Source organism: Lactuca sativa, chromosome 4 (genome assembly GCF_002870075.4).
Source record: "Lactuca sativa cultivar Salinas chromosome 4, Lsat_Salinas_v11, whole genome shotgun sequence".
NCBI lineage: Eukaryota > Viridiplantae > Streptophyta > Magnoliopsida > Asterales > Asteraceae > Lactuca > Lactuca sativa.
In genome coordinates, this window is record NC_056626.2 from 101,573,039 (window position 1) to 101,645,127 (window position 72,089).

Genomic DNA, 72,089 nt, shown 5'->3' on the forward strand with positions numbered 1-72,089 from the left:
CCTCCGTTGCCGGTTCAGGCGGTTCCGACTTCACCGACGGCACAATCACTCCTGCTACTGAACCACCTCCCATCGCCATACAATTCGGTCTCTTTGTCAGCCTACGAGCACATTTTCTCTCTCTAAATCGGAGTGTGAAGATATCAAATGGCTTACCGTTGCAACGCTTCTCCGCCGTGTGTGAGCTATGTGTCTGTGTGCGTGTATGGGTGGAAAATGACCACGTTATGCGGGAGTCTTCCGTTTTGATTCTTTTCCATTCCTTCCAAATAAATATTTGTGCACCGATCTCCTTAATATCTTTTCATGCCTATCTTTTATTAAAATTATTTTATTTTATTTTATATAGCATTAGCTTGTAAATTAGTTTTTGTTATTTAAACATATACCAAAATATTTATCAAAATAATTATTCTAGATCTTTATAGCTCGTTCAACTACCACTTTACTTTTTGATGATTTTGACATTTTATTTATGAACTTATGAGTTATCTAAATTTAATGTTGAATGTGCAACCTCAATTCTAGGCATATTTTTTATATAAGTGGTCATCGATTTTATGCATACGATTTCCCCTTTGTTTGGGAAAATTTCATATATATACTTGCAAACATTAAGAATTACGTATATATCCTTCCAAAATTTATAATTACTTATATATCCTTCTTAAACTATTAAACTCTCATTTATATCCAATCTTATAATTTAATAAGATATAAATCAATTTAATATCTAAAATAAATTTATAAATCAAAAATACATATAATGTTACCAAAATACCCTTTCTAAATTATCTCCCAAATTAAAATCTAGGGAAAATTTCATATATATCCTTGCAAACATTAAGAATTACGTATATATCCTTCCAAAATTTATAATTACTTATATATCCTTCTTAAACTATTAAACTCTCATTTATATCCAATCTTATAATTTAATAAGATATAAATCAATTTAATATCTAAAATAAATTTATAAATCAAAAATACATATAATGTTACCAAAATACCCTTTCTAAATTATCTCCCAAATTAAAATCTAGGGAAAATTTCATATATATCCTTGCAAACATTAAGAATTACGTATATATCCTTCCAAAATTTATAATTACTTATATATCCTTCTTAAACTATTAAACTCTCATTTATATCCAATCTTATAATTTAATAAGATATAAATCAATTTAATATCTAAAATAAATTTATAAATCAAAAATACATATAATGTTACCAAAATACCCTTTCTAAATTATCTCCCAAATTAAAATCTATTATATTTTGCTATGAATTGTTAATAAGCTTTTGAGTTCAAAATCACGCCCCTTAATTATGTTCAGAAGGATTGTTCATCCAATCTGTGAACCATTGAGTAGTTTGAGCCCCCCTTTGCATCTCATCCCTACCACTCACATTATCCGCCACCATACTTGAACTGCTACCACCAACAACCGCCTGTTGTAGAGGTGGTACAATAGCTGCAGCTGCACCAATTCGTCCAAATCTTTCAAGGGTTTGGTCCATCAATTCGCCCAAATCTTTCAAATCTGGAAGGGTCAAGTTTTCTATTCACCGAGATCCATCTCTCCCTCCTCGTGTTCTCTCCTTACCTTTTGCCCTTGATAGCTAGTACTGGTTTCTCCCTTTTTCTTAATCTTGTCCCCACTCATTTAAATTGACTCAAATTGTTTACGAGTTGAGAATCATGAATCATGAATCACAATTGAATGTACAAAAATTGGCATCAAGTATCAATAGAAAGGGGTTCAGGTAACCTAATGTCGAATGTCCTTGGTTCAAAAGTAATGTGAGACACCTCAACGATAAGTCTTTGTATGCGATTGAAGTTCCCATACCATAATCTAACTGTAGAAGCAGCTTCTCTTAGACTTTATATTACAGGCCCTTCTTGATTTCCCATCTGGTTTAAATTTTCTTACAGGTGCCACTCATTTGGCAAAATATTTATACAATTCCCAAACACCAAATCTTGAAACATTTCAGCAATTTACACTAATTACCACCCTTTTATTCCAACAGCAGGTAATCAACCTCATTATCCATTAAAGAGGAGGATAATAAATTGTCTATTGTAAACCAAAAATTAATCGATGCAAGAACTTAATCAAATACGAAATCAAAATTAATGGAATAAAGAACAGGATAAATCTGTTGTGATGAAGAAGAGAATAATGAGGCTATCAACGATTTGTATAAGTGAGCGATCAAGAAGAAACGGCAGGAGTTCTTCACTTCACGTCAAGTTCTTCACAATGAGTTCCTGAAGGTTTTATTAAATAACGTGTGTTTTGAAGTTTTCCATATTTAATTAGGTTTTAATCCTAATTAAATTTATTTAGTTTTTTTCTTTAACAATTTGGAAAGGGTATTTTGGTATAATTATCTTTTATTTTGATTTTTAAATATGTATTATTGTATTAAATTAATTTATACCTTATTTTATTATAAGATTGGATATAAATATGAGTTTAACAGGTTAACAATGATATATATGTAATTATGAATTTTGGAAGGATATATATGTAATTTTTAATGTTTGTAAGGATATATATGAAATTTTCCCTTTTTGTTTGTTATATTATTTTTCTTATTAATTTTATCAAATAAAATCTATTAATTTAAATTATCTCTAACCATTGATATTTTTATAAGCTTTTTTTCTATAATTAACTAATTTATTTTTATCTATTTCAAATATAATATAAATCCTCCCATCTAAATTTGTTATTATATAAACAAACATCAATTTTTTAGAATTAAATAGTACATGACAAAAATTAAAAGCATAATTTTTTTCGTTTTCTTTTCAAAAATACAAAGATGATAAATTCTAATATATATAGTTAAAAAAATACAAAGAATATTATATATATATATATATATATATATATATTAATGTTTAATATCAAACATTAAAATGAAATATTACTAAACAAAATTAATTAATTGATAAATAACATAGATTTAAAGTTTAACTATAATTAGAGAGTAAACTAAAATATATTTATATGGGATACCTCACTGATTAGACTGATTAGAGGGCGTATGAATTGGAGTATATTTATATGTATCAATGTTACAGTAGCGCCCCTACATTATACAAATAGAACAAAACAACATAAACTAACTTACCCTTTCAGTTTAAGCATGAGGTTTACAAATCTTCACATTGTCTCTAAAATTCAAAATAGTTGAATAGGAAGACTTTTGTTATATATATATATATATATATATATATATATATATATATATATATATATATATATATATATGGAAATTAGTGAGCTGATGGCACATCCAAAACACACACATATCCTGTGGCAACACGTTCCCTAACAAAATATAAATCTATTTAAACATATTTGGTATGTTGGTGTTGTACAAGATTAGAAGATAAAAACATGGCACTCATATTATCGCAAAACACAATCGTAGCTTTAGATAACAGACAAGATAACTTGAGGAGGAGGTTGTGAAGGCATGTACCAAATCTTACTGCTATAATTCAACTTTTTAATACTGAAGTAGACAAGAAAAAGAGAGTTGAATACATCCTCACAAAGATTGATAGATCTAAATATGTTGATGTCCTTAATCGAATATTCTCTGTGGAACCCATTGTGAAATTTAGATGTACCAAATCCAAGGGGGAAAAAATTATGACAGTAAACTTAATGAGGAAAGATACAAAATGAGAATATCCTGAAAAGATTCATGTGTTCGATCTTGTCAAATATGGATACAGTGAATGGTTGGAAATTCAGGTTATCATTAAAAATCACAAGGGCATTCATGCACAAGAGTTAAAGCTTGCCATCATCTTAATGATCAACAAAATCAGAAATATGGATTTAGGCCCTCTTCCTGATGCATCTTTTATGTGTATGAATTCATTCTCTGCATGATCTGAAAGAAGTTCCCAACATTCAAAGTTCTTACTTCTTTATGGGGCTACGTACATCAACAATTCTCTTCCAAAAAATTTCGAGTGCATTCAACATCTTTTCATCAGAGAAACTGAACATGGAATGTTCTATATTGACAACAAGGACCACATGTACTTTCAACAATCTCTTGATCTTCACAAAGCTCCAACTGGACATCCTGTTCATTTGAGATTGGAATGCAAAGGAAAACCGAAAGCTAACTACTATCACTAGATTATCTCTTATGAACTTGACAAAAGAAGATGTGAATTAGCTTGTGATCATGGTTGTAGAACTCGCTACTCGGTACCTACTCGGCCGACTACCGAGTAGCGAGTACTCAGGAGTACTCGGGGAGTACTCGGATTCGGTAATTCATATAGAAATATTTTTAGGGATATTATATATGTCAAAATTATAAGTTGAAGGAAATATATAACAAAATTAGATGTATGTAAATACACAAAAACTAAAAGAACACACAATGGTCCCACTTCGTGAATAATTATTGAAAATTTAAGATACATATGTAGTAATAATCACATATGTGTGTGTTAAATATAAATCATTAAGTATACTATACATATTAATCACCGAGTTGGTCGAGTTTTACAACGGTATTCGCTTCAATAAGCGGCCGATCAGGGAGTACTCGGATTTTGTAACTCGTCTCGGTAAGGGGCCGAGTAGCGAGTACTCGGACGAGTACTCGGCCAACTCAGCGAGTTTTACAACATTGCTTGTGATGATTACAAATGGAACAAGCCCAAGATCATCTCAAATGTTGAAAAAGTCCTCTTTGAATATATTTTCGAATAGGTTTTGACATTATCATATTGGGGGATACTGTAAGATCAAACCTTATAATCATGTGTAAAACTTTTATCATGCTGAACACATCATTAGCGCCAGAGACGCTGATCAGGCTTAAAAAGACAGTGTGATATGTTACTTGTTAGATAAGTATCATGATCTGTCATCTTTGTGATAGGATCTATTTTTAATAGTATATATCATTAATATATGGTAGTTATCATAGTTATTCAAATCCCTGATATGTAGGGATTTGAATCTAGAATAGTCAACAACCTAGTATATAAGTTACACCAGGGTTGCATGTAAAAAAATAGCTTTGTGAACTCTCTCTGTGTGAGATATTTTCTCAATCGAAATTTGTTTTTGATTAATCTCTTTATGTGCTTGTCATTGTTTGATATCTTATGTACTTATTTCGATCTTTCAATCATAATGATTCTAAAAGAAGTTAGTAATCCTAGTTGAATTTTAATATTACGATTAAAAGATCGATATATATATATATATATATATATATATATATATATATATATATATATATATAGTTTATATAAACTATTTCCATCAAAATTATTGTAAAATACAATAAAACATCATTTGAATCAACAAGTTACAATAAAAAATATTTATTAATAATAATATTTTAACTAAAGATTTCCAGTAAGAACTTGGTTAACATAAAAAATTTATTGAACATAAAAATAAATTTATAATGTAACTTTACTGTTAAATAACGTCATAAAGTTGCATATATAAAATTCATAACATAATAATAACGCAAATAGTAAGAGTATGTATACAAAAAATATTTCTACAAATTCAAAACAAAATACTTAAATAAGTGTGTGTTTGACCAACTTTCATTCAGATAATAAATTAATTACATAATATTACATAAACCTTTATTCCGAATTAAGAGAATATTAACGCACTAAATCATATGTTCTTATATTCTTCTACTCTTGGTTTTTTATTTATGTTTTTCTCTTGACCTTTAATATGTTTATATAATAGGGTTCCATAACTTATATAGAGTTAAAGCAAGGATCCTAATCATAAAATGAACTAAAGGAAGTTGGAGACCTTCATAAGAGCATTTTAGTCATTTTGTAATCATATAATTTGTCAATTAGGTATTAACTAAGAAGCTTCTTAAATCTTTTGAGGTGAGGGAATACTGAGAGTACATGTCCCTATCACTACATTTGATAAATGTTTTGGTTTAATGATATCCTTTAGCACTTTTGCTTTCTATATGATTATTATACATATTTTGATGCATTCATGAAATATATTTTCAAAGTTTTTTTTTACTTGGGGAATGGTTCATTCAGTTTGAAAACTTGTTTAAGGATCATATATATGCATTTCACTTAGGATATGTTGACTTGAGTGTTTCCCAGACACTTTTGACATTTAACTTCCATTTCGTCTACAAGGGACAGTTAAGCTATAAATGCTTAGTGAATGGGACTTGTAAACCCGCTTCATGGACTCATGTATGATGATCACATGTTTTCAAAATGTTGGTATACGATACCGAGCCTTTAAACCAGTTTTAAGTGTAATGCTACTTTATGCCACGGGACAATCAAGAGCCTATAATTAAAGAGAATTATTTTGAGAGTAGAGCACTTAGGTTGGCAATCTAAAACATGTATATTACATTTTGGTTGGATTTTGAAATAATTAGTTTTAATGCATCTTATCACCATATACTTATAAATACAAATGGTTTTGAAATGTTTTTTTGGTAGTTTGACGTTGGAATTTGATTGTTGTCAACTATCCAATTCTATTTTGTAGTCTAACTCTGGGTTTACTCACTAGGTTTTCCAAGTCTAAGGTTACTATTTTGAAATGTACTTAGAGTTGTAGATGGGAGCTTTGGATAGTAAAAATAGTTGGGATATGTAGAAGTCCACGTATTTGTAATGATTATCCTTGGACTATTGTTTTGCTATAATCGTACACCTTCTTATATTAAATTTTCAAACTTAAATTCTAAAACTAAAGTGTTAGAATCTAAATTCAGGAATACTTCTTTTGAATTACTAAATATTTTTGAAAAGATAACCTAATTACTTCTAACCCATACGAGGGGTGTTTCAATATCCAATCCAAAAAACTTTTTAACCCTATGTCTTCTTGAAAGGTATCCATCTTTAACCCATAAAACTTGTTCAACAATTAGAATCGATGTCTCACATGAGATGAAACCTAGAAGTTTGAAAATGAGGATGGAGATTTTCTAATAACATTTAAACATAACTTATATTGAGATGAAACCCCACAGTTCAAAAACAAGGATGAAGATTTTCCCGTCTATATACTTTTATTCATTTTTGAGTGTATAGGTAGGGAAACCCAGAAGTTCAACCGCTACTTTCGACCATATTTGATGGTTGTTAGTCTTTAAGTATCCTTCTCTCTAATACCCTATATAACAAGGTGAACTAGAATTGTTATTATGTTTACTTGAAATCCAAGCATTACATTTAAATGTTTAAATACATATATAAAACTTAAATGAATTAAAACTAAGAAACTTAAAAAGGAAACAATTTTACAAGAGTTTGAATAAGGATTAAGATGTGAAAGCTTGGTGCACAAGCATCCATCTCAACAAAATGGAGTATTAGACTAGCAAAATATGCATACAAACACATGGGTTTTTTTATCAACAATATCAAACCTGAGATGGAGTAAGGTTCGACAATTACCAAAGCACATATTCCAGGGTTCGACGTATAAGCTTCGATGGTCTGAGTGCATTGGAGAAAATGATCAAAGGAGGCGAGGTTGGGCATCGATTTTGTGATAGAGAATTGAAAATTAGAGCTAGGGAGGAAAATGAAAATGATGGTCAATCATTTTGTTTAAGCAAATATTTATGATAGTGTCTATTTTTATTTGCAATTTTATGAAGATAAATATTAGTGACAGACTCGGCGATGCATATTGGAATTAGAGTGAATATATGTCAAAAATACTACGGGTTTACAAGAAACAACTTTAATTTGTTACTAGTCTTTTTGCTAATTATAAATGCTAAGTTAGGTATATACCAAAGAGATATCACAAATAGTTTTTTTTTTGTCTAAAATTATTTATTTCTGTAACTTGGCAGTATTTTTCTTGCATTTTAGTAACTATAACAATATACTTGCAGTTAAAAGTTAAAACAATCTATCGTGGTTAAGTTCTCGACTATTCTTCTTGCAAGCCACCAGGCCATGTGTTTTTTCTTTCATTTTAACACTACGATTCAGTTTTTAACGAAAAAACAAAAGCAACTACGAATATTTTATAAGCAAAAGGGATACTAATGAAGATCATTAGTACAATTAATATGAACAAAGAAGACTAACTTTGATATAGTCGGAGACAAAAAGAAAGACAAATGTGCAATACTACCAAAAAAGCAAAAACGTTATTCTTACAAATCTCATTATAAATGAAATAGTGTGTGTATTAAAATAACTAAATTATGAGAGTTAACAACTGTAGATAGTTTTTAATTGTTTTCTTCATCGAAAATTAGAGGATAATGATCAAATTCTATTCTTGTTAAAAAAATTATTCGGTTTATTGAATAATGCAACATAGAATTTAGACTACAAAAATTCATATTATAAACCATATTTGAGTGGATCGATAAACATGTCTTATTTTACTACAAATATAATAATTAGTTTGTAATAAAGTTTATTAATGTAGTGTCAAAAATTAAAGAATTTTTATTGTCTTAAACTTTTGAAACATTGTAGTTATCAAAATATTGTCTAGAACCACCCCTCCAAGTCCTTGGAATTTTTCCTGCAGGCCGAAAATTAATATAAATTTTCAAAATGGTCCCACAAGCAATAACAAAAGCAAGACTTCTTCACTCTGTCATCATTTCCTTTTTCTCATTCTTCTTTCAAATTCAATCAGAAACCAATCATGTCTGTAAGTTATTTCTCATCACTTCTAAGGGTTTTAATTTGTTCTTATATAATCTTGATTTTGTTCCTTTATTAACCTCTAATCAATAATAATCTTGATTTTCTTTATTTATAACCTTGTGTTTCCTATTTACCCGTTTGAAATAATAACAAATCAATACGTATTAAATATAATTATTTAATTATTTATGGCAGCAACAACGTTCGCATATCCCAAAGTTTGGGAGTTGGGATGCTGACAATGTCCCTTACACAGCTTACTTTGACAACGCACGGAAAGATAAAGGCTCCGGTATCATGATAAACCCTAACGACCCAGAGGAAAACCCTGAAGCTTTTATGGCTTATGGAGGCAATAATGATGATATCAGCAATGATGATATCATTTTTGCAGATAAAAACATGAAATCTGGAGGCAAGAAAAGTACGACCTCATCAAAAGTAAGTAGTGAAAGGAGTTCGATCTCAGATTTATCAAGTAAGCAACAAAGCTACAAATCAGATCGAAAAAAGAGCCCAAACACAAACACAAGAGAAATGACAAGTAATTTTGCACCACCTTCACCTTCGCCCGCACCCAATAGACCAAGATATGGATATAATCCAGCCGACGATATTGTGGTATGTGAAATTTTGTTCTTTATTTATATTGAGCTAATTTAGGCAATCTCAAACATTTAAAACACATAAACCATAATTTAAGGCTTATTCTATATGTAATCCCCTCCTAATTGTTAGGTGTACCCTATTCTGTGTGTGAGTTGGTGGGTGTATTTGTTTAATTTTCTATGTTAGCGAATAAATACATATAATAACACTTTAAATTAAATACAGAGTACATCTTATGTTTGTATGATAATTGCTAGTCTAACTTTAAATATTTTAATAATAAAATAGCATATTTTTTATTACTATATTGTTCATTTTATTAAATCATAACACTTATGTGTAATTATACTATATTTCATTATGCACACCGATAAGACTTAATGACGTAATGATTATTCTTGATATTTAAGCATTTCAAAATGAAGTTGTCTACGTTCGAATTCCACATACTTTAATCTTGTGATGATATGTCGTGAGAAAAAAAAACTAATATTTTATTATAATAATATTCTATATTATGAAAACTTGCTAAAATAAAAATGACAATTTTAAATGCATACTAAAATTCCTAAAAATCATATCCAATATTGAACTTATGTTCAAACTCCCGACACACATTCTGTAATACCATATTTTGTATGGATTAAATTCTAATTTTTTGTTAGATATTTAACAATTAATATACAAACTCAAGTTTGGTGTTGTAATATTAAATATATAACATCAAATTCAGTGTATCCACTCTTCATCAACACCTATTTTCTATGTTGTAAGTGTAATCGAAGAAGATTTCATACTATTTTTGTGTTAAAGAATTTGTGGTTCGCATGTTCTCATAATCTTGAAATTACATGTACCTTATGCATTAAAAGTTGTAAATTTTACATTATGACAGTCGCATAGATCAGCATCGGTCCCAATGTTTGGGGCATGGGATGAAAAGGACCCAAGATCTGGAGATGGTTTTACAGTCATTTTTCAGAAAGTCAAAGAGGAAAAACACATTGCAGCCACCAAATTCCCACCAATCCCTCAACATGATAATCCAAATATCCCCAAAAATCCTAAAAAAGATAGCAAAGGAATCAAGGTATGTATCTTTTTAGTCACATGAAATACAAACCATTATAACATTATCATATAAAATGTAAAGATAAGAAAAAATCCAGAAAAAACATATCTATTATATTCCGATGCTTAAAAAGCAATTAGGTTGTTATTGTGTCCATAAAACCATTATATTTTCTAATTTTGATAAATTAATGTTTCGCAACTGATAATTCAAGAAAACCAGTTGCATTTTTTGTTATTCAAGAAAACATTAATTGTTATTCCATGTTCATCTAAGTGGATCTAAAAAGATTACATAGCATTAATAGTTTAGTTTCTGAAAACATTAGTTGTCACTCCGGATAATTGTTACTATTTTGTTAGAAACTGTAATTTTTTTAATTTCTAGAAATTATAACATCGTCCACATAAGTCTTTTAATTTCAATTAGTAATTTTATTATTTTTTAATACAACAAATCTAATCTATTCGTAAGTTTTTACCAACCCTTGATTTACAAATTTTAGAAAATAAATGGTTTTAATGGACAAAAACTAAAACAACTCAATGGTTATTATTACTTTGAGGAAGTATTTAACTTTCGTATCTGATATTATCATTATGCAGAAATGGTGCTGTCTGTATTAAAAAGTGAAGGGATTGTGGCTCCACATTGTTTTTTTAAGAATGTACGCATAATTTTTAGTTAAATCAATTATGTTGTCAAACTATTATTATTAAGATTATCTGGTGTAAAATTATATTGATTAATATTTGTGATTTCAACCCTCCTAGGGACAAAATCCATATGTTTTATTATTTTTCATTTAGAGTCCTTAAAACTTAGCTTCATTGCATTTTTACTCCACAAATATCTAAGTTAACAACTCAGCAATTAATGTTACATAAAAGGATATTTAGAATATTCCGTGATACATACTCCTTAATCCCAAAGATATTTATAAATTACAATATAAATATCTATTTTAACAACTCACTCAGCAGTTAATTTTTAAAAAAAAATGACCATTATACCTTTTATCTTCAAACAATTTTAATGTTACATAAAAGGATATTTAAAATATTCCGTGATACATTCTCATTAATCCCAAAGATATTTATAGATTACAATATAATGACTCCTCAGGTTCAAACAATTTTAAGTCTCGCTGGTTTTTTAGTTCAATTTTAATATAGGTACGGATTTTTGCATGTTTCAAAAAACCGGTGGAGTTGATATAATAGAAGTTTACTAAACTAAAAGTAAAATTATTTATTCTCAACTTTAAATCATTTTATTACAATTAATCATCATATTACTGTCACCCACTTCCATGTTAAAGCATATGTAACTTCTGGGGACTATTTTGCAAGAAATGCATTGAGAAACTTGTACCGTACAACTTCCAATGCAGCAACAACCCTAATCTACCACAACTTAAGCCAACATGTACAAGGAAATACCCAAAATACCCTTGTACTCATCACAAACAACCCTAAAACTCACCAAGCCACCAAGGCTCTCCATCTGCAACTTCTATACATAAATAGTCTGCAAAGCTATGGTGGGGTCGCGACCTGAGCCGAGGGGAGGGCATTACGGTAATTTCGATCATAAAGCAATAATTTACACAGGTATGACATCAGCGTTTTGACTTTCGTCACAAGTCAACACAAGGCCTTCAACATAAGTGGGAAGAAGCCCGCAGGCCCACTGGCAGCCGGTGGACATGGGCTCGGTTGGTGGAACGATCATGACCACGTTATCGTGTCGCCGCACCACACCCATCACACTCACTGTACTCCCTTCTTTGATGTACCTGCGTCATATAGAAAGACGATAACATGACAGAACAGAAGACAGAACAGGACATAACAGGTTGTACTGCGTTGCATTTGTTACAAGGGACATAAGACAGGACAGAACAGAAAAAGTTGTATTTAGTTGCATTTGTTACAAGGGACATGAGGATGAAGAGGGCATTTATGTCTTTTAGCACCCACCTTTTGGTTTGGGTGAGAAAAAATTGAAATCAAGAGTCAATGAGTAAGGGCAAAAACGTAATTTTATGAAAGAAGTGGATTACCCTTCTTTGAGACGCATAACACGGTCATCACTCGAGAGGCTACGGTCCGCAAGCCAACTAAGAAAATTTGGAGATAGTTCTCGGTTTTGTTTGGTAATATCAACAACCGTTGTTTCTTTGACAAAAGGAGCCACTTTAGCTCCGTATCCAGCTTTCACAAGAGCCCTTAACCCCGATTGAAAATCCGATATATAAAAATCACCCACGTATTTCTGCTAACAAAAATGGTTGCCTTTAAAATACAATAAATAGCAACATACTTTCATTCATTTGTTTATTATAGGCTATAGCCTATAGCATTGTGTTTTCATAAAAGTACGATGCTCTTTCTTGCATTTAACCCTAAACAAAATGTACCTCGGAATTACTACACCCCCAAGAGAAGCAACGGTGCTTAGCATTAGCGGATGTCCCTCCCCATCCTTTGTATTCATACAACTCTGTGGAAACATATACACACCTTGACACCTTTTGAAAAGAGGATTCAAGAGGTATGCTACCACATGTCACAATCTGCATTTAATTATTAAATCCGCTAATTAATATAATAATACTTATATATAAAAAAACAATACACATATAATGTCAATAGAAGAGGTACTAAATGATGATTAATTGTGCATAAACAGATGTACTTTCCATAAATTGTATGTATACGAATAGAGAGTAGGTGAATTACCCCTGTGACCTTGACGAATTCACCATCAATGGCGCCTCTAAGCTCCGCATTGGGATATTTTCGTAAATAAGCTAACAATCCTCTTTTCTTCCAAGCACAATTCCACAGTATGATTATCATAGCCGGAACTAAAACCGCCGCCACCGCCGCCATAATCACCGGCTTCTTCAACGCCACCGTTAAAAACGCCCCCACCATCAAACCCATCACTACCATCACCAATAACACCCACATTAACTTTCTTGACACCCTAAACCCTAACCTCACATCATCATACCCTAGCGTCGTAACAGACGACCCGTAAACAGTCTTCCCTGTGGATATCACAGACGCTGAGGGGTCCAGCTGACCGGACCTTCTTCCGGCGCTCAATCCAAGCTGCCCGGATGTGATCAAACCAGTTGGTTGAAGCGCGACCATCGGGCCAGACCCGGAACCGGAACCTCGCTTAGGAATGGGACCGGAGCCGGAATTGGGTCCGGATCTGAAGGAACCGCTGGTCAGTTGAGAAGAAGATGAAGCCCGGTGAGGCTTAAGCAGCGATGGTACTTGTGGGTGGTCTGAAACTTGTATGTCGAACATTTTCCCAAGTTCACCGGATTTTTTGACGTCGCCGCCGGTGTAGGGTATGGCTCGTGACCCAGTTGTGGGTTGGCGTTCTTTGAGCTGCTCGGGTCGACCCGATACGTATAGTCCATTGCTGAGCTGGTGTGATGGGATTCTGCTCCCCATTTTCGAAATCCCGCAAGGAGATAACGAGAAAGAGGGGTAAAGTGTGTGAGATTGCAGAAAGATAAGAGATTCTGTGTGCGAAAATTGAAGAAAGAGTGAAGTTGCAGGGAGAGAGAAAGTGAAGTGGCAGAGAGAGAATGCGAATATCGTGGTAATGGAGGTTGATAGCAACAAGATATTTGTACTGTACAAGTGAATGATGCATGTGAAAGATTATTCCTGCTGGAAAAGCGTGTTTTAGGCGAAAATGAGGAAAAATTGATGGATTTTTGTGATAATGACACGTTGCACTTTTTCTCTGTACGTTGCCCGTATGTGCTTTTTTTTTTCCCTTTTCTTTTCTTTTTTTGGTAACCGTTAGTCTTTAACTTGTTTTCGTTTTGGTTTACAAATTTTATTATTAATTTTTTTAGTACTAATGTTTTAAAAGTGTTATTTTTTCTAATTTAATGTAATATTTTTGTATGACTTAGTTGACATAAATAATTAAGAATAGTTCAATTAAAAAGGTTTAACCGGTTAACAATAGGTTAATACTTGTTGCGTCGTCGGTTATCAATGTTTTTTTTGGCTCTCTGAAGTTGCAACTTATACATATATACATCATATTTTGTAATTTATGACATTAGACATTATTAGATGCCAAAATAAAGGTTTTTTTGTCGTTTCAAAAAAAGAAAAAGATAGATACGAAAAAATAGTCAATTCTTCATATCACTTTCATTCAATAGGAGCTTTAATGTTGTTTTAGGAGCACTTGATCGTCTATTGGACGTCGTCATTGTGGATGATCATATGGTGCAACTTTGAAGGTTTATCGCAACTCTGTGATGGAGATTTTCAGAGTGAGATTCCTGATTGATTGTATTCTCATTCCTATGGGGAGGTTAGTGTGATCGTGGGCATAGATTGGTTGAGTTGTTTTAAACCTCCGATTGATTGTGAGTCGCAGTTGGTGCGTCAGTTGGTGGTAGTTCGAACTCTAAGTGGGGGAGAGTTAATCATACATAGTGTGGGCGTCAGAGTTATATAAACTTTATGTTCTATCGCAAGGGCTAAGAGATATTTACAACATGGTTACTCAGGATATCTTGCTTATGTTGTTGACACTAAAGAGAGGAAGAAGAAGTCGGTTTCTGATATGCCTGTATTTTGTGAGTTTCTATACGTCTTCCCTGAGGATTTGGCAGGTGTGCCTTCGAAGAGGTAGGTTGAGTTTAGGATCTATGTGATCCCGGATGCGGCTCCGATAGACAAGGTACCATATCATCTTACACCAGTAGAGATGCATGAGTTATCCACCCAGCTTCAAGAGTTTTTGGACATGGAGTTCATTAGGTTATGTATTTCGCCTTGGGGTGCACCGATTTTATTTGTCAAGAAGAAAGAAGGTTCGCACAAGATGTACATAGACTACAAGGAGCTTAATAAGCGCATGATGAAAAGTCGTTCCCCGCTACCGAGGATTGACGATTTATTTGATTAGCTTCAATGTGCATCTTGGTTTTCTAAGATTGATTTGAGGTCAATTTACCATCAGATGAGGGTCAGGGATGAGGATGTGCAAAAGACGACCTTCTAGACTCGTTATGTCCGCTATGAGTTCGTAGTGATGTCATTTAGGTTCACCAATGCAACGACAATGTTCATGGATCTGATGAATCGGGTGTTTAGACCGATGCTTGACCGGTCTGTGAATGTGCTCATTAATGATATTTGTTTTACTTTAAGACCAAGGAGCAGCATGTAAAGCATTTGCAGAAGGTTCTTGAGGATTTAGAGAGGGAGAGATTATATGTTAAACTCTTTAAGTATGAGTTTTGGTTGTGCAAGGTTCAGTTCTTGGGGCACCTCGTCAGTCAGAATGGTATCTTGGTCAATCCAACCAAGATCAGGGCAATGATGCAGTGGGAGGTTCTGAACACTTCATCTCAGATCCGGAGTTTCCTTGGGTTGACTGGTTATTATCGAGGATTTATCTAGTGTTTTTTCAAGATAGCGGTATCCCTGAATCGTTTATTGAAAAGAATGATGCTTTTCATTGGGGGTCAGAGCAGTAGACAATGTTCGAGACTTTGAGGCACAGGTTGTGTGAGGCACCGATATTGACGGCCTTGTGGTTTACTATGATGCTTTAATTATGGGTTTGGGAGTCGTGCTTATACATACTAGTCATGTGATTGCGTACACATCGAGGCAATTGAAGTCTCATAAAGCAAATTAGCATACACACGATTTGGAGTTGGGAGCAGTGGTCTTTGCTCTCAAGATTTGGAGGCATTAATTGTATGGGGTTTGTTATACCTGTTGGAAATTGACGTACAATGTCATAACTAATTGGTATAAATTTGGGAATAATAACAAAGTCCATTAAGGGATTCCTTAGGGAGCTAAAATAGCTAGAAAAGGATATAAGAGAGTGAGATTAATAGTTTATTAATTTATCATAGCTTGATAAATTAGTTAAAAACTTGTTGAAATTAATTAGATTAATCGGAAATTATTTAAAGGTATAGCGACTAAATGTTAATTGTTCAATAGTTGAGCAAAATGAACATTCTGGAAACCCTAAGAGGGTGGACGGTTTTGGAGAGGCTCTAGGAGCTTCTCGAATCATTCTTGTTAACAGATAAGGAAATGATTTGAATTTGAATTAAATATGATTATTTAATTAGTTCAAATCAATTGTGTCTCCAAGTTACCTCGGGGAGAAATAGAACCTTTGACCTTTATTAATTTTGTTCCTTTTCTCCCTTGCATTAATAGAATTCGATTCTTGCAAGTGTTTTCTTCTCTCTCCTTGATTTCTAGAGCAACTAAGAGTTCAATATTTTCAAATGAATCAGAAGTATATACGATTATGCTTGAAACATTAGTAATTATATTCCTTTTGTTTATAATGACCCAAATCCATAAGTAAACTTTTCATTTTTCAATTCATCAATCCAAACATCACATGTCTCGAAAACTGTAACATCCCAAAAATCACAACAATTTAAAACTTTCAAAAACAACCCATATTATAAAAATGTTTACAAAACCAAGGTTTCCAAATTGTTTATCCAAAATCATAATGTCATCAGATAGGAGGATATGTACGGTCACGCCTTCGCCTTCCTGCGATCTAGGGGTGAGCAAAAACCGAACCGCAAACCAAAAAAACCGTAAAAACCACATAAACCAAAACCGAAAAATCGAAACCGAAATGAAAACCGATGGTGCGGTTTTTAGTTTTGCAAAAACCGAAAATACTCGGTGCGGTATGGTTTCTAATCTCGCAAAAACCGCAAAAAACTGAACTGCACCGCATATATATATATATATATATATATATATATATATATATATATATATCTATTAGGTGTTGATATTTGTAAGAACCAAGAACTTATGACAACTAAAATTTCTATAAATGTAAATATCTATCTTATATATCGGATGATGATTGTATATTTTTAAGCATACATTCAGTGGTATTTACAATAACAAATAATGTTTATGACATTTTTTAACATTCAAATATGAAGACTATTAGTGATATAGTATCATTTTTATGAATACATTAATTGATATTATCGTATGTACTTGTGAAACAAATATTATATTAAATTCGTATTATATTGAAGCATTAGAAACATGTTTGATGAGTGGTTATGTAATATGATTTCAATCCAAGAGGTGGTAGTATCGGTTTATCTCCAATTAATGATTAGCACTCCTCATCTGAGTCAAGGTAACTCGCTGAGTTACTTGAGTTTAAGTAAAAAGGCAAAACGAAAAAAAACTAACAAAAAACCGCAAAAAAACCAAACCGCATAAAACCGAACGGTGCGGTTTCTAAATTTCAAAAAACCGAAGTTGCGGTTTTCGGTTCGGTTTTGGCCGAAAACCGCACCGAACCGCACCATGCTCACCCCTACTGCGATCATTAGATGTATCTGAACCCATAAACTAAAACCGTAAGCCAAAACTTAATGAGTTTCCCTTTAAGTACCAACACATAAACAACAGCATGTCGGGTCCAATCAACCATCGGGTTGGAATACCCCATGCCCAGTCAACCTCCGGGTCTAGTCATCGCCGGCATGAAATACCCTCGAGCCCAATCAACCATCAGGTTGGAATGCCCCCGGTCTGTTGGCTCACGCATAAAGCAGAAAAACCTCAATCACAACTCAAAATATGTCGACATATACATAACAGATAAACATATAATCAGCCAACAGACAAACATGCAGATCTACAGATCACTACCGCATAACAACACCCTAGAAACTAAAATACAGATCTAACAGATCAGTACAACATAGCAACATATGGTAAACCATGATATCAATCCAATGGGCCGACATTGGTGCCTTCGACCCGCAAGTACAGTGAGGAAGACTCACCTCTCAGTATGAGCAAGATCGTTGAACAGAACACATCTCCGAATACATCTCAACGAAATCTATTCATCAAATAATGACCAGTCTCAAATACAGCTCAAAATACCCAAAATACCCATAGGTCAAACTTGGTTAAATCTTGGTCAAGGTCAAAGTCAAGTTGAACCCAAAAGCCTCACATCTAGGGGTCACGTCGTGGCCCCTCTAATGGTCATGTCATGATCCGAAAAAGTCCAAAATAGTCGAGGATTGGCATCCTCACATCATGACACCCCAAACCCTCACGTCGTGAAGATACCCAGATCAGAAGTTCTTAATTAAACTATGGATCGACAAGCAACCAAACCTTCCATATAGTCTAATTCACTCCAGAACATCATAAAAATAGTGGCTGTTTGGACATGCATGTCCAATACATGTCCCAACACCAACTAGGGCACAAATGGGGAAATATGACATCAAATCTCACACAAGAGTCATAAAACTCCACCAAACTACAGATCTATTAACTATAACACTCAAGGGACCCTGGAGATCCATAAAGTTGGCAACTTTGTGGACTCCAATCACTATATCAACTTGAATATATAGAAATAAGCACAAAAACCTATATCTAAGCTTAAGGACGCATAAAGCAAGGAACTTGGAACTCACAGCAAGTCCAGAAGGTTCCAAAATGGATGATGGTGAGGCTTGAATGCAGGAATGATGAACTGGATGCTCTTCCTCTTCTTCCTCTTGGCTAAAAACACTACAAATGAGCTCAAAGACCAACAATGGATGCTAGGGTTTTGAAAGGCAGGGTAAGGAGGTGATGGAGGCTGAGGGTGGCTAACCCTAGCCCTCACTATCGTTAAATATGGAGTGAAACCCTCAAAACTAGGGCTTTACACACAGACAAATCTCATGTCATGAGTTATCCATTGCTCACGTCATGAGCCGCAAAATGGCACGATCATTTAATTCCTCATGACACGACAAGAAATCCCACGTCATGAGAGGGGCCAGGATTGAAATTTTAACTTCATCAAAATAATAAAATGTGCACCTGAATCAAGCGTTACAAAAACATCCAAAATACAACAATCACAAAATATGAGAGTAACAGGGATCATAAAATGCAGAAATCATGAGGGGGAGGATGTTGTGCCATCATGTCAGGCCTTTCCTTTTTTTCTTACCAGAAGTACCTGAAACCAAAAACATATATGTAAGCACAAAGGTTAGTGAGCTGTGCCAAAACACCACATACACAATACACAAAAATATAAAATCATGTTGTTATGTCAGGTCCGTATCAATCCTATGTAACAACAAATGGTTGTGTTGGGTTTGTATCAACCCTAGACATATCAACCACGAGTCCATAATGACTCTGAGCCAAAATTGGCTCCATGCATATATCATACAATCACATAAGTAATAGTCACATAATGACATACATCCTACACATAAAAATTAGTTGGCCAGTATAACATTCAGACCTTGTAAGTTTCCTTTTAACCCTTGCTAAAACAAAATAGTTGCATTTTGGTCCTCTGGCTATTACGCGGGGATTACTCTATGAGTACGCTTAGCATATTAGCTAGACTTAGATCGTAGGCATCGCCCACGTATGCTGGGCGTATGTGGGGTTACGTTGGGCGTACGTTGGTTTGGGACAAACCCTAATTTTTAGGGTTTGTGCCCTATTTAAGCTTCTTAAACCCATCTCCTGACCATTTTAGACCATCCTCCATATATTGAAAACCCTAACCTCTCCCTTAGCCTTTGTTTTGGTGTTTTGAGCTCTTGTGAAGCATTTTGGTGTGCTTTTGTGTATCTTGAAGTGGTAGAAGAAGATTGAAGATTCATTCTTTGGAGAAGAGATTAGAGATCCAGATTTAGCTTCATCATTTTTTGACTTTTGAGGTATAAAGTCCATAACTTTTCAAATCCTTGTATAGATCTTCTTTTGGGCTTGTTTATGGCTATTTTGGTTGGTCCTTGTGAGCTAAGGTCGTTTTAGAAGCTTAACCTTTTAAATCTGGACATGTTAGGGGTCCCTTATGCATAAAAATGAAAACTTTATGGAGTGTATGGACTCATGCATGTGTTAACACCCTTTGTTAAGCTCTTTTGAGCTCTAGAGCCCCATTAAGCCATGCAAGCATGTAAAGTTGCCAACTTTACGTGATAAATCATTTTTTGAGACAAGATCTGAGAGTATGGAGTAAGGGCTGAATGGATTAAGTGCTTATTGATGTGGGGTGGTCAACTAGGGAGTACGTTGGGCGTACAAGTTGGTATGTTGCGCGTACTTGCCCCAGAGCGTGTACGCTGAGCGTACAAGCTGAGTACGCCCCGCATACTCAGCAGGTGGGCTTTAGATTTGGGCTTCTCGGTTTTGGGCCATGTGTGGACCTTCAGAGTTTAGGGACTTGTTGGGCCATCATATTTCTAGTTTGGATTCTTTTGGTTGAAGGCCCATGAAGGGGTTTAGGCTTAATTTGGAAGATTGGGCCATAATTGGGCTTTAGGTGACCATTTTTGGAATTGGGCCTTTTTGAGTAGTTGGTTTGGGCTTTGGCCTTGGGCCAAGTTAGGTAAAGGGTAAAATGGTCTTTTACCTTAGTTTAGACTCTTTGTGTGAAATGAGATCTAATTATTAATTGGATGTTATTTTATGATGATAGCGCGGGGATTTTCGGACCAATAGCCAGAGATTTATCTGTGAGATTTAACAGTCTGAGATGAGTCTTCCTCACCATGGTTAGTGGGTCGAAAGTGATGGGTTTTGAGCATTCTAACACTCCTATGGTGTACATGCAACCCTAGAAACCTTGGATCTATGTTTGACTAAGATACATGCAAATAATTATTTTTTCCAAGGTTCTTATCCTATCTAGCATGGCATAGGGAACTTGAATCAAATAAAGCTAGTAGAATCACTTACCTTGTAGTTGTAGTTGATTGCTTGGAGTTTGAGAGCCTAGCACCAATAGTGTGGATGCCTCAAATGGAAATCACAAATCACCATAAACTTTGGAACCTTGAGAGAATAGTCACAACCTTCTTGAAATCGGCCTTCTTAGTATACTCACCACAACTAGTGTGATTTCAAGAACCAAAGCCTCCTTTATATAGTGTGGTGGATTAGGGTTATATCCATGTAAACCCTAATACCCATGTCTTTTCATTTCCATGAGATCCATGGGTTAAAGCTCCATGGAGTATCCATGGACTTTCCATGCAAGCCTAGTCCATTCCAAATAAGCAATAGCCCACACTATATAAATACAAGAGCCCATATTTAATTAGTCATACTTTTGATCACTAAATTAATTATTGATCAACACTAATTAAATAATATGATTTTATATTAATATATTAGAACTTATAATATATTAATAAATCATAACTTATACTATTCTCAAAAGATTATCCATAATTTGTTCGGGTGAAATGCAACCCAAATGGACCATGCCGGGTCGGGTCAAGTACATACCAAATATAGTTATGGACTTAGACACTATATCCAACAGTCTCCCACTTGGATAAGTCTAATAACTATAGTTGCAAGTATGACTTCAGGAACCGATCAACAATCATAGCTCTTTAAACTCTGTTGAACTATGAAGCGCCATTTTAAATAAGTGATCATATAATCCTCTGTTCTAGATATCAGTCGGACAAATACATGGAACATGGTCTTGATTATTGTCCAACATTTGTTTCCCGATTTCTGATTTGTTTGACATAGAACTTAACTGAACACATCAATTTAGTTCTGACCGGGCCCGATACATAGGTCAAAACAAAATCATCGAGGGGCCCAGGTATCGCTTCTAATCCTAAAAGGAACAGATAAACTTTGACTCATATTTTTGCTCTACTACTTGTTAAATTACACACAAAAGCACGATTTATAACATCGAGTTACCAATGCATTTTCGTGCGATCAATGCATAATCAAATCATAGGCAACAAATCATATCTCTAGGTTTGAAGACTTATATGATATTACCGTCTCACGATCACTCAAGATAAATTCCATGAAGTGATACAAGTGAGCGTGGGTTTAATCCAATACTCAGAACTTATGAGCACTCATGAGTGTTGTAGCCCCGCTTTGTCTAACACCTTAGACCTCTACAAGCCAACCCATGACAGTCTTGATTCATATCTACTTCCAACATATGACCGACTGTGGAGAGTTTGAACAATATGATATAAACCATAACATAATTATTCTGGAAGCCAAAACATGCAAAAAGAAATAATAGTAAACGATTGACAAGAGATAGCAACACTTCACTCATAAATAACAGCTTTTATTTATCATCAAACGTCAATTACATTTTACAAATTTCAAAATTATCTAACTACTAAAACTAATATCATCCTTCAGCCCAATGCTTCGAGCATGTTGGTGATGCTTAACCCGAGTCAATCCCTTCGTTAGGGGATCTGCTAGGTTCTCATCTGATGATACCCTCTTTGCCACGAGGATTCCTTTTTCTATTCGATGTATGATGAAGTGATATTTTCTGTCAATGTGTCTGGATATCCCATGATCTCTTGGTTCCTTGGCTAAGGCAACCGCACTATTGCTGTCACAAAAAATCTTCATTGGCTCCTTTATAGCTGGTACAAATCCAAGGTCTCCGACGAAGTTCTTTAGCCATATAGCCTCCTTTGTTGCCTCGCTTACTGCTATATACTCTGATTCACAAGTGGAATCAGCCACTGTCTCCTGCTTGGAAATTTTCCAAGTAATTTCCCCTCCGTTTAGGGTAAAGATCCCGCCCGACTAAGAGCGGAAATTATCCCTGTCAGTCTGAAAGCTAGCATCACTATACCCTACAACTCTCAAGTCACCACTCCCACCAAGGGTAAGGACCAAGTCCTTAGTCCTTCGCAGGTACTTGAAAATATTCTTTACCGCTGTCCAGTGAGCCTTTCCAGGATTCCCCTAATATCTGCTAACCATGCTCAAAGCAAAGGCAACATCAGGGCGAGTACAAGTCATAGCATACATGATCGAGCCTACAGCAGAAGCGTAGGGTACTTGACTCATCTCAGCTATCTCAGCCTCTGTACTCGGAATTTGAGTTTTACTCAGTCTGGCATTACACTGGATAGGTAACTCACCTTTCTTGGAGTTATGCATGTTGAATCTTTTCAACACTTTGTCTACATAGGTGCTTTGACTAAGTCCAATTAGTCTTTTACTCCTGTTTCTAAAAATCCTTATCCCTAGGATATAGGCAGCTTCTCCAAGGTCCTTCATAGAGAAACACTTCCCAAGCCATGACTTTACTTCCTGCAGGGTTGGGATGTCATTTCCTATGAGTAATATGTCATCCATATATAGTACCAAAAAGCTGACTATACTCCCACTAGCCTTGACATAGACACAAGATTCATCTTCACTCCTTGAAAAGCCAAATTCTTTGACTTTCTCATCGAAGCAAAGATTCCATCTATGAGGTGCCTTTTTCAATCCATAAATGGATCTCTCGAGCTTACACACTCTATTAGGGTACTATGTACTGACAAAACCCTCTGGCTGAACCATGTAAACATCTTTATCCAACTTTCCATTAAGGAAAGAGGTTTTGACATCCATTTTCCATATTTCATAGTCATGAAATGCAGCAATGGCTAATAGAACCCTAATAGACTTAATCTTGGCCACTGGTGAAAAGGTCTCATCATAATCAACTCCCGGAGTTTGAGAATAACCGTTTGCAACCAGTCGTGCCTTATAAGTGTGTACATTACCATCCATGTCGGTCTTCTTCTTGAAGATCCATTTGCACCCAACTATCTTACGATCAGGTACATTGTCAGCCAAGTTCCACACTTGATTGTCATACATGGACTGTATCTCGGTATCCATAGCCTCTTTCCATTTAGCAGCCTCAGGGCCTGCCATGGCTTCCGTGTAGCTGTTAGGCTCATCCAGATTTACCAGTGTGTTATCACTGATAAGTGTTTCACCTTCTGCAGTAATATGGAAACCATAATAATGCTCAGGTGCATTCCTAACTCTGGTGGAACGCCTCAGAGGTATAGATTCTTCAGTCGGCTCAACAGGAGTTTCCTCCTCAGGTTGAGGGCTAGGGTTTGAGGTTCCTTCAGCACTTGACTCTTGAATTTCCTCAAGGTCAATTTGCCTCCCACTGTCTCCTTAGCTTATGAATTCTCTCTCTCTCTCTCTCTCTCTCTCTCTCTCTCTCTTTCTCTCTCTCGAAAGAATCCTCTTCTTGCTACAAAGACCACATTATCATTGGGTCTGTAGAAGATGTAACCAAAGGATTTTTGTGGGTAGCCAATGAAAATACACCTTTCACTTCGGGGTTCGAACTTATCATGAGTCTCGCATTTCACGAAAGCCTCGCAACCCCAAATCTTGATGTGGTCTAGATTGGGAACTTTTCCAGTCCACACCTCGTAAAGTGTTTTGGCAACCTTCTTTGTAAGGACTAGATTAAGGATATGGGCGGCAGTCTCTAAGGCATACCCCCAAAATGAGATTGGTAGCGAAGCTCGACTCATCATGGAACGAACCATGTCCAACAAGGTCCGATTGTTCCTCTTAGCTACACCATTCAACTGTGGTGTCCTAGGAGGTGTCAATTGTGAGACAATCCCACATTCCTTAAGATAGTCAAGGAACTCATTACTAAGATACTCACCAACACGATCGGATCGAAGCATCTTAATGTTCCTGCCCAACTGATTCTCCACTTCTTGCTTAAACTCTTTGAATTTCTCAAAGGTTTCTGACTTATGCTTTATTAAGTAGACATATCCATATCTACTAAAATCATCAGTAAAAGTCACATAGAAGTGATTGGCATCTCTTGTGGTGGTTCTGAAGGGTCCACACACATCCATGTGTATGAGATCCAACAAACCTTCACCCCTAGCATAAGTGTCGGTAAAAGGAGACTTTGTCATTTTACCAAGCAAACAAGATTCATACTATCATCTGACTTTAGGTCAAATGACTCCAAAAATCCATCCTTTTGGAGTTGGCCTATGCGTTTCTTGCTTACATGTCCAAGATGACAATGCCATAAAGATGCTTTATCTAAGCTAGTGGAAGAGTCAATACACAATACATTATTTCCTAGATTATCTACAACAGATACAGTTTCATACACACCATCACAAGGTAATGCTTTAAAATAAAGAACATTATTAAAGAAAGCATCAATACTACCATTATTATTATCAAAATAAAAGGTAAAACCTTGTTTATTCAATGCATGAAAGGAAATAACATTTCTTGCCATTTCTGGTGATATGTGCATATTTAGCCCTTTATTTAATATTGATTTTTATCATTTATTAGCTATTTATTTGCATATTATGGACAAAAGATACTTAAAAGTGTTTGAATTGTGTTTTTAGTTCAAAAGGAATGCTCGGAAGCAAAAAGATGCAAGAGTAAACATCGGGAAGTTTTGGAATGATCAAAAGAAGAAAAGACTAAAAAAATGGAAGGAACTCGGCGAGTCTGGCATCGGCTCGACGAGTCGCTACGAAGATTCGCGAAGCTAAGGAATCCTTAACTTGCCGTACACGGGGATTAAGTGACGGACTCGACGAGTCGGCCATGGACTTGGCGAGTCGGGTCGAATCTATAAATACGGTTTCTCAAATCGATACAAAAAAAATTCATAGAACCCATGGGGAGAAAAGCTGCGAACAAAAGTCAGAGAAGACCTAGAGAACGAAGATCCAACCCAAAATTCGATTCCGAAGGAGATTAGAGGCAATTTTCATTATTCTTAATTCAATCTATTGTTTTTTTCATCATGTATAGACATATAGATTTCGTTTTTATGCTTTCAATTGCCTCAATCATGAGCTAAAACCTCTTAACTTCTGTTTGGGGAGACAATGTTGAGACTATGGTTTGATTTATGGTAGGATTAGTTTAATATTGGTGATTTTGTTAATTTAAGCTTGTTAAGGAACCTTTTGTGTGAATGATAACTATTTTTCTATTAATGGGAAGATAATTAAGTTGCATGAACATCTCTTAATTATTTACCTCGTATAATTTATGTGAACACTTTATTATATGACTAGGATTAGCGAATGTGAAACAAGAATTAATAAGAAAATAGGTAAATTTACGTGTGAGCTTGGGTGATGACCATCAACAAGAGGTTAACTAAAGGACCAAATAAGTTAACCATTACAAGTCTTAATTAACCCGAATAAATAACCTAGGGAATTAAATTAATTTAGACAATTGGCCATTGTTTGAGTTAGTTTGTTTTCTAAGGATTAGTGTAGCGAATGTGAATCTAATCACCTGAATCGGTAGCCAATAGAAGAGTTAATCCATTGCACTATTACCATAAAATCAACCATAGGATCAATTGAGTTGAACCTAAACAGAAGTCTCCTTTATTATTGAATTTAGTCGAATCTTTGCTTATCTAGTTTTCAGTTAATTAGTTTAAGTATTAGTTAGTAAGTTTCTAGTCTTGTAAAACTAGAGAAAACCCTCTCTTTTATTATTTGTTAGTTGCTATTAGATAATTTTTGTAATTAGTTTAAATTGCCATTCCTTGAGTTCGATACTCTGCTTACTAGAACTATACCACCAATAGACAGGTCCACTGCCTTTGTGTGATTAATTTGAATTTTATAAGTAGGATTAAAACTAGTCTGTTTTACACACATCAAGTTTTTGGCGCTGTTGCCGAGGAACGATTCCAACTTTGAATTGATTACTATTCTTATCGATCGTTTGTGTGAGATTTTTCTTGCACAAAGTTACTGTTTTTATTAAATTTACCATTAGGATTGAATTTTAGTTAGTAGTTTTTAGGAAATTTTGTTTAATTTTTTTTTTGCTGTTTTTGCACTCGACTCGCCGAGTCCCTTTGAACAGACTCGTCGAGTCCATCGCTGAACAGAAAAATCTCGTTATTAATTTTCTTTTGTTCTTTTTACGCGTGTATTTCTTTTTGTTTGCGGAACGTTTATGACCAGGGGACGAGGCACACCACTGATCCCACCTTTTGACGACTCGGAAGCAACACTTAGAAGAAACAAAGGCATAACAATTGGAGATCACGAAAAACTGAAGAACTCACCACTAAGGAATCTTAAATCCGTTTTCAGCAAGAAAAAGGGCAAGAAAGTCGGAGAATCCAGCACCTCTTTAGCAAGCGACGACCCAATCAAAGAGGACACCGAGTAAGAAACCGAAGGAGAAGAAGACCCTACATTCGGGCACGATTCCGATTTCGACGACGAATTAGCTATTCCCATGGCTAACATCGATGAAGTCCCCATGGGGGAATGGAAGAAGAGGATACGAGATGACACCGGCCTGGGACTTGTGCAACTCGCAATTCCATCAACTGGCACTTTTGAGCTCAAGGGTCACATACTTGCTCAACTCAAGGAGATACCCTTTTACAGAAAAGACCATGAAGATGCTTATAAACACTTGGATGAAGTCAATGATGTAGCTGATTACTTTAATGTTCCAAATGTGCCTCGCGAAACCCATCTGCTTCGTATGCTTCCAGTTACATTCAAGGGTGCTGCAAAAGATTGGCTTAAGTCACTCCCTCCCGGATCCATCACTACATGGGCTAAGATGAAAGAAGAATTCATTGACCAATTTTGCCCACCTTCAAAAATAGCCAAGTTGAAGAAAGTTATAGCCAACTTTGAACAACAACCCAGAGAGTCCCTTTATGAGGCGTGGGAGAGGTACAAAAGTATACTAAGGAATTGCCCACACCATGACCTTAATAGCCAACAAAAAGTCTCCATATTCTATGATGGAGTCAGTGTTACAACTCGACAACTCCTTGACTCGCAAGGACCCCTCACAAAGAAGGCACCCCCGTTGATCAAGGAATTGATTGAGGAGTTCTCCAAAACATTCTAGAGAATATCACAAGTAAGTAGGGGTAGTGAACACGGTTAACGATGGCATGGAGGCAATGATGGCTAAACTAGATAGTTTTGATAGGAAGATGACAAAGATGGATCAAACAATCCATGCTATTTGGGTGGGTTGTGAAAATTGCAATGGACCTCACCTTACGAGAGATTGCAACTTGGACGAGAATGGAAATAAAAAGGCGCAAGTATGCTATTCAATTGGCGACAGATTTGATGACAATTGGCGGAAACCGAAGAAGGAATGGCTCCCGTATGAAGAATACAAAAAGGCAAAGGAGGAGAAGTTCAAACAAAGAGAGAGGGGTTTATATAAAAAAGAGGAACCGGTTATTGAAAAAAGAGTTGATTTGGAGGAGATGTTCACAAGGTTTGTAGCAGCGTCCGAGAAGAGGCACAATCAAACTGATAATGAATTGAAGGAGCAAAGAGAAATGCTTAAAGATCATCAAGCTATGATGAAAGATCAACAAATATTGCTCAGGAATCAACAAGCCTCCTTTCATAACATTGAAAAACAGATCGGTCAGCTAGCACAACAAATTAATCAAAGAACACTTGATGGACTTCCAAGCAATACCGAACAAAACCCAAAAATGGCGCATATAAATGTAATAGCCACCGATTCTGACAAAATCTTCACTCCGTTGACCTCTATCCAGAAGAACCCCAATAAGGAGTAAGCAGAAGAAACGGTTAGAGGCGTTTCAGCTAAATCCGAAACGACTCGCCGAGTCCCTCTAATGGTCTCGACAAGTCCATGGTCTGATAACAAAACTGTTGTTCCCTTACAGCCTTACAGACCATCTTTGTCATATCGAATTCGATCCATACCTGATGAAAAGGTTAAAGAGTACAAAACTTTCATGGAACATGTTAAAGCCCTTCAAGTCAACATTCCATTTGTTGAAACGATACTACAAACGCCTAAATATGTAAACTTGCTTAAGGTCTCTTTTCCGCTAGAAAAGATATGGCTAAAGTCGTTGAGTTAGTGTTAAATGAGCTACCAGAAAAGAAGGGTGATCCGGGAAGCATCTCGATTCCTTGTCAATTTGGAAACATAATTGCTACTCAGGCATTGACCGATTCGGGTGCAAGTATTAATCTAATGCCATATTCTTTCTTCAAAAAGTTAAATTTGTCGGAGCCAAAGCCTATTAATATGAAGATCCATCTAGCAGATAAGACAATCATTCGTCCAAAAGGTGTTTGTGAAGATATTCTCATAAAGGTTGACAAATTTGTATTCCCCGTGGATTTTGTAATACTTGACATGGAAGAAGACCCCAAAGGTCCAATTATTTTGGGGAGACCATTTTTGAACACCGCATGTGCATTAGTAGATGTATGCGAGTCTACAATAACATTAAGGGATGGGAGATGAATCAGCAGTGTTTAAGGCTACACAAGATTATAAGCAAGAAGAAACAAGTAAGGAAGAAGTTTCCTCTATTGATTTGGATGACGAATTACTAGTAAAAGAGTTTGCACCTGATAGGATTAAAAAGTAACTTTTAATCTATGAAGATCGATTAGATCTTGAACAAGTATATGAATATGAAACAGCAAGAACACAATATTAATAACAAGGCAGAACGCAATAATAAGAACAAACAGCTTGAATCAAACGTGTCGAATGATTAAATAAAATCCTTAGAAGAGCTCGATTAAGAACATCAACTGTAAAGGATTGGAAGATTACAAGAACGATTACTGGAAAATATTGTTCTCTTGATAAATCGCTATGTCGATAATCTCTAGAATCTTAACCTAATATGCATGCAAGCATTAACTTAAATACTATACATAAAAGGCTCTCGGTTGGACAGGCCCAAACTGGAGAATAAAAAGGCTAATCTAACGAGCCCAAAAGACGCAACATCAAAACTCTTTTCAGCCCAAAAATCTCCCCCTTTGCGTCAATTTGGAGCGAGACCTTCACTTCCTACTTGGGCCGGCGGCTGAAGCTGGAACCTTCTTCTTCACGGTACTAAACAGACACTTGGTTATGGAAAGGATGGTCTGTCTAAACCGGATGTACCAATTGATCATATCATCGAAGTACTTGATATCATCAGCCGAATTGTCTTTACACCGCTTGACGATTGATAGGACGTGCTCCAAGCAAGTTGTGGTGTAAAGATGTTTGTCAGCTAAAGCGAAGAGACATTTCTGTCCTTCGGCTCTAGTGAACATCACAGAGTTTCGCCTCGAATCTATCTTGCCCATTTGCATTTGATTTAGATCAGTGGTCGATCCCACAGGTTTGACTTTCGGTTTCTTCTTAAAAACTGTGGCAACCTCCTGATCCATTAGGGCCACCTCCATGATATAGCATGCCAGCATCCTTTTGACATGGTCTAAGAGGGGACCATATTCGGCTTCGTTTGTCAGCAGGATATTGTACAAGACTATCCAATCATGAGGGTTCAGATTGGGCAGATCCGCCAGGGTGATCATGTGAGCAGTTCTTGCAGATCCTCGGATGAGCTTGAACTTTACGTTAGTGAATCTCCCCACGGCATAAGGCTTCATCACCCGAACATTGACAATCTTCTGGGCGCTCCATGTAAGGTATTGAGGGCGAGCGGCCTCCAGGTAGAAGTCAATGAGCTCCCTGTCAAGCTCATCGTTCGGATGCGGGACTTCAAAGATGTTGGAGAAGGCGTGGAAGATGAACGCCTTTCGAGTCAGTGGCATATCGAACTGCGAATCGATGGTGTTGTTGCAGTCGAACGATATCACCGGCTCGAGCCATAGTATGCTTGGAGTCTCTATGGCCTCTTTTATCAAACGATCCCTGGTCCAGGCAGGGAAGAGCAACTTTCGGCTCTCAAGGAGATCGTTGGCTTCTTTTTGTTTACGTTCGGCTTCTTCAGCTTCACATGCCACACGACTGACATCGTCATCAGTATTGCGACTGTTCTTTCTCTTTAACATGTCCGCAATAGTCTCCTTGTCTTCATCTTCATCTTCATCTTCTGCTATGTGTTTACCCTTGTTCTTCACACCCGAACCCGAGGCATAACCAGTTGGGGGTGGTTCGGTAGTGTGAGTAGCTTTGGAGGACGGAGGTGGTTTCGATCCTTTCTTCTCTTCTCCCCCTTGTTTCGGAATGGACACGAAACTCGGCAGGCCTTCAATCTTGCTTAGAAGGTCCATGGCCGGGGAGAGCTTTTCAGCGAGGGTGCACCTCACCGAATGATTAAGGATGGGGTCGTATGCTTCCAGGATGTTGGAGAGAGCGGCGTGGACATCCGAAACACACGTCTTGATGACTTCCCTCTCGGATCGAAGAGCTTCCAATTGTTCTTGAGAGTTGGAAAGCTGTGTGCTCTTGACCCTTAGGGCAGTTGTTTTACTCGCCAGAACGTCCATCAGAGAGTTCTCTGCCGCAAGATCCTCTTGTAGTTTTGCCAGACGGGCATCGATCGAGGCACGGAGTGCCGAGTTGTCGTCGCTGAGGTTTTGTCGGAGGGTAGCGAACGAAGTCAACTCTGTCGAGACGAACTTGGCCAATTGTTGAACAATCGGTTCCAGAGTTGTCTTTGTGGCATTGGCGCTTTCCTGCAGAGACTTTAGCAGGTCCGAAGCGTCGGAGAATAGTTTTTCGACTTTTTCGGTCGCCGCCTCACAGGCTCGGGTGGAGGCGTCTATCGCAGCAGTGGCTGAGGCTACTGAGTCATGTTGAGCCCTGGAGAAGGCATCAACTATCCTCTGAAGGGCAGCTTCAGATAAGGATGACTGCTGGTTGGAAGAGGAGGCGAGAAGTTGATCAACCTTCTCGTTCAGCTCGCGGAGATGCTTCTTTGTCACTGGAGCATCATCCTCCTCATCACTTTGAACTTGAAACGGACTATAGTAGACCGAATCAAAGTTTAGGTGATCACCACCAAGGTATTGATCATCGCCATCGGAGGCGTCTTCTGGAGACTGAGGTGGTGGTGAAGCTGGGGGTGTTATGGGTTTGGTTGGTTCAGGTTGAGTGGGTGGGGGGTTAGTTTCGGGTGGTGGTTGTGTATGGGTTTCGGTTTGTGGAGGTTCGGTTACGGGAGGGGTTTCGGTTACAGGTGGTGTTTCGGTTGATGTGGTGAATATGGGTGGAGGGATAGGAATAGAGGTTGGGGGAATTGAGGGGTTTATGGTGGGAATGGAAATAGGGATTGTGGGTGGAGGGGAAGGAACTGGGGATTGGTGAAGTTCCATCTCCGGGGTTGGTGAGCGAGGGGGTGTGTTACCTCGCTGAGGAGATTCGTCTCCTTGGGATCCCTCAGAGTCCGAACTCCTACCTTCGGATTCACTGGAGGAGGAGGGAAGGACGAGCTTTCGCTTTGGTTGGGTCTTCCTCCTTTTCGGTTGTGGAGAAGAAGCAGCCTTCGGTTGTTTGCGCTTCTTGGGAGTAGGTTTTGGGGCTTTGGATGGTTTCTTCCCCTTGTCTGCCTTCTTACCCCTGGCCACCGGTTTGTCGGCATCATGAATCGATCGCAACATGTCCGGTGTCAGTTCCCTCGGACCAGATGGCCCTAACTCCTTGATCGCCTTGATCATACTGCTGTCTGAAGGCACACTTCCATACATAGTCTCCGGGATGGAGCCGATGAAGGAGAATTTTGATGCATCCGAGACGATGATCTTCTTGGTATGGAACGTACCAATAGAAGACATCGGTGCACCGTCAGCAGTTGGGACATCAAACCTGTCCATAGCCCATCTTGTGATCAAGATCCAGAACCGGGCTAGTGACACCTCGGAGTGTCGGGAAGAGGAAGAGAGGCCCTGAATCAGTTGTTGCCAAAGGACAAAACCATAGTCCAGATTGATCCCGTTGTACACCGCATACATAATCGACAGGAAAAGACGACTGGCCCCGTCCGATCCTGAGCTCCGTTTTGACAGTCCCTTGAAGAGAACTGTAAATAACCCATTCCACTGGGGCGGTAGGCATGACTTCTTGAATCTGGCGACGGAGGTGAGAACTTCCGTGTAGCCCATGTTGTAGAACATGTTGTAGAGCATACCAACCGGAATCGTCTCCGGGTGAACACGCGATGGGTCAGCAGCAAACCCAAGCATGGTGCAGAAGCGGGGACGAGAAATCGACGTCTTGTGTTCCGCCACTTCGAAAAAGACCCTGTCGACGGCCTTGTCGTAATAAGCCGTTGCGTAGACCTGAGATAGGGCCACCATTGGCACCGTTTCAATCCGTGACAGTGCCGGAGCAAGCTGGGAGTATTTGAGACACTCGATGACCGGCGACATGTAGGGATCATATGCCAGTGGGTTCAGATCAATCACGAGGCATTGCTGAGGACGGATTGGAAGAATCTGAGAAGTAGCATGGACGGAAGAGGATTCAGCCATTGTTGCAGGTTGGAGAAGAAGATAACCGGGAGAGAGTTTGGAAGTATTTTTGCTTTGGAAATTATGGGGCAGTAAAGAGGTAAAAGGTGGTGTTGATGGGTTTTTATAGTAGGTGATAGGAGAGAGAAAGATCGATTCAAATCTCTTGTGGAAATACGAAACGGGTGGTTTTGGAGTGACTGATTGGTGACAGTTGGGACGTGCGATGATCACGTAGGAGAGAGAGTGTCAGATTCCTAGGATCACGCCGCCCAATAAGCGCCGGTTCAGAGAGAGGAACCGTTTCCATTTCCACACGCGCCATTAATGCCAGATGGATGACGCTTCAATACTGCACACGCGTCCAAAAGTGTCAGAAAAAAAAAGCGCGGCCGCTTCAAATTCACGCGCCCTCCTTTTGTACCGTCGTTTGAATTTCTATCCTTTGAACTTCCGCTGCGTCAGCAACTTTTTGTCTTTTCCCCTTTTTTAATCAGCTGTATTCAATTTAGGACCCACGTGGCTAATTTTTGGCCACAACTTCATTAGTAATCCCTCAGTAATAAACCAGCCTGTAAAACAATTAGTAACGAAATTTTTGAAAATCTAGGATTTTCGTGCAAAGAGTGTAAAAGATAAAGAAATAAAGCAACTCTTTTTAGGATTATCTGTGATGTCAATTATGACACGAAACTGATGATCCCGGGCACGAATCTCTTCCTTCAAGATCAAGAGAGACCTCAAAGTGTTAGTGTGGAATCCCGTTGAATTACGATCAAACATTTATTAATAAATGTTGAAAGACTTCTTTTAATAAGGCTAAGTAAGGGTGGTTTCGCTTTGAGTCAACAATTCAATTCTTGATATAAGAACGAATGTGAACAAAGTACTTGTGAGACCGGTGTAGTCTGTTGAACAAGTAGGTTAGAGTTGATTTTTAAGTGACTTAGATAAGTATAAAATCTCAGATAAAAAAAATTATAACTGGATCCCATGGGAAGAAATGTTATGGTGTGTAACAATTTCATTGGAATCAGAAAAAAATTGAGATTTCATGAAGGTACATTCGTCAATTCATTGGTGAAAACTTGATCAAATTAATTTGTCACCGTCAATTCTTTGGTGTTGAATTTTGGGTTTCACTCAGCTCGTAGTGGCACGAAACTAAGATCATAAACACAGATGTTGTGTAACCATAAACCTCAGTGGTAGTTTCTGAGAGTCTCAAGGGTTACAGGGATGAAACGAATGTTATGGAGAAGTGTAATGGGGATGGTGAAAGAAGACATAGTACCTCTGCTGCGAAAGAAAGGACCAAGCAGGAGACTCTTAACTCATGTGAGAAGAGTGTGAGGTAGCTCACGATTAGAATAAATAAGTTAGCCTTATTGGGAAGACAAGGTTTGTGTATACCAGGTCGTGAAGGCAATTATTCAAAATCTTATGAGGCTTGGGACACATACAGCAGCATGCTTCTAGGGACACTTAAGTAATTTATCAAATATATCCTCATGAACAAACGAACACAAAAAGAAAAATGAAAGAAAATATTTTTGGAGTTTTTGAAATTTATATAAAAAAAAATAAAAATAAATAATAAATAAAAAAAAATTAAAAATAAGACCTAAAAAAAAATTATAAAAGAGTAAAAAAATAAAAAAAAAACTTGGAAAAAGATTGAAAAACCGAACCCGAGCGTTCGGTTGGTTTCGGTTCAGGAATATTTTGAAAAACCGAACCCGAACCTTCGGTTGGTTTCGGTTCTACAAAATGTTGAAAAACTGAACCCGAACCTTCGGTTGGTTTCGGTTCCACAAAATTTTGAAAAACCGAACCCGACCCTTCGGTTGGTTCCGGTTTTGGAAAATTTTGATAAACTAAGAAAGTTAGATACAAAATAAATACTTTAAATATAGAGAAAACCAAAATGGTACAAGAAATATACAACATAGAAAGACTACCTTTGAGGTGATGAGCGAGTCAGATGATTGAACCTAACCCGAACGTTCTGTTGGTTTCGCTTCTTACTGTGGAGTTTGAGAGGTAGTGTGAGGAACTGACTCTGATTCCATCATACCTAGCCCTTGCAAAATTTTATTGAATGATGCTTCAGGAAGAGCTTTGGTGAAGACATCAGCCAGTTGATCAGTGGTTCTTACGAAGTGAACTTCGGCATTTCCATCTTCCACATGATCTTTGATGAAGTGATACCTCAGTGCTATGTGTTTGGTTTTAGAGTGTTGCACTGGGTTATGACAGATCCTAATTGCACTTTCAGAGTCACAATATAGTGGGATATTCTTCATATTGAGTCCATAGTCTCGAAGTTGACTTTGGATCCAAATCACTTGTGATGTGCAGGATGCAGCGGCAATGTATTCCGCTTCAGCAGTAGACAACGACACACATGTTTGTTTCTTGGATTGCCAGCTGACCAACTTCCCATCAAGAAATTGACAGCCACCAGTTGTGCTTTTGCGGTCGAGTCCACATCCTCCAAGGTCAGCATCAGAATAGGCTTGAACGAAGAAGCCTGAATTGGATGGATACCATAGACCTAAGGAGGCGGTTCGCTTGAGATAGCGTAGGATGTTCTTCACTGCCAGCATGTGAGGTTCGCGTGGGTTAGCCTGAAATCGAGCACAATAACACACAGAAAACATGATATCAGGCCTGCTAGCAGTTAGATACATCAATGAGCCTATCATTTGACGATAGAGCGTGATGTCAACAGCCGGTTTATCTAGTGAAGGGGTCAGCTTGGTGCCGAATGCCATTGGGACTTTGATTTTTGAGTCTCCCATCATTCCAAACTTCGCTAGGAGAGTCTTTGTGTAAGCTTCCTGATTGATAAAGATGCCTTCGGGTCCCTGTCTTATGTTTAAACCAAGGAAAAAGTTAATAAGACCCATTGAACTCATTTCAAACTTAGTCTCCATCAGCTTTCTGAATTCAGCTGTTAAGCTGGGATTCGTGGAGCCAAAGATGATGTCATCGACATAAATTTGAACTATCATAAGGTGGTTACCTTCCTTTTTGCGAAAGAAGGTTGGGTCAACCGAACCTTGTTTAAATTTGGACATCTTTAAAAATTTTGTAAGCGTTTCATACCAGGCTCTCGGAGCTTGTTTGAGGCCGTACACAGCTTTATCCAGAATGTAGCAATGATTTGGATGCTTTTCATTCACGAACCCAGGAGGTTGCTCCACATACACAGTTTCTTCAAGTTCTCCATTGAGAAACGCACACTTGACGTCCATTTGGAAAACCTCAAAGTTTTTGTGAGCAGCATAGGCCAGAAATATTCTAACCGATTCTAGCCTAGCTACTGGAGCGAACGTCTCTTCGTAATCTATCCCTTCCTCCTGACAGTATCCCTTGACAACCAGACGAGCCTTGTTCCTTATGACATTACCTTCCTTGTCCATTTTATTTCTAAAAACCCATTTAAGACCAACAACCGAAGCATCTGAAGGCGTTGGAATGAGGCGCCAGACTTTGTTCCTTTCAAACTCGTTCAGTTCGTCTTGCATTGCTTGAACCCAATCAGAGTGATCGAGGGCAGTATTCACTGTCTTCGGTTCAACTTTTGATACGAATGAGTTAAACATACAAAACTCTACCTTTGAGAATAAAGATGTCTGTTTTGCCTTCAGTTGAGATCGGGTCAGAACCTTTTCAGATACATCACCAACTACTTGAGAGATGGGATGATCTCTGGTCCATTTGGTAAGAGGAGGGTAATTTGGATCGAAGGTTGGATCTAGTTCAGCGTTGATCATCTCTTCGGGCTCAGATTGGCTATCGTCATCAAGCGTCATATCATCATGCTCCCCCTCAAATAATGAGTCTTGAGAAACATGAGGCTCAGGATTTTGTTGTGGTGCTGGATTTTCAGATGTTGAAGCACCTTCGTTTGTAGAGGGATCTTCGGTTGGAGAGGTACCTTCGGTTATTAAAGGACCTTCGGTTGAAGTAGTAGAGCTTGGCTCCCCCTGGACTTGTGAGCTTGGCTCCCCCTCGACTTGAGTACTTGGCTCCCCCTCAACTGAAGCATTGTTGGTTGGAGATTCATCAGTGGGCGATTCTCCTTCATGCATTCTTCTTGCAGCATCTTCGACCATCTGCTTCATATGATCTATTTTGTTGTCGGCTGCACCTGCTTCTGAGAGAGAAGCTTTTTCCGGTTCATCAAAGAGATCCAGAAAATTCTCGTACATGTTGGCGATTGAGACAGTAACTTGACCAGTTTGAGGAAAGATTTCCCTGGCAGTGTCATCTATGGCCTGTAGCTTCTTGACATAGCTATCGTCGAAGGTCACATAGTATGTCTCTTCAATCCTTCTTGATCGTTTGTTTAGGACCCTGTACGCCTTTGAAGTGAGTGAGTAACCCAGAAAGATTCCCTCGTCAGCTTTGACATCAAACTTGTTGCGGTGTTCTTTAGAGTTAAAGATGAAACACCTTGAGCCAAACACATGGAAAAATTTCACGTTGGGTTTTCTGTTATTTATTATCTCATATGGTGTGAGCGTGAATCGCTTATTGAGATAGGACATGTTCTGTGTATAACAAGCAGCAGAAATAGCATCAGCCCAAAAATAAAGAGGTAAGGAAGCGAAACTTAACATAGTTCGGGCAGCTTCACACAAGGATCGGTTTCGTCTTTCGACTATTCCGTTCTGTTGTGGTGTGTAGGGAGCTGAGAAATTATGACTGATTCCATTTTCTGTAAGAAACTCTTCAAACTCTTTGTTCTTGAATTCGAGACCATTGTCTCTCCTGATGTTTCGAACGACCTTTTTGAGCTGGACTTCAATTTGCTTGATAAACACCTTCAGCTTTTGAGTCGCTTCAGATTTGAGCTTTAGAAAGAACACCCATGTAAATCGTGAGAAGTCATCAACGATAACAAGAATATACTTGCTACCACCGATGCTTTCGATAGATGAAGGACCACACAAATCGATATGAAGCAATTCGAGTGGTTCAACAACTTTTGTGTTAATTATGGATGGATGACTTTGACGACTCTGCTTTCCCATTTCGCATGCAGCACACAAATGCTCTCTGTCAAACTTTAGCAGTGGAAGGCCCCTAACATGACCTCCAGTGACAAGTCGGTTGATATCTTTGAAATTGAGATGAGAGAGTCTTCGGTGCCACAACCAGCTTTCGTCGGATTGAGCTTTTGATAGCAGACATATGGCTGGGTTTCCTTTGATGGGTTTCATGTTCAGAGGAAACATTTCACCCTTTCGTTCTGACTTCAGAATCACTTTCTTTGTCTTTTTCTCTATGATTTCAGAACCTTCATCATCGAATGAAACTTTGAGACCTGTACCTCCAACAAGCTGAGATACACTGATGAGGTTGTGTTGAAGTCCTTCCACATAGGCCACCTTCCTTATGGTAAAATCACCATTAGTTATCATCCCATATCCCTTTATGGTGCCGAAAGAGTTATTTCCAAACTTAACATTGCCACCATTTGCAAGAGATCTGTATTCCCTAAGCTCCTCTTTCCTCCCAGTCATGTGACGCGAGCAGCCACTGTCGATGTACCATTCTTCGTCAAACTGCTCGTCACTTATAACCTGCAAAAATTAAGCAGATTTAGGAACCCAAAGTTTCTTGGGTCCATGTGAGTTTTTCATGGGAACAGGAATAGTAAGAGAGATGTCAACTAGATATGTTCGTTTTATTAGAGTTGTTTCATCTTTCTCTTTAATGGTGAAGACTTTTATTTTGTTAGGATTGGGTTTGTTCGCTTTGGACTCAGGTTTGGATTCATCGACCTTCTGCTTTCCGTTCTGTTCAGCAGATGGACGAGGTTTTTGAGAACCAACGGAATTAGCGTTAGAGCAAGATGGAGATGAACGAGAAGAATTAGGAAGAGAGGATTTTGATTTGGATGGAGATGTCTTCCTTGCTGATGACTCTAGGTGACCCTTTTGCTTTTGATCGTTGGTGGGGTTAACCTTTGAGTCTTGTTCTCGTCTGAATTCAGAGCCGAACCTCTGAGTTCGGTTGGAGTTGTTCTTGGAACCGAACCTTTGGTTTCGGTTGAAATCCTTTTCAGAACCGAACCTTTGCTTTCGGTTGGTATTTTCATGCGAACCGAACCTTGGCTTTCGGTTGTTGTTTTCTTGCGAACCGAACCTTGGCTTTCGGTTGTTGGAATTATCAGGCTTTCTTATGGGATTATTTTCATACTTCAGATTCTTGTCCTTGTGTGAATAGTATGCATTCTGGGAGTGCCAGAATTGTTTCCTTTCAGAAAGGTTTTTCCTGTATCTTAGGTTCCTTTCTATCTTTTTATCCCTCATCTGTTTAGGTTGATGATGAACGTTCGCTTTCGCTTTTGATGTCACCTTGGCTGGTTCCTTTTGAACTTTAGGAGTTTTTCTTTGAGCCGAGGGAGCAGAGGGAATATCTGAAGAAGATTCAGTTTCCCCTGAGGAAGTGGAAGGAGTATCTGATGAAGTTTCACTTCGAGCTGTTGGCGTTGAAGGAATGGCTTCTTTTGCTGAACGATCAACCTCTTGAGGAGTATCTTTTGTACCAGTTGTGCTTGGTTCACTGAAATTATCAGGCTTGTTCAAGGGTTCAGGTATGTATCTCCCTTTCTTCATCCAGGAGGTTCTTTCAGACAGGCCGATGGTTTCGTTTCCATTATCAATAGGAGCTTCCCAGAAATACTCATCACAGCCATCAGCATTGTCTTCGTTAACAATAGCTGTGAGTTCAGCTGTTTGATGTTCGGTTACCCCAGTGACCTTGTATACCTGATTTGGAGTGGTCCTGACCTTTTGATATACGACAGCTTTTTCTATTAATTTCGGGGACTTTTGTTGGGACAATCTAGCGAATTCCACAGAATTTTCAGAAATAAGATTTTTGTGGTTTTCAGTTTCGCTTTTAACAAATTCTGAGCAGTCAACCGTATCCTCTACAGAAATTTCACTCATGTTTTCGTCCTCGTTAAGCTCAGATGCATTTTCAACATCGATTTTATTTTCTGAGCTTACTTTGGCGTTAAGAGAGTCAAACTTTTGTATGGTTTCGGTTCTCAGTTTAAGTCTGTCATTTTCATCCAAAAGGTTTTTGAGCATGTCCTTGTGGTCTTTGGACTTAATGAAGGACTCAATTTTGTCCAGTCCAATTTTATAAGTCGGGTTGACATCATCAGACGATATCACACTCTCACAATTGTAAGCTTCGGCATCGATTTCATCCTCCTTAAATTCTAGGAAGGGCAAAATCATGCGATGGATCTTTTGGCCTATCTCACAATCCAAGTGAAGTTGAGTAATATTGGAATATAAACGTTTAGCAATTAAACAAAAAACATTTCGTTGTTTTAACAATTTCAAATTGTCTCTCTGCAAATAAATGTTTTCGTCTTTAACTTTAATTAATTCCGACTCTTTTAACTCAATCCACATTCGCCGCTCCTCACTCTTCGACGCCACCCTGCTTAATTGATCAGTCAGGTTAGAATTGGTGACTCGAGTTTGAGTTAAGCTACTATCTAAATGAGAAATTCTTGTATTAACATTTTTTAGTTCTTTCTCATATGAGGATGATGGTACTTTAGATGAAATAAAAACAGATTGTACCTTCTTTATCAGTTCATCGAGCTCATTGAACTGTTGGCTGAGTGGTTTGGCCGTAAAGCACATATCCTCCTGCACCTTCGGTCCATTGCTTCCTCCATCGGTGTTGTATCCCCTCATTTGAGACACTTCAGTCACCATGAAGCATTTTCCACCACTGCTTTCCTCCTTAGCCACATATGCCTTTCCATGAGTAGGCTTCCTCACTTCTTTGTCTTCTGAGTCAGTAGACCAAACTTCGGTGCTACCGAACTCATCGTCATTGACCGAACCCTGCACAATAAGAGCATTAATAGAAGGGTTAGCGGTAGACTTCTTCTTTCTCAACTCATCCAATCTCCTCTGCAGCACAGCTTCCTCATCATTTCCATTGTCCTTTTCAGCCATCTTCTTAAGAACACAATCCTTAGCGTAGTGGTTCTTGCCACCACAATAGAAACAGCTTACTCCGGAATCGCCATCTGCTTTCGGTTCCTTTTTGGGCTCCTCAGCTTTCGGTTCATTGTTTGCTTTTTCTGAGCTGTAACTCCCCTGCCAGTTTCTGTTTTTGTTGCTGGGGAATCTCTTCTTTATGAACCTCTTAGGATTGGATACCATCATGGCATAATCCTCAGTTGTGAGGTCATATTCTTCCAAGTTGAGCTCTTCATCCTCCACCACAGCTTTACTTTTAGATAGGAGGACCAACGAACCAAGACTGGAGACAACATTCTTCTCTTGAACCACAATCTTCTCTTGGGACTTTAGAATACCCACCAGTTTCGCCAAAGAATATGATTTAAACTGTTCATGGGCTTTGACTGTGGAAACAACTGCTCTCCATTCAGATCGCAGTCCGTTCAAGAAAGTAACCTTTTGTTCGATGAGCTTCCTTTCAATGTCGTGTTTGATCATCTTGCTGAGAAGATGATTGAAGCGATCAAATGTCTGGGTCACAGTTTCTTCGGCCCCTTGCCTGAATTCACCAAATTCAGATAGAAGCAAGGTTTGGATGGAATGTTCAAGATCTTCGTCTGTGGAATACAGTTCGCGAAGCCTATCCCACACTTCCTTCGCCGTAGTGCATGAGCTGACCAGTCTGAATGTGTCGGACTGAAGGGCGAATCTGATCAACCTTAGTGCCTTAATATTGCACTGGAATTTGTCTTTTTCATCTTGCGCAATATTCGTCACGTCCTTAAGCAGATCGTTGTACTCTTTTTGCGTCTTAATAACTCTGGATGTCGCGGAATGAGAAAACGGTCCGTTGATGATAGCTTCCCATATGAGAAAACCATTGTCTTCCGATCCAATCACATAGTCTTCAAAATGATGTGCCCATACTTCATAGTCATGGGTGTACAAGATTGGAATCTTTGTCGTCGAACCGATGCTGTTGGAAATATTAATAGGGTTTGATTGCGTTGCGTCCATAATGATCGTAAAAACCTGTTCAAAGATCAGACTTGTAATAAAGCAGATTAGGGCAAAACAATAAATACTAAGATACGTCAATTAAGATGACGGCTCAATAAATATCGATGATTGCGGAAAACCCTAATGGAAATCTTTTTCACAGAAAAGATGTGTATCGATTACACAGCCTCCTGCTCTGATACCAATTGATAGGATTAAAAAGTAACTTTTAATCTATGAAGATCGATTAGATCTTGAACAAGTATATGAATATGAAACAACAAGAACACAATATTAATAACAAGGCAGAACGCAATAATAAGAACAAACAGCTTGAATCAAACGTGTCGAATGATTAAATAAAATCCTTAGAAGAGCTCGATTAAGAACATCAACTGTAAAGGATTGGAAGATTACAAGAACGATTACTGGAAAATATTGTTCTCTTGATAAATCGCTATGTCGATAATCTCTAGAATCTTAACCTAATATGCATGCAAGCATTAACTTAAATACTATACATAAAAGGCTCTCGGTTGGACAGGCCCAAACCGGAGAATAAAAAGGCTAATCTAACGAGCCCAAAAGACGCAACATCAAAACTCTTTTCAGCCCAACAGCACCTTTACAAGAAGATATTCCAAATAAATTTCTACTATCTTCTGGAGGAAATTTTGATGCTGAAAAAGATTTAGAGGAGATAGAGAAGTTGTTGGTGGAAGCTGATCTAGAAGAAACAATGGAATTTGTGGAATACGCACCGACTCGCCGAGTCGCATCGACAGACTCGACGAGTCCAGTCGAAAAGTTCAGTAATGCGGACAACCTTGACCTGCTATTTACAAGTTCTTTTCCTGTCCTTGACATTAAAGTTTTTCCTGATCCTTTGGAGGGTCCAGCAGAAGAAGGCGAAGTTGTTAAAAATTATTGTGACTTCCAAAACGCTCAAGTAGCTTACCTTGATACGATGATACAAAAAGATGAAGAAATTCAACTTGACGAGGAGGCAAGCATGGGAGAAAAGGAGAGTGCAAGGGCTGATGATTTGACTAATTCATCCCTTGAGTCACATATTGCTAATCAGGAATTATTGTCACCTATAATTAAAAGAACAAAGCCTCGTGCCCGCATCTCTACTGTTTATGAAGTATTCACATTTGAACCACCAGACTCTTTAGTGAGGGACGAGAGTGAGGTAGAATCCTTCAATTCGATAGATGATGAAGTAGAAAGTGAACGAGAATTGGAGGTTAACAAAGAAAAAATGTTAGAAATGGGTCAAAGTGAAGGGGTGAGGAAAAAGAAGTGTGGAAAAAGGGCTAGGAGTGAATCTGAAAATAATGCTCAAAAGAAGAGGAAAGAGGAATTGAGAAGAGCATACAAGAGGAAAATACATTTTTACAAAACGAAATATAAGCAACAAAAGATTAAGCATGGCATCCCGATGAAGAACAACGAAGAAATGTAGAGCGGGAGGGAGTCCAACTAAAGACTCCTCAAAAAGAAGTGCTTGGCGGGAGGCAACCCGTTATGAGAGTTTGCTTTCTTTTTTCTTTCTCATTTTCGTTTTAGTTTTTGTTTGATTTTCTTAGGATTTTTCTGTTTTCATCTTCTAAATCATCAAAAATGATTGCTTGAGGGTAAGCATGGTCTGAGTGTGGGGTGGATTGAATATTTTTACGAAGAGATGACAAAATCATATAATTTTTTAAAAAGATTGCAAGTGACTCGGTGAGTTGGGACCCTAACTCGACGAGTCTATTCAAAATCCGGATAACTTTCATTCGCGACCAGACTCGCCGAGTCTGACCCCGAGTCGACGAGTCGAATTTATTTACTGAAAAAAAAATATTAATATTTTTTTTACATGTGGTAAAACTAGGGTTTTAACCCTAATTTGGAACACATCTCAGCTGACACACTCGCCGTGCACCTCTTTCTCTCTCAAGCTTTCATAAATTTCTTCCAATTTTCTCCCAATTTTTCGAATTTCATCAAGCAAGGTACTTAATTTCTTCTATATTGTAGTTAAAGTCATAATTTTTAGATGTATGGAAGTATCAATTTGATAGAACACCCATTTTTGAAATTTTAGAATTTTTAGGGTTTTGATTTTGACTTAATTATGGTGTTTTGGATGCATGTTCTTACACTAATATGCCTTATACACATTCTTGGACAAACCCTTGGACTAATTTTGAGATTTTTAGTGTTGAAATTTTACAGACCCGCCGACTGACTCGAGCAGTTCATCAGACTCGCCGAGTCTGTTCATGGACTCGACGAGTCCAGTCGTGAACACAGATTTATTTTGTTTTAATGTGTTTCTGTGTTTTCTGGATTGTTTTTATTTGTTGTGCAGGAACCATGTTTTCTAGGGGTCATACTTCTCAAGGTAGCCAAGGGGATCACCCTTGGTTAGATTTCCCAAGGGTTGAATCCAAATCAACCATGACTAGATGGAAGAAAAAGCTCGCTGAAATCTAGAGGAAAGACATCTACGTGCCTAATGCCATAAACTGGGGTTGACTTGGAGAGGTTCATTACGAAGAAGATTTGACACCTTATTTGATGAAAACTTTTGTCCATAATGGAGCTTCTATAATCTGTGATGGATGGAGTCGGCTTTTCCGAATCCAGGAGCCGGTATATCAAGAGCTTTGTTGGGAGCTCTTTTCCACGATTACGTTCCGAGGAGGAGAAGATTGTTATAACCCCGGGAGCCTCATTTTTTGTCTTGGGGGCGAGGTCCGCCAATGCTCCGTTGTCGAACTTGCTTGGCGTTTGGGAATTTATGACCAACAATTGGTCAATACAGGTGCCTTTGGTACATTTTTGGAACACTCTCACAAGGTGTTCCTGGATGGTATTATAAGCTCAAGATGGTGGAACACTATCGCCAACAACATTTATATTCATAAATCTGCCCAAGAGGGTAGCATCTGATCACTTACCCACCGCCTTATCCACCGCCTAATAGCCAGCACAATTAACCAAAGGAAAGATGACGACAAGGTTCCAAACCTTGATGTTTTCTACCTTTGATGCATTATCACACCAAACGTTTTTTGTAACATTCCATGGTGTTTGGCCACTTATTTAAGTGAAGGGGCGGTTAAGGACCGCAAAACATCAAAGATTAATGGCGGGATGTTTGTGACCCTTTTGGCTCATTCTTATGGATTAATGGGTGCGGGAGCATGGGGGATGTTAACGGAGGTTCCAACCCCTCCTTTTAATACCATACTTTTCAGAAGGGCGAGGATTGTCGAGGATATTGGTGGAGGAAATTTTATCATACCCCATGATGACGTGGTAATTGGTCCCGCGGAGCTGGGTCGGCGAGTGAGGAGGCGTGAGCGGGAAGTGGAAGAGGAACCGCCGCTGATTCCGGTTGATCATGACGAATTACCAATGGATTGGTACAATGTCGAGATGAGGCGGCTTCAAGATCTAATGGTGAGGGGTATAAATTTTAGCAACGAATCCCACGTTCGGCTTTTTCATCATTTTCATATTCCACACATGGATGGGGGTAACTTCCCCTGCATTCCTTCTTGGGACGAGGTCATTAACGCGAGGCGTAGTGGAGTTGTAAGAAGTGGAGCTATGCATGGAGGGGACGATGATGAGGAAGTGGATGAAGACTAGTTTATTTTTATTTGTGTTTTGTTGAACAATTTGTTTTTTATTTGTTTAGTTTTGGTTGTTTAAATTTTAAGTACGTTAGGATTTATTTAATTTATGTTCTCATGGGTTGTTTTTAGTTTCTTTTCAGAATTTGGAATGGGTCAAGTCTAAAAGGTCTCGAGAGTTATAGGAGTTACAAGTCTAAGCGAAAGAGTTAATTAAGTCCAAGTTTTAAGTCCGGTCATAAGGAGCATTAAAATGAGTCTTCTTACTGAAGAGGAGTATTAGTATTGATCCAAATCTGAAGTAATTGGAGTCTATAAAAACAGACCTGGAGCAGGAAGCGAAGTATTTTCACCCAGCGGCTGACTCGCCAAGTGCATCTACTGACTCGAAGAGTCCATGAGTAAAACCGCGATTTATGCACTTTCCCGCTACAGCTCGCCGAGTCTGCCCGCTGACTCGACAAGTTGATACGACTTTCACCACTTCGCTGCTGACTTAATGCTTATATCCCACGGCGTTTGGTTCTTATTTTGAAGAGTCATTTCTGGAAATTTTCGAGAATTTTTCCTGCATTTTTGGAGCTTTCAACCACACGTGACATGACACCCAAGGCATGGATGAGCTGTTCCCATGTCTAAAGTCAATTGAAGATGGAACTTTAACATGAAGAGGATCGACCTCGCCACTACTACCCCTGGGGATTTTGTTCCAATTCCCTCTTTATTTTTTTTATCATGCATAATATGCAATGGGGACATTGCATAAATTAAGTGCGGGGTAGGGGGTTGGTTATATTAGTTAAAATTTTAGTTAAATTTTGAAAATTTTGAAAAATTTGCATACAAATTGCTAGGGCTAAATTAGAAAACTTTGGTAAAAGCAATTAGGAATCATGCTAGTGTTATGTTGATGATTCTTTGAAGACCCAAATGTTTAGTTGAGCTTATATACGTTATAATGCATTTGTGGCCCCCTTTATTCTAGTGAAATCATGGGAAAAAAACACAACCTCGCTTAGTTTGAGGGATGCAATATGTTTAGCATCGTGTACCAGAAATGTATCCAGGAAAATTATTATCCTTATTCAATAAAGGTTGAAGTTGAGCGCCCCTGCTTAAGCATGTAGGGTTTTGATTGAAAAAAAAAGAGAGAAAATTACAAGAAAAGTTGTGAGAATTTTGGAGCAATTAAGGTAAAGATCAAAATTCCAAGGATTCAAAATTTGAAGATACCCAAAAATCAAAAAGTTGACAATTTTTAAGAATTCAAAGAAATCAAGGTTCAAATTATCAAGAAAGTGAAGAATTCCAAAAGTTCCATAGTGGTATCAAAGAATTGTAATTTTTAGAATATGTATGCTTGGGTTGCTCAACAAAAAACACCTTGAGACTGGGAGGTTTTCTGCGGATGGATTCGAAGAGATGCATAAAATGAGCATTGTTCGGAAAAAGTGGGCAAGTGTTTATGAGGATTGTGAGTATTTAGGTTAAGGGGGTCCTTAGGAAAATTATTTAGACACAAATGCATGCGTTGCAGCCTTAACATAATGGCTAGGTTAGATTGGGATTATCTATGTAATATTAGTATGCTTAATTTTAGTTTTGCTTGGGGGCAAGCAAAAGTCAAGAGTGGGGTATTTTGATATGTGCGTATTTAGCCCTTTATTTAATATTGATTTTTATCATTTATTAGCTATTTATTTGCATATTATGGACAAAAGATACTTAAAAGTGTTTGAATTGTGTTTTCAGTTCAAAAGGAACGCTCGGAAGCAAAAAGAAGCAAGAGTAACCATCGGGAAGTTTTGGAATGATAAAAAGAAGAAAAGACCAAAAAAATGGAAGGAACTCGGCGAGTCTGTCATCGGCTCGACGAGTCGCTACGAAGATTCGTAAAGCTGAGGAATCCTTAACTTGCCATACACGGGATGACGGACTCGACGAGTCGGCCATGGACTTGGCGAGTCGGGTTGAATCTATAAATACGGTTTCTCAGATCGACACAAAAAAAATTCAGAGAACCCATGGGGAGAAAAGCTGCGAACAAAAGTCAGAGAAGACCTGGAGAACGAAGATCCAACCCAAAATCCGATTCCGATGGAGATTAGAGGCAATTTTCATTATTCTTAATTCAATCTATTGTTTTTCTCATCATGTATAGACATACAGATTTCATTTTTATGCTTTCAATTGCCTCAATCATGAGCTAAAACCTCTTAACTTCTGTTTGGGGAGACAATTTTGAGATTATGGTTTGATTTATGGTAGGATTAGTTTAATATTGGTGTTTTTGTTAATTTAAGCTTGTTAAGGAACCTTATGTGTGAATGATAACTATTTTTCTGTTAATAGGAAGATAATTAAGTTGCATGAACATCTCTTAATTGTTTACCTCGTATAATTTATGTGAACACTTTATTATATGAATAGGATTAGCGAATGTGAAACTAGAATTAATAATAAAATAGGTAAATTTACGTGTGAGCTTGGGTGATGACCATCAACAAGAGGTCAACTAAAGGACCAAATTAGTTAACCATTACAAGTGTAACGACCCAATTTTCACGTCCAAAAATTTCATTTTTGATTAAGTGACTTGCAAAACATTTGTAACAAAATATCAACCGATCATATCATTTCATAAAACATGTCTCGTGTCTGAAAACCGAATCGTAAAAACATAATAATGTCAGAGTACAAATCCCAGAATAACTCATAGTGCAGAAAACAATGTGTGTGTCTGATGTGCCGCTACCGCGCCAGCTCCTTCCCCTTCGCTGAAGAGGTACTTGAAACCAAAATTGTAACTGTAAGCACGAAGCTTAGTGAGTTCCCCCATCGTACCACATACCATACAATCACATAACATACATACTGCCGGGCAATTATGGGGTGCCCGACCTACCCGGTACGGCCATTCTGGGGTGCCGACCTACCCCTGTCAAGCCATTCTGGGGTGCTGACCTACCTGTCGGTCCTAACAACCGACCCTCGGGGACTATTCCACCCCTACTGCTACTATCACATATATCATAACATAAACATACTACCAGACATATCTGGGGTGTCCGAACTACCCTTCGGTCCTAACAACCGAACTTGGGGACTATTCCCCTCCTATTACCACTATCACGTATAACATATCATGCCAGCATATAAACATATAATCACATACTGTCAGACATATCTGGGGGTGCCTGACCTACCCTTCGGTCCTAACAACCGAACTCTACTACTATCACATATAATATATCATGCCAGCATATAACCTATCAGGTAGTAGCAAAACTATATGATATCACAAAGACAATCATCTAACATACAACTCCTATTGGTGGGCCGGCATTGTGGCCGTAGACCCACCGCTACTGGAAGGTAACTCACCTCGTAGCAGCTGCTGATCTGTGCGGGAATCCTCTGACTGCTGCCGCTGCTGCTCCGGAAATCCTCCGGCTATAATTCCCACAAAACACTTAGTCATACACTGCTAATTGTTCTTAGGGTAAAATGAACATTTTACCTCTGACCAAGTTAAAGTCAAAGTCAAAGTCAACTTCGAGTTGACTTGACTTGCCGAGTTGGTTCGCCAACTCGCCGAGTCCCTATCCTTCCATTTGTCCTTATACCCGTCTCTACTCGTCGAGTTAGGCGATGACTCGACGAGTTTTCCTTCTAATTGAACATCGACTGAATCTTCACCTGACTCGCCGAGTTGTATGAACAACTCGTCGAGTTCATCTTCAACTGATACACAGGTCCTGTAGACTGTAAATGATGCTCAAAATCGGATCCCTCTAGCCTCCTGTTGATCCTTCAAGATTTTCCTTCCTTCCTTGGATCACAAAAGCACCAAAATCACTCCAAATGCCTTAGATTGCTTCAATAACGGCTAGGGTTTGCTATGGGGGTCTTATGGGAGCAAATGGGAAGAAGGAGACCGAGTTAAGGTGTTTAAATAGGGTGCAAACCCTCAAATTACGGTTTTTGTCCAGACAGGGCCTACTCGTCGAGTCCGGGACCCGACTCATCGAGTCCACTGCTTAAACCCCGCTCTCATCCCGCTTCTACTCGGCGAGTTGGTCCTTCAACTCTCAGAGTCTAAGGCCAAAATGCAAAATATTTTAAAGAATTAATAAAAGAATACGTACCCAGAACCAGGTGCTACAACAAGTTTTAATTAACACGAATAAATAACCTAGGGAATTAAATTAATTTAGACAACTTGCCACTGTTTGAGTTAGTTAGTTTTCTAAGGGTTACTGTAGCGAATGTGAATCTAATCACCTGAATCGATAGCCAATAGAAGAGTTAATCCATTGCACTATTACCATAAAATCAACCATAGGATCAATTGAGTTGAACCTAAACAAAAGTCTCCTTAATTATTGAATTTAGTCGAATCTTTGCTTATCTAGTTTTCAGTTAATTAATTTAAGTATTAGTTAGTAAGTTTCTAGTCTTGTAAAACTAGAGAAAACCCTCTCTTTTATTATTTGTTAGTTGCTGTTAGATAATTTTAGTAATTAGTTTAAATTGCCGTTCCCTGAGTTTGATACCTTGCTTACTAGAACTATACCACCAATAGACAGGTCCACTGCCTTTGTGTGATTAATTTGAATTTTATAAGTAGGATTAAAACTAGTCTGTTTTACACACATCATCTGGTGAATAATAACATTTATTCAAATCTAATGTAAACCCATTATTTAGCACAAAGGAATAAACTCCTATCCTCGTGACAGGTGAAGCTTTCCTGTTTCCCATGATCAAGTTTATCTTTCCCTGCTCCACATTCTCACTTCTTCTTAGTCCCAGCAAATCACAACATATGTGAATACCACAACCTGTATCAAGGACCTAAGACTTAGAATGAGGTGAGTTATTAGACAATATATTGTATATACCTGCATGGTTGGGTTTTACTTTCCCATCCTTCAAATCTTGTTGGTACTTCGGGCAGTTTCCCTTCCAGTGCGACTTTTCATGGCAATAGAAGCATTCAGCCTCATTAGGGTTAGCAAAAGGAGTGAAAAAACCTTTCTTGGTTTTTCTTGAAGAGAAGCCTTCAAGGGTCTTACTCTTGGTACCCTTAGAAGGGTTCTTTCTCTTCTTCCCTTTGCCATGCCCGATTGCCAAGACATTGGTCGCAGTTGGAGTAGGAGTAGGAGTAGTAACAACTGACTTACCCTTTAGACCACTTTTGGCGGTCTTCAAGAGTCCTTGAAGTTTTCTGAGGGTGAATTCTTCCTTGTTCATGTGATATGTCATGCGGAATTGATCATAACACGATGGTAAGGAGTGCAAAATGATGTCTATAGCTAACTCCTCGTGGAAGTTCACATTCAGCTTCAGTAAACGGTCCACATACCTTTGCATTTTCTGCATGTGGCCCGTGATGGGTTCACCATCCTTCATTCAGGTTGTTATCATGGAGGAGATTATTTCATATCGCTCTTGACGAGCACTTTGATGGTAGCGGTCCATCAAGTCTTGGTGCATCTCAAAAGGATAATAGTCCTCATAGGACTTTTGGAGTTTGGCTGTCATGGTGGCCATCATGATGCATGCTACTTTTGTAGCATCTCTTTCATGTACCTCATATTCAGCAAGCTCTTCAGGAGTAGCAGTTTTCTCGGGTACCTTCAGCTCCTTGTCGAGAACATATGCTTTGTTCTCATACCGAGTGACGATCCTTATGTTTCTGATCCAATCAGTAAAGTTGGATCCATCAAAGATGACTCTCCCACAAAGATTCATGAAGGAGAAGGAGCTAATAGGGTTTGAGCCATAAGCATTGTTATTGGAAGACATCTGAAAAGAAGAGGGAATATATTAGATTAGATATAGAGATAGTTCTTAATAAAACACCCAAATGTAATATTAAGGCTAGGACCCAACACAATATTTTATAACTTAGAAAAGGGATGTCGTAATCTAAGCTATAAGATATTTGAAGGTAGGTGAATGACGATTCACCAATTTCCACCATGAGAAATGAAATATTTAATTAGGTTTTAATTGGTTTAGAAACTCCTAGATTCTTTGAGATTCATTGAACTTTCTTCAACGAAATGTTTCAATCTCGAGTGTGCCCTTCAAGTCTTGTGACTGGGATGCCGAGGATCACAAAACAAGGTGTTAAGTAACCATGCAAATTACTTGGTACCCTTAATGTATTACCCGTCAATCGATGTGCCGGTTAACCACACACGCTCCATCGATACTATGATAAACATTAAGTCACCCTTTACCTACCTTGTTAAGTTCAAGTTAGTGTGCCGGTTAACCACACACGCTCCACTAACGACTTAAACAAAGTGTAAAGTGTAATTTCATGGATTAGCACCTTATTCACATTTTCCTAAAATAACTAAGATTGGGAATTTAATAAGATTTAGTTACTTTATTATTATCATTATACTTTTAATGAGAATTTATAAGTCCTTGTCCTACCCGTTCGGCTAACGACCCTCCACCGATCAAGGAAGCGGTGGGTGAGAGTGGACACCCATTAAGTTGCCATTTTATAGGCAACAACCTTATACCCCCTTATAGACCGGTTTCATGAATGAGTCGTACTAGCGGTAAGACGACTTGATCTTATATATATATATATATATATATATATATATATATATATATATATATATATATATATATATATATATATATATATATATATATAATATTATAAAGTATAAGGGTTGAATTTTAACTTTTAAAATTCTAAGGGTTGGAACTAAAGTTTTAATAATGACTTTACTTGTTCCAAAACTTGAGTGCAAGTTTTGTAAACTTTCAAAACTTTTCATTTCTTATAACTTATGAATTTAATTGAGTATTAAAAAAATGAAGACTCTTCATTTTTTATAACTCTTGTGTTCTTTTAATGGATTTTATTAAAGTGTGACCTTTGGATTTCCATAACTTGAGGACAAGTTATGGACTCCATTAAAACACATAATGATCAAGAATTAAACTACCAAGTAGGTTACAAACAATTCGTATGATCATCTAATCTTCATAAGTTCAAGAACATGAATATGAACATTTCAAGAATCATAAATTACTCATAAAACTTGTAATTTTTTATAATAGCCATTATAAATGGATTAGCATAACCATTACACAAACTAAAACAAGTTTTAAAACACCAAAACAGTTTAGGGTAATGTTTCTAGTCCATTTCGAGCAGCAAAATTCGAAAATATGCATTCTGAGGCTTCTATTTGTCGAGTGCACGAACCTACTCGACGAGTAGGATGAATTTGGTCATGGACTCGGTGAGTTCCCCATGGACTCGGCGAGTTCATCATGCAGACAACATGAAAATCGACTTTTTTTTTCACTATTTTGCATCAAGTATCAAACAAACAAGCCTAGGCTCTGATACCACTGATGGGTTTTGAGCATTCTAACACTCCTATGGTGTACATGCAACCCTAAAAACCTTGGATCTATGTTTGACTAAGATACATGCAAATAATTATTTTTCCAAGGTTCTTATCCTATCTAGCATGGCATGGGGAACTTGAATCAAATAAAGCTAGTAGAATTACTTACCTTGTAGTTGTAGTTGATTGCTTGGAGTTTTAGAGCCTAGCACCAATAGTGTGGATGCCTCAAATGGAAATCACAAATCACCACAAACTTGGAACTTTGAGAAAATAGTAATCTTCTTTCTTGAAATTGGCCCTCTTGCTTTACTCACCACAACTAGTGTGATTTCAAGAACCAAAGCCTCCTTTATATAGTGTGGTGGATTAGGGTTACATCTATGTAAACCCTAATACCCATGTCTTTTCATTTCCATGAGATCCATGGGTTAAAGTTCCATGGAGTATCCATGGACTTTCCATGCAAGCCTAGCCCATTCCAAATAAGCATTAGCCCACACTATATAAATATAAGAGCCCATATTTAATTAGTAATACTTTTGATCTCTAAATTAATCCTAGATTAATTATAGATTTATACTAATTAATTAATATGATTTTATATTAATATATTAGAACTTATAATATATTAATAAATCATAACTTATACTATTCTCAAAAGATTATCCATAAATTGTTCGAGTGAAGTGCAACCCAAATGGATCATGCCGGGTCGGGTCAAGTACATACCAAATATAGTTATGGACTTAAAGACTATATCTAACACTCACCCAGGCATCCGAATGTATCGGGCATTGGCCTCACCCCGTCATTGGGCTTACCCCGACACATACATAACATAACATATATCATAAACACATAACATAATCACATAATCTGCATCGGTCTTGCCCCGGCATCAGACCGCAGCCCGAAACATATCACATATAACACATAAACTCGCATACATCAGGCTTGCCCAGAAATACATAATACATGGCATAATGACTAACATACGTCGGGCTTACCCCGGAAGACATAACACATAACATATGACATAATTACATATACTGCATCAGGCATACCCGGCATCAAACCAGAGCCCGGAACATATAACACATGACACATAAACATGCATGAATCACAAAGACATCAAGCATTTATAACTACTTCTCGAGACCGCCCTAGCATCGGACCTAAGTACGGAAACATATAAACTGCATCGGGATAACCCCAACATCGGGCTCACCCCGACATACTCTACTACTTAAACGGGCCGACATTGGCGCCTTAGACTAGTTCCTACTGGAGGAAGACTCACCTCACACTGCTGAAGTCCTGCTGACAAAACCCTAGCTGCTGGATGACAGATTCCTGAATCTGTTAACATCTAAATAACACCCAATTAATAATTGTGTTCCATCACATATACTCATAAGTCCATGCTTGGGGTAAAAGACTGCTTTACCCCAATCTTAGCTTGATTTAACTCAAGGCCCAATCCAAAGGCCCAAAAGTCTAATAATGAACCAAGGCCCAACTATGGCCCAATTTTCCAAATTGGACCCAAACCTTTACATGGTCTTGATCAAAGGCCCAACCATTTAGTCCAGTCCAACATTTGACATTCTAATGACCCAATATCATATAATCATTAAGGCCCAAACTATGGCCTAATTTTCCAAATTAGGCCCAAACCTCACATATGCCCCTTACCCTAAAGCCCATCTAAATGTTCTAGTCCATTTGCTTGCTCTTGGATGGTCCATTATTATCCCAATCACCAAGGCCCAATAGGAAGGCCCAACTCAAAGTCCAAGTGAAAATTAGGGTTTCACATAAAATGACAATTAGGGTTAAGTGAATCTCACTTAACCCATTAATGACTTAATCCATTAAGTCCTTTAATCTACTAGATAAATGATATGGAATAATTTGGGCTTAATATATAATTCAATCCCAATGGCCCAAAGGTGGGTCCCAATAAGTCCAAGGCCCAAATACTCACAATTAGGGTTTTCTAAACCCTAATTAGGATTTCCACCCAAACATGGCCCAATAGGCCCAAAATTAATCTTTAAGCCCATCAGGATTTTGCTAGGTCAATTATGGTTTTGCTAATGGGGCACCACCCACTACCACCTCAGGTAGTGGTGGTCAACGACGACTTACGGCGGCGGCCACCACCTTACGGTGGTGGTTATGGTTCTTTTCATTACTCTTTTGCTAATTACAATTACAAGCTTTTAATCCACAAATAAAAACACACACACACACACTAACTACTCTACACACACACAACCACCCTAGTGGTGGCCGGAGGTGGCTTGCGGCGGCAGCCACCACCTCACGGTGCTGGTGGTTGTTCTCAATTTTCTGGCTAGACAAAACACGCGCACATATACTTCAGATTGCATACAACACTCCAGCCACCCACCTGGTGGCTCACGGCGGCGACAGTGAAGGTTTTGGCGATGACAGCCACCACCTCACGATGTTGGCGGTGGTTTCTTTTGGATTTCGATCAAGCAACCCCAAGGAAAAACGAGTTCAACTAGAATCAACACACAGATAGCACCATTACGCACACCCACAACCACCACTCATGGTGGCTGGTGGCGGCAAAAGGGGTTTGGATGTCGACAACCACCATGGTTGGCTGCCATGGTAGCCCCCTTGCTCTCCGTCCAACATCACACGATGACTACTAAAAATCGGAGGCATACACGAGCTGGAACACGCACAACATAATAAATTGGGAAGAGGAGGGAGGTCACGACCCCGTCCGGCAAACGGAAATAGCAACAGATCATGCTCTTCTACTTTGACGTCGACAGTTGCTCAGGGCTTCAACAAATGGGAGAACGAGAGGGAGTCAGGTGGTGGTAGCGCTTCACGGATGGCGGATGGAAGCTGATCGGAATGGAGGGATAAAGGTGGCGGCTAGAGGTTGAAGGTGGAGAGGGTGGCGACCGCATCCAAGGCCACTAGGGTTAGGGTTACGAAGCCCTTAAATACCCGCTTCCATTAAAAGTTTGCCATAATGACAACTATAGTCCCTCCCCATTATATTTCTTTCAATCATAGCCCATAATTTACCTTTTCTACCCTTACTTGGGAAATCTTCTTCAAATTAAATCCAATAATTACCATTTAAACCCTCATCATTAAAATCCTTTACACCTTAGGTACAAATTATACCAAACAACCCCCAATATCTTAATTATGACATAATCAACCCTTCCACCTCATTTCCTTTTAAATTAAATACAAATAATTACCACGGAGCCCTTGACTTCATATTAATTATAAACTAAGTTCGGAACTTACACTTTTAACCCTCAACTTCTAAATTATGCCAAGTAACTCCTCGAAACCAACACCTTACTATATAATTATTGATTTTAGGGATATTATCCATTCATCAACTTTATCTATTTATTTATTTAATAAACGGGGTGTTATAAGAGATGAAGGAACCTTTAATGTTGGCGTTCAACCCAAGGAGGAAACTCCTGTTGAATTGATTGACGAGTCCTTACCTCTTAGACGTTCTAGTAGAGTTAGTGTTCCACATGTGTTATACGGTTTTCATATAAAAAGTAAGGGTGATACGTTTATTAGTGATAGTACACTAGTAAATTTGGATGAACCTAATAGCTACAAGGAAGCCATGGCAGGCCTAGAGTCTACAAAGTGGAGAGAGGCTATGGACAACGAGATTCAGTCCATGTATGACAATCAAGTTTGGAACTTGGTTGACAATGTACCGGGTCGTAAGACGGTCGGGTGCAAATGGATCTTCAAGAAGAAGACTGACATGGATGGGAAAGTACACACTTATAAGGCGCGATTGGTTACAAAGGGCTTTACTCAAACTCCTAGAGTTGACTATGATGAGACCTTATCACCAGTTGCGAAGATTAAATCTATAAGGGTTATGCTAGCCATGGCTGCGTTTCATGATTATGAAATATTGTAGATAGATGTCCAAACCGCTTTCCTTAATGGAAAGCTGGCTGAAGATGTTTACATGAGTCAGCCAGATGGTTTTGTCGATGCGAAGCACCCTAATAGAGTGTGTACGCTTGAGAAATCCATTTATTGATTGAAACAAGCATCTCGCAGATGGAATCTTTGTTTCGATGAGAAAGTCAAAGAGTTTGGTTTCTTGCGAAGCGAGGATGAGTCCTGTGTATATGTCAAAGCCAATGGGAGTATAGTTATCTTTCTCGTTTTGTATGTCGATGACACACTGCTCATAGGAAGCGACATCCCAACCCTGCAGGAAGTTAAGTATTGGCTTGGGAAGTGCTTCGCTATGAAGGACCTCGGAGAAGCTGCTTATATTCTAGGGATAAGGATAGTGAGAAACAGGTGTAAAAGACTAATAGGACTTAGTCAAAGTACTTACTTGGATAAGGTACTAAAACGTTTTAGTATGGAAAACTCCATGAAAGGGGAGTTACCAATCCAAAGCAATACCAAGTTGAGTAAGACTAAGAGCCCGAGTACTGAAGCCGATATAGTAGAGATGAGCTGAGTACCTTATGCTTCTGCAGTTGGATCGATCATGTATGATGTGACTTGTACTCGCCTGATGTAGCCTTCGCTTTGAGCATGGTCAGCAGATATCCAGGGAACCCTGGTAGAGCACATTGGACCGTAGTGAAGAATATTCTCAAGTACCTTCGGAGGACTAAGGAATGGTTTCTTATCCTCGGTGGGAGTGATGACTTGAGAGTGCGAGGGTATAGTGATGCCAGCTTTCAGACCGACCGAGAAAACTTCCGCTCTTAGTCGGACTGGGTCTTTACATTGAATAGAGGAGCAGTGACTTGGAAAAGTTCCAAGCAGGAGACCGTGGCTAATTCAATGTGCGAATCAGAATACATAGCAACGAGCGAAGCGTCAAAGGAGGCAATATGGTTGAAGAACTTCATCAGAGACCTTGGAGTTGTGCCAGCCATAAAGGAGCCTATGGAGATTTTCTGTAATAACGAAGGTGCGGTTGCCTTAACCAAGGAACCGAGGGATCATGGCAGATCCAGGCATATCGACATGAAATATCATTTCATTAGACATTGGGTAGAAGAGGGACTCCTCGTAGTGAAGAGGGTATTATTAGAGGATAATCCAACAGATCCCCTTACGAAGGGACTGAGTAGGGTTAAGCACTTGCAACATGCTAGGAGCATTGGGCTGAAGGACGATATTAGTTTTAGTGATTAGATAGCCACAAAAACTTGTAATAAGTAAATTGTAATTGACATTTTGATGATTAAATAAAGGAGTATTATATATAAGTAATGTTACTATCTTATGTCAATTATTTACTATTGTTTCACTTTGGGTGTTTTGACTTCCTAAATAATAAGATTATTTAAACTATCCATAGTCTTTCATAATTTGGAAGTAGGTATGAAAGAAGACTGTCATGAATTGGTTTGTAGATTGTCTAAGTATTTAGACATAGCAAAGGTTTGCTGTAAAGTTCATAAGTGCTCTTGAAATATGATTTGAGTATTGGATTAAACCTGCGCTCACTTGAATCACTTCGTGTAATTTATCACGAGTGATTGTGAGACGATAATATCATATAGTCCTTAAACCTAGATATATGGTTTATTGTTTGCAAGCTGGTTGTGCATTGATAATACGTAAACGCGTCAGTAACTTGATGTTATAAAACGCATTGTTGTGTATAATTTGATGAGTAAATAGTAAATGCATATAAGTCGAAGTTTATATGTTCCTTTTATCCTACGAGGGTAAAAGTGATATCTTGGGCCCCTCGACGATTTGGTTTGACTTATGTGTTGGGCCCAGTCAAGACTGAATTGATGTGTTCAATTAAGTTCTATGTCAGACGAATCAGAGATCGAGAAACAAACTACTGGAAAATAAGTATGACTATGTTCCATGTGATTGTCCACACGATATCTTAATAACGGAGGACTATACGATCTGTTATCTAAAGGACGTGTCAAAGTTCGACAACGGCTTTTGAGAGCTATGATTGCTAACCGGATTTTGAAGTTGTACTTGCAATTATAGTTATTAGACTTATCCAAGTGGGAGACTGTTGGATTAGGTGTCTAAGCCCATAACTATATTTGGTATGTACTTGACCCGGTTGTAGCATGGTCCTTTTGTGTTGCCTTCACCGAAGCAACTTGAATGGATGAATAATTGAGAAAGAGATTATTATGGTTTATTAATATATTATATGAATAATATATTAAAAGAGGAATCATATTGGTTAATTAATATTGGTCAAGAAATAATTAAGAAATTAATTTTGTGATAAAAAAATATTAATTGAACCTAGGGGTCTGGAATTGCAATTATAAGATAATTGGATTTTGGGTTGAGGATCCATAAGAAAGGGGTGGACAAAATCAAGGAGGGAAGCCCACCTGGAATTCGTCCAAGGCCCCATTCTGGAAGGTTCCTTTGGACTACTTAAGGCCTAAGCAATCCAATTAGGGTTTTGACAGAAACCCTAGCAGCTCACCTATATAAAGGACCCTTCGGCACTAGAATTAGGCTACCACAACCCTAAGAAGAGTTTAAGAGCCAATTTTAGCCTTCCCCTCTCTCCTTATTATTTCCCAACTTGTTTTGGTGTTTGAGATCTATTAGAGGCACACCATTTGAGGTGCTAAGGTTCTCAAAAGCTCAATATCTTCAAGCAACAATCAAGGTAACCTTCTAACCTGTTTATTATATGTTATTTTTGTTTTTGTTGTATGCTAATTAGGGGTTGCAAGTCTTGGAAAATTGTTTCATGTACAAATAGAAAAACTAGATCCAAGCATTAGGGTTTGCATGAACGCCATAGGAATGCTATTTTGCTCAAAACCCAACAACGTCCTCTCATTATGTCCATTTTTCTGAGGATGATATGATGTACTGAAGTGAAGCCGAGTGCTTAGATCCTCATGAAATCTCTTCGAAAACCTGAAAGTAAACCTGACATCTGTATCCGAAACCACTGAAACCGGCACGCCATGGCGGGAACCTTTGTAACATATATATTTGCTAGCTTCTTAGTTGAGAAGATCTCCTAAATAGAAATAAAATAGGCATTCTTGGTCAACCTATCAATGATGACCCAAATCGCATCAACATTTTGAGGATTCTTTGACAACTTTGTGATTAGGGTCATCGTGATGTGATCCTATTTCCATATGAGGATATCCAAATGTTGCATATTTCCATGAAGCTTCTGATGCTCAACATTGACTTTTCGTAAAGTCAAACACCTCTCTATATATCATGTTAAATCCCTCTTCATACAGGGCCACCAATAATTATCATGAAGGGCTCGTTACATCTTGGTCGCTCTAGATGAATTGAAAACTTGGACTTTTGAGCTTGGTTCATCGAAGTCTGTCGGGTTCCACCTATATACGACACCTAAATCTACCAAAATCGAGTCCACAAACCTTTACTATCTCTAACAAACGAAGGACCCATCCCTTGACTCTTGCTTTCTCTCTCTCTCTCTCTCTCTCTCTCTATCTATCTATCTATCTTTCTCTCTTGATTCTCAACCCAACCGCCTCGGTCTAGGAGTTTTTGCTCTTTTTTGTGATAGAATACAAATTTAGAATTAAATCAAATTAAATAACATAAAAAATAAATTAATTATAAGATTATTTAATGAAGTTTTATAAAATACATCACGAGACTTTAAATAAATGGGAAAATCACATTATAGCCCATCGAACTTTCAATGTTTGGTTTAAAAGATACTAAGTTTTTTTTTGGATTGGGGTATTAGGTTGGTTAGGACCTATTCTTTTAATTCCCTTCACCTCTAACAACCGGTGTATGTGGCCACATGTATATTTTCAGCACACATGTCAACAGTGACATGACATTAAGTGATTACATGGCAGTTCTAAACCAACCCTCAACATCATGGTCTCCAATGTTTTAAAAACTGGTTTGAACCGGTCGGTCGAACCGGGAACCGGGAGAGGGAGCGGTTCAACTATCACCGGATTTACATTGATTTTTAAACCATCAGGTTTTTAGAAAAAACCCGGTTGAACCGGTCAAAATAAACCGGTTGAACCGGTTAAACCTAATAAAACCACATGAAAAAGAACCATTTACATAATAAACTTTGGTGATTTTTTTCAAATCTATTTAGCTTTCTCTAAATAAAAACATATGGTAAATTTTATAAATATTTTTGATGTGTTTGCATTCATCTAAAACTATATTTTGTTTCGATATTATATTTTTTTTCTGACGTATATGGATTGATATAAAACACTAAAACTTATGGTTATATGTTATTTTAATGTATTTGTATTCATCTACAACTTATTTTTATATGTATTTTTAATGTTTAAACTTATAAACATCAAATTCATAATTTATGTATGTATGTATGTATGTGTAGAAAAATAGAAAAAAACATAAAAAATATAGAAACCGGTTCACCCAGCAGTCGAACCGGTTAAACCGGTTGAACTGGGAATCGGTCACCATACCGGTTCAACTAAAAAACCGGTTTTTAAAACATTGATGGTCTCTACTTTTTTTGCTTATCATCTTCCCCAATACACCACAAATTAAGAAAACCCAAAATCTGAAACTACAGATTTACCCATGACGTAAGCATCGAAACCTAGAAAAATGGTTCCTCTAATCACAATTCATCAGATGAAAACAAGAAAAACCCATCAGTTCTTTGAAAATTACAAGAACACAAACTCAACGAAACTTTAAAAGAATCTTCTAAAGATGGATCCCTAATTAAATCTCAAGATATCGACTACGAATCTGCAGTTAACTCCAACAACAATAAGATGACAAGAACCTTGGAAGATCTCGATCTTTCGCAAGACTCGAAACCCAAAAAGATTTCCTCCAAGAAACTTCCCTCATGGTCGATCGATTATTTCAAACTGAAGATTCCATTCCCGATCTCCATATTGTTCAAAAAGACCTCACCATGTACCCAAAGTACTAACCCTAAAAATATCAATCATTTAAGGTCAGATGATGGGATGGTGATAAACATGGCTGGTGAGGGTCTTAGTAGAAGTTGATGGTGTTGGCGGGCCAATGACAAAAACTGGCGGATGACGGTTTCGGGTTACTTCATATCATGGGGCTTGTGATAAAGCTTAGTTTAGTGGTTGAAAGACGGTATACGGTGGTGGTTTATGTGATAATGGTGGTCTGGTTGTGGGTTTTCACATGATGTATGTTCTGTGGGTGAGTGGTTGATAAGGAAGGTTGGTTTCATGATGTATGGATGATAGTAGTTAAAAGAAAGATGATGTCAAGTATGTGTTATATGAAAGGGTTTAGGGTGGTGGACGGTAGGTTCTCGGAAATCACATTTAAAATTCTTTTTAAATCCAAAATAATTCTTTCCATGTTACGTGGCATATGAAAATGTAATTTTGACTTTTAAATGGACAAATTCTTAAGAGGCATATGAAACTAGCTAATTTAAGTTAGAGGGACTAAATATGTAGGTCAAAACCCATCTTATACACCCATAAATCCAAAAAAATAGCTTAGGGACCACTTAAACCAAACGTCAAAAATAAGTATTTGGATATAAGGAGTAGAAAAGTAACTAGAATGACTAAATTTTCCAACTTTTAAACTTAATGACCAAATGTTAACAATTCAAGGTCCATATAAAAAAAAGGAGGTGATTTAGTGACAATATATGAAGAATAGAAGTTCCTTAAGTTTCTAGTTAAATGGTGTCACTTATGTAAAAAATAAGGAAATAAGGACCAAAAGTGACAAGTATGAAAAGTTAGAAGTTAGTTAATGGGTCTTCACTCCCATTTTCTTAGGATAAATGAAACTAAGAGAAGATAATAAGATAAATGACGATTTTGATGATGCAAAGGAGATCTAGGGCTTACAAATTGAAGAAGAAGAGCTAACATTCAAAGTAGAGCATCTCTATTAGTGAATTGATGTATAACTTTCTCCTTTCCATCTAGAATTCAAACTTAGGGTTTGGATTTGAACCCCAAATCAATTATGGAGTTTTTTTATGAATTGATGATATATTCATGTATCGTTTAAGTATTTGACCTCCGCTCTTCATTGAATCAAATTCTAAATGATTTAATGGAGAATTGGTTGAGTATTTGAGCTCCACGCTCCATTAATGGTGGAAAAGCTTCATGAACATTGAATTGGATGTATATGAATGATTGGAGGATGGAATTAGTATGAAAGCCTTGCCTAAATCAAACCTCCATTTGAATCCATGACTTCATATAATGAATTTCACCATTTGGAATCATGAATTGAAGAAGATATGTTTAGAGCAACTAGGGAATCCATGAGAGTTTGAAGAAAAACTTCAATTATTGGATGAATTGGTAATAGAGTGACTATGGATAAGAATTATAGTTCATGTATAGTTTATTCGAATGATGGTGGTGAAGTTGTCAAAGTATTTGAAGGATTGTTGAAGCAAAGCTTTGGAAACAAACTTAGTGGTGGTTTCCATCAATGGAATCACTAATTCCAACCGTTGTAATCAAATGAACTGATCACTAAAAGTTGTATTAAGATGTTATAGAATCAATTTTTGAAGTTCAATACCTCATTTGAATGTGTGGGATAAGAACCATAATCATTAAGAGCTTAACGACTAACTAGGATGCTTAGATGTCATTTTATGCTTTCCTATAGTTGTTATGAGATCTAAAGGTCTTAATGTGTCACACCCCCAAACCAAGGATGGCGGAAACGTCCAGGGGTGGAGGACTTCATGTACAGTATCACAACAACATGTATAATAGTGCTCAAAGTAAATACAACCATCATAAATATAATTGAAAAAGTTACACCAAAGTATATGTTTACATGTTTCAAAATCAATTACATTGTGATGATAAAAATAAATTGTTGACGGTTTAACGTCCCATCCTCAAAGCGCTGAAGTTTTCCTGTTTCACTGATTTCCTGAGAATACAAGTAGTTTTGAAAAGTGTCAACAATTAAGTTGGTGAGTTCATAAGAGTTTTGTTTGGAGTAGAAACCGTTTTCCTTTTTAAAAGCGATAGGATATGAATCCAGAAAATCCAATATTTTCTTAGTTAGGTGTAAACAAAATATTCCTATATGATGTGTTGATGAACCCTAGATTGACCTGTAGATTTCCTCTATAATCATCCAGCGTATATAAGTTATAGAAGATTTAAGTCAGATAAAACGTTGAATGTAGTGGGTCTGCCCTAGGTCCACAACCCAACGAGGAACAGGAGATGAGGCGGGCACCACCAATTCTAAGCCAATCCAAACTAAATTCTTGTATGACTCAAGCATATACGCTCAATGATTATAGTTGAAGTCTAACAATACGAAAATCTATTGTGAATATAACCTATACATATCATAGTTCACCGGGGAGTAATAGGGATTAGTGAACCTGAACTATGCATATGATAGCTTATCAAAAGTGATGGTGAATATAACCTATATGATGTGTTGATGTATCCTAGATTGACCCGTAGATTTCCCCTATAATTGTCCAGCGTATATAAGTTATATAAGATTTAGGTTAGATAAAACGTCGAATATAATGGGTCCGCCCTAGGTCCACAACCAAACAAGGAACAGGAGATGAGGCGGGCACCACCAATTCCAAGCCAATCCAGACTAAATTCTTGTATGACTCAAGCATATACGCTCAACGATTATAGTTGAAGTCTAACAATACGAAAATCTATTGTGAATACAACCTATACATATCATAGTTCACCGGGGAGTAATAGGGACTAGGGAACCTGAACTATGCAGATGAATAGCTTATCAAAAGTGGTGGTGATGGTGAGTGTAACCTATACATATCATAGTTCACCGGGGAGTGATAGGGATTAGTGAACCTGAACTATGCATATGAATAGCTTATCAAAAGTGATGGTGATGGTGAGTGTAACCTATACATATCATAGTTCACCGGGGAGTGATAGGGATTAGTGAACCTGAACTATGCATATGAATAGCTTATCAAAAGTGATGGTGATGGTGAGTGTAACCTATACATATCATAGTTCACCGGGGAGTGATAGAGATTAGTGAACCTGAACTATGCATATGAATAGCTTATCAAAAGTGATGGTGATGGTGAGTGTAACCTATACATATCATAGTTCACCGGGGAGTGATAGGGATTAGTGAACCTGAACTATGCATATGAATAGCTTATCAAAAGTGATGGTGAATTCCTTTCTTGTAATTAAGTTCCTAGGGTAGGTGAAACATAAACTATACCTATTATAGTTTATTACTTTGTTTGTAATATGTATTTACCATAACTATACCGATTATAACTAACGCGTTCGTTTGTGGGGGTATAATGGCTTAACTATACTTATTATAGATTATCTTAATCGTCCATAGCGGCAATAACTCTTTTGTAAGTGTAAGACCTTTAATATTGTGTTTGTTATATGAATAACCCTAAACTATACCTATTATAGTTTATCGATTGATTTCGTGGGAAATGAGCATAGGCCTTACTTGTCATAATTTATCAATGTTTATATTTTAATGGATATAGCCTCGTAATATCGTATATATATACATTTGTCATACTTGTGAAGGTGTAAATCCATTTGTTTTCTGATGTATGTCTATGTAAGAATACAAAATTTGTTATATATTGCAACTACACATAATCACATAACGATGTATACCTTGCTCAACATGTTACAAGGTGAAATGAAATTTATTGTGTTTTTCTGTTAATAACATTTTTTGTAACTGTTATTGGAAAAATTGTAGAAAAATCATAAAATGTCCAAATCAGGTTCTGTAACTTCTGAGAGTTTGGAAAATGAGTCTAGTTTGTTCATAATTTTTATTATAATTTTTAATGACCTCTAACTTGGGTGAAAAAGTCCATAATCACAGACTGGTCCGGATTGATGTTTGAAATGATAGGCAGTTTTGTAAAAATCACCATAAATTATAGAAAAATCGTATAGAGATGTGCAAGTAGTCATTTTAAAGCTAAGAAGTGGAACTACATGCACCTAAAACAGTTTTGAAAACAAAAATACTTAAGATGTCCAAAACAGTCCGTGAATGGAGTGAAACTTTTCTGATGAAAGCTGTTAGAAAAATGTAGTTATGTTCTAAGTATTTTAACTTGTATTCCCCCCCTAAAAACTTGAGAAAACATGAAAATGTAGGGGTATGAACTCACCTTAAGTGTTTTCAGTAGGTAAGTGTTGAAGAAGAGAAGTGTTCAACCCAAGAACACTTGAAGAATCACTTGAAGATTCGAAGCTCTAACACAAATATAATGGAGTTTGTGTAAGATATCCATGATTTGAGTGGAAATAATTGGGATAATCATAAAGAGAATGGATTATGCTTACCAAATGTGGAGGAAAAACTCAAGATCAGCCCTTGAATCTCAAATTTCTAGAGAGAGAAAGTGAGAGAGAAAAGAGTTTGATCTTCTTGTGAAATGAGAGCAAATGAGAAAAATGAGGAGAGAGGATGATTATACAACTCTCAAAAACGTGGGGATGGCTTGTGAGGGAGGTAAAAGGTACAAGGTATGGTGGAAAGGAGTGTGGGTGGTCATGGAGTGGGTATGGGGGTTGCTTGCGTCATAAAATAAAGCAAAGTCAACACTCCATCTCTTTGTACTTTACCCACTTGCTTTTAATATTTAAATAAAGATTTTTATGAAAATATGATTAAATTGTGAATAATTAGGGTTTATTATGTTAAAATATGATTTTTGGTGAAAACCCCGCGTTAAAATAATTAAAAACGGGCCTTAAACGTAAAACTATGCGAAAACCGGGAGAAATTGAGCTTCCAGCGAGACCTCTCGGTCCTAGGCCGAGGCTCGGTCCATACTGATGCTGAGTCGGAAACGAAGGCGCGAGCCAGAAGAAGGAGCGAAGGCGAGGGTCCGGTCCGAAGGCTCGGTCCGAAGGCTCAGCAGGGAAGCTTCGGTTCGGAGTTAAGAGGCAAGAATGGCAGAACCGAACGGACTGTAGTGAACTGTACCTTCGGTTCGGTTAGTGAACAGTACCTTCGGTTCGGATCAGCAGCCTTCTTCATCAGGAGGTTTCGGTTCCTAAGAGGGGTTTCGGTTCCTAAGGTCCGTTTTTCGCGTAGACTTCCGTTTTTGGGCTGTTTTCGCCAAATTCGAGGGTCGGGATGCCCCGAGTGATTATAGAAAGTTGGGAGAGATTTCGAGAGAGATTTGAGAGAGATTTCACATACTTAGAGAGATTTGGGAGAGATTTGACATACTTGGAGAGATTTCACATACAAAGAGATATGTGGGAGAGATTTCACATACTTAGAGAGATTTGGGAGAGATTTGACATACTTGGAGAGATTTCACATACAGAGAGATATGTGGGAGAGATTTCACATACTTAGAGAGATTTGGGAGAGATTTGACATACTTGGAGAGATTTCACATACAGAGAGATATGTGGGAGAGATTTCACATACTTAGAGAGATTTGGGAGAGATTTGACATACTTGGAGAGATTTCACATACAGAGAGATATGTGGGAGAGATTTCACATACTTAGAGAGATTTGGGAGAGATTTGACATAAGAAGAGATAGAGTGAAAACGATTGAGAGAGGTTTCATTGGTGACCTTTTTGAGTGTTCGGCTTTGCAATGCAGGGTCCGTAAGTCCCGTTACGCCTTGTTTAAGGATCTTGCATACTCCCGATGAGTATGCAACATTGTTTTATCGGTTTGGCTCGCCACGTACCTCAGTTTTAGGTTAAGGAGATCTAGGTGTACGCACTTTTTGATTTAGGATCTCTCGTTAGAATAGAGAGTTGTTTAGGAGTTACTTATCATAAGCTCTAGCACTTATGGCAAGATGAGTGGACCGGTTTGACTTGTTGACTTTCGTTGACTTTGACTTGACTGAAAATTGACGGTTGTCACATAATGATTAAGTAATCATGAAGATAAGGCTTAACTGAATCAAATATATTTTAATAACACTTATGTAGGTCATTAGGACCTTATGGTAAAGTCTTAAGAAGAACAAAATCAAGGAAGACAAATACGATGCCTTAAGAGGAAATTTTGGTTTAAATGTGTAGTGTTGAGCATTACACGGCCATGTAATGTTTTTCCTTGGCAAAAAATGACCATGTAATGACTCTGAGAGGGAATTACATGTTGGTATAATACCAAGGCAAAACGTTGCACGTCTTGTGTTCTTTTCTAAAAAGGAAAATGCAATCTTGAGTTCGACTTATCTGTTTTGCGTCCCGCTTCTTCTAACATTCCCATATAGGTGTAATTAGACGATTAAAATATAAAAATAACTTTTTAAGAAGTACTAAGGGTATTTTGGTCAATTTAGTAACCAAATGTCGGTATTGTCTATAGGTAGTGTATACGAAGTGTAAAAGGCTTAAGAAGAGAAGAATAGTTTGGATTTTTTCAAAGGTAAGTAATATCGAATACATGTTCCATAAGAAATAAATTTATGATGTTTTTATAAAGAATTTGATTTGCTTTTCCTAAATTATTTTCTCCGTGCTTATTTAAATGTTCGTCTACTTGTGAATCTCAAGAAATGATTTTTATAGTTGTCTTCAAAATGTTATATCTAATAAATATTAGGGACCAATTGTATAATTTTTGTCTTAACAGAAATACACAGGTAAACAATAAAGTATTAAAAGTACATTGTATTGATTTTATTATTAGAAATGATGTACTTTTGTGAAAATTTTAGGTATGAGAAAGAAACTTTGATCACTTCATTGATTGTTGCCTAACTCACAACAATAACAAAGTACGTGGGTTCCAGTTTGGGGTTTGGAGGCTATACTGATTTTTGTGAAAATCTTCGGTATGAGAAAAAACGTTTGTTTGATCATTTTAGTGATTGTTGCCTAACTCACAATAACAAGGGGATTCCAGTTTGGGGTTGGAGGCTTTGTTGATTTATTGACATTTATTATTATTGATGATACCAATGTTATTTTTATATATTTAGAATATATAGGTCTTTTGAGGTTATAGAAAATTAGCGAGCGTCTATTAATTAAATTAATCTAGTGGTGATGATTTTATCACCACCTAGATGGAGTTTGGAAACTTGTATTACAATTTCCATAAAGTTTTACAATTATCACAAACAGAATATGAAAAAAATAAAAAGTTAAGAAATTTGACACTAAACTCATATGGGTATTGTCCAATTTTAAATTCATATTCACTCCGACTTCATACCATGCTTCAAGATGAATTGTTTCAGGCCTCAAAAGACATTGTTGATGCACGCATACTGCATACATAACTACATAAGTCAAATTTTCAATATAATTCATTATTACATTTGATGATTCCGTTTTATTTTGATGATTACAAAATAAAAATCCAACAATTTCACTGGGTGATAACAAAAATTTCATTTATTCGTAGTGATTATACTGAGACACGACATTATTTTATATAATGAAATTTCTTTCCAAATATTGACACTGTACATTTATAATGACAATAATATTAAAATATATTTGTCAAATTGAACTTTTGAAGCGAAAATTTAATCGAGTTCAGAGTCGCGCATGATGTCAACGAAGTATCCTCATGATTTTGGTGATGATTCATGTAATTTTTTGTAAAATCATTTATAATTTTTATAGGAGCTAACGATCACCAAGTTATTTATATAATAAAACTAGGTTATAACCTATGGAAACCACGATTATTATTTTTATAAACATTATCGGTATAAAAAATAAAATAAAATATCAAAAAAATGTAGCTTAATTTTGATTGTAAGAAAACATAAAATAATGTGAAAAGTTAAATAAACATTAATGCAAATTTTGAAACATTTCTTTTATCCAAATATAATTTTCGAAATTTTCTCCTTTCTTTAACGTCCATATTGTTGATGAATCTGCAAAACATTAACATTTAATTAAAAAAAGTAAAAACATAAATGTGTTGTTTTTTTTTTGTAAAGATTTATGTTATAATGAATTATTATTATTACAATAAATATGTAAATATGTAAGTATATGCAAATATAATATCATACTAACAAAATTTGTTAATTTATTTAAGTTTGATCATTGTTTGCATAATTATATGTAATTTTTTTTATTTAGGTTGCATAAATGTTGTACATGATAATTCTATAATTGGGTTGTAACTTAATTTCTTTAGCTCTCACATGGAAAGATGTTCGTATTCACTATTGAGTAGATGTTTGTAAAATCATTTCTAATTTTTATAGGAACTAAGGACCACCAAGTCATTTATATAATACTGCATATCTAGAATATTTATAAATTTGAATGTGAAAAACACTCGGAATCAGGTGATTTGCCGGTGGCAATCGAGATTTGCAGGCGGTTTTTGCCAACGGTGACTTTCTACCGATGAAGAATATGAACGTTGCACCCAATAGGAATAATGTCACTATAGAACAATAAAGTTTTGGGTTTGGTCCGATTTGAACATCTATGTCTTTTTTTGCGCAATAGGCCTCTAACTTTTACTGTGCATGTCAATTAAGCCATTATCGTTAGCTTTTAACGATTCCTCCATTAACTTATTATTCTAAATTACACGAATGGTCCCTATGATTTATTTATTTATTTATTTTTATTAGTTGATCTCTTAACCTATTTTTCACCGGCACCATCGCTCTTTTAACAATATAGCCCCATCCCAATACACCTTTAATCTTGTTTGTAGCTATCCGGAATCCCTTTCTCAAGATCGATCGCACTTCTCTGTGTCTTGTTCTTTCCTTCTTCAAAATCGATCACACCCCACCAAAAATCACAACTTCAAACTAGAAATTGGACCTACACTTTTTCCTGTTCTTGCTTTGATCGAAGATGATCCTCTAATCGATCACCAAAACCTTCCTTGCTCCCACCCACTATTGACTACAGGTATGCCCTTCCTCTTCACCCTTCTAGATACGATCACAACCTCTCTCTTTCTCTCTCTCCCTCCCTCCCTCCCTCCCCCTCTCTCTCTAAAATTGAGTGTAGTTTTTCCTTATTCTCTAGATCAATTAATCACAAGGTATGTTATTTACAATCCAAAGGCTCCCTTTACCTTTCTATTTTTTGATTTGCTTCATATCGAGATCAATACAGGGAACACTGATGGTGGTGGGGGGATTAGGATCAACATGTGGTGTACAGTGGTTCAGGTAGGGTGGAGGAGTCGATGATGGTAGTTTGAAGGCTCGGTGGTGGTTGAGATCAAAAATTTCATCGTTAATATGTACTCATCTGATACATACATTATTGCTTTCTTGATTAACCTTTAAGCTAAATTTTAGTACACGGATGTTGCCAACAAAATGTTTGATATTATGCTTGAGAGAAATGTTGTTACCTGGACTGCCATTATCGGGTGTTATGCTTGATTAGTGAAGGTAAATACCACGTTTCAAATGTGTAAGCAGATGCAGTGTGAAGGAATTAAGCCAAGTTTATTCTCCATAGAAGGATATTTGATTTCTGTTGACTGGTGAGAAAAGGGAAT

At 37.4% G+C, this 72,089-nt stretch overlaps 4 protein-coding genes, 2 long non-coding RNA genes and 1 other non-coding gene across 7 annotated transcripts in view; 3 read left to right on the plus strand and 4 right to left on the minus strand.

Annotated features, from left to right (window-relative positions):
• The window catches only part of LOC111882963 (E3 ubiquitin-protein ligase COP1), a 5,621-nt gene extending 5,352 nt beyond the window's left edge, over positions 1-269 (minus strand). The window contains exon 1 of the mRNA XM_023879325.2: positions 1-269. This exon is cut by the window's left edge and continues 317 nt beyond it. Coding sequence (XP_023735093.1) covers positions 1-79 — 79 coding nt within the window. The 5' untranslated portion in view covers positions 80-269.
• Positions 270-8,655: 8,386 nt separating this feature from the next.
• LOC111883182 (RPM1-interacting protein 4) lies at positions 8,656-11,190 on the plus strand. The gene is made up of 4 exons (XM_023879539.3): positions 8,656-8,711; positions 8,903-9,328; positions 10,212-10,406; positions 10,994-11,190. Exons 1-4 carry the CDS (start codon positions 8,706-8,708, stop codon positions 11,012-11,014), a joined length of 648 nt encoding a protein of 215 aa, XP_023735307.1. The 5' UTR covers positions 8,656-8,705; the 3' UTR covers positions 11,015-11,190.
• Positions 11,191-11,614: 424 nt separating this feature from the next.
• On the minus strand, positions 11,615-14,044 carry LOC111882974 (uncharacterized membrane protein At1g16860). The gene is made up of 4 exons (XM_023879336.3): positions 13,133-14,044; positions 12,811-12,966; positions 12,454-12,665; positions 11,615-12,186 (listed from the first exon to the last, which is right to left on the minus strand). The coding sequence occupies exons 1-4, from the start codon at positions 13,862-13,864 to the stop codon at positions 11,994-11,996; spliced, it is 1,293 nt and encodes a 430-aa protein (XP_023735104.1). The 5' UTR covers positions 13,865-14,044; the 3' UTR covers positions 11,615-11,993.
• A 13,875-nt stretch (positions 14,045-27,919) lies between these two features.
• On the minus strand, positions 27,920-28,026 carry LOC111883223 (small nucleolar RNA R71). The gene has a single exon (XR_002847378.1). It is a non-coding gene; the product is annotated as a small nucleolar RNA R71 (small nucleolar RNA).
• Positions 28,027-29,155: 1,129 nt separating this feature from the next.
• On the plus strand, positions 29,156-29,569 carry LOC111883048 (uncharacterized). Its single transcript, XM_023879412.1, has one exon. It carries the CDS (start codon positions 29,156-29,158, stop codon positions 29,567-29,569), a length of 414 nt encoding a protein of 137 aa, XP_023735180.1.
• Positions 29,570-70,320: 40,751 nt separating this feature from the next.
• On the minus strand, positions 70,321-72,074 carry LOC122197677 (uncharacterized). Its single transcript, XR_006191306.1, has 2 exons — positions 71,940-72,074; positions 70,321-70,479 (listed from the first exon to the last, which is right to left on the minus strand). It is a non-coding gene; the product is annotated as an uncharacterized LOC122197677 (long non-coding RNA).
• On the plus strand, positions 71,228-71,905 carry LOC122197676 (uncharacterized). The gene is made up of 2 exons (XR_006191305.1): positions 71,228-71,485; positions 71,696-71,905. It is a non-coding gene; the product is annotated as an uncharacterized LOC122197676 (long non-coding RNA).
• Positions 72,075-72,089: the final 15 nt, after the last annotated feature.

Coding starts and splice junctions, on each gene's coding strand:
- LOC111882974 (XM_023879336.3), bottom strand. CDS start 13,864: ATGGGGAGCAGAATCCCATCACACCAGCTCAGCAATGGACTATACGTA. Junction 12,666..12,810: donor GGGGGTGTAGTAATTCCGAG/GTACATTTTGTT, acceptor TTTTGTTAGCAG/AAATACGTGGGTGATTTTTA. Junction 12,187..12,453: donor GTTATGCGTCTCAAAGAAGG/GTAATCCACTTC, acceptor TATATGACGCAG/GTACATCAAAGAAGGGAGTA.
- LOC111883048 (XM_023879412.1), top strand. CDS start 29,156: ATGGCTAAAGTCGTTGAGTTAGTGTTAAATGAGCTACCAGAAAAGAAG.
- LOC111883182 (XM_023879539.3), top strand. Junction 9,329..10,211: donor ATCCAGCCGACGATATTGTG/GTATGTGAAATT, acceptor ACATTATGACAG/TCGCATAGATCAGCATCGGT. Junction 10,407..10,993: donor AAGATAGCAAAGGAATCAAG/GTATGTATCTTT, acceptor ATCATTATGCAG/AAATGGTGCTGTCTGTATTA.